The 72,089-nt window shown below is 35.6% G+C and overlaps 5 protein-coding genes across 7 annotated transcripts in view; all 5 read right to left on the reverse strand.

Annotated features, from left to right (window-relative positions):
* LOC101892204 (monocarboxylate transporter 9-like) overlaps positions 1-2,000 on the reverse strand; it is an 8,237-nt gene extending 6,237 nt beyond the window's left edge. Inside the window, exon 1 of the mRNA XM_005177492.3 lies at positions 1,884-2,000. The gene's annotated coding sequence lies outside the window, so the exon portion shown is untranslated. The remainder of the gene's footprint in view (positions 1-1,883) is intronic.
* Positions 2,001-9,731: 7,731 nt separating this feature from the next.
* On the reverse strand, positions 9,732-17,517 carry LOC101892372 (monocarboxylate transporter 9-like). The gene is made up of 5 exons (XM_005177493.3): positions 17,453-17,517; positions 16,596-16,798; positions 11,531-11,801; positions 10,239-11,435; positions 9,732-10,178 (listed from the first exon to the last, which is right to left on the reverse strand). The coding sequence occupies exons 2-5, from the start codon at positions 16,773-16,775 to the stop codon at positions 10,039-10,041; spliced, it is 1,788 nt and encodes a 595-aa protein (XP_005177550.1). The 5' UTR covers positions 16,776-16,798; positions 17,453-17,517; the 3' UTR covers positions 9,732-10,038.
* A 9,975-nt stretch (positions 17,518-27,492) lies between these two features.
* On the reverse strand, positions 27,493-40,455 carry LOC101892544 (uncharacterized). 3 transcript variants are annotated; one of them, XM_020034647.2, is made up of 5 exons: positions 40,371-40,455; positions 32,341-32,557; positions 28,993-29,263; positions 27,707-28,933; positions 27,493-27,641 (listed from the first exon to the last, which is right to left on the reverse strand). In XM_020034647.2, the coding sequence occupies exons 2-5, from the start codon at positions 32,527-32,529 to the stop codon at positions 27,508-27,510; spliced, it is 1,821 nt and encodes a 606-aa protein (XP_019890206.1). In that variant the 5' UTR covers positions 32,530-32,557; positions 40,371-40,455; the 3' UTR covers positions 27,493-27,507. The 3 variants fall into 3 exon arrangements, with proteins under 3 accessions (XP_019890206.1, XP_019890205.1, XP_058976944.1); XM_020034646.2 differs by lacking the exon at positions 40,371-40,455 and adding an exon at positions 36,011-36,192; XM_059120961.1 differs by lacking the exon at positions 40,371-40,455 and adding an exon at positions 35,932-36,010.
* A 6,285-nt stretch (positions 40,456-46,740) lies between these two features.
* LOC101891157 (probable cytochrome P450 4s3) lies at positions 46,741-53,575 on the reverse strand. The gene is made up of 4 exons (XM_005177488.4): positions 53,194-53,575; positions 48,241-48,694; positions 47,147-47,856; positions 46,741-46,962 (listed from the first exon to the last, which is right to left on the reverse strand). Exons 1-4 carry the CDS (start codon positions 53,357-53,359, stop codon positions 46,802-46,804), a joined length of 1,491 nt encoding a protein of 496 aa, XP_005177545.1. The 5' UTR covers positions 53,360-53,575; the 3' UTR covers positions 46,741-46,801.
* Positions 53,576-66,250: 12,675 nt separating this feature from the next.
* LOC131800446 (probable cytochrome P450 4s3) overlaps positions 66,251-72,089 on the reverse strand; it is an 8,193-nt gene continuing 2,354 nt past the window's right edge. Inside the window, exons 2-4 of the mRNA XM_059120962.1 lie at positions 70,352-70,805; positions 69,582-70,291; positions 66,251-66,495 (exon numbers count right to left, since the gene is read on the reverse strand). Coding sequence (XP_058976945.1) covers positions 66,341-66,495; positions 69,582-70,291; positions 70,352-70,805 — 1,319 coding nt within the window. The 3' untranslated portion in view covers positions 66,251-66,340. The remainder of the gene's footprint in view (positions 66,496-69,581; positions 70,292-70,351; positions 70,806-72,089) is intronic.

The raw sequence follows: 72,089 nt of genomic DNA on the forward strand, positions 1-72,089 counted from the left end.
ATTGGTCTAATACTTCTGGTACCTCCCCCACAAAGGGTCAAAATTTTGAATAATCACGAACCTGATATAACGCGCAATTAACATCCGATTCCATTCAGACTTGGCACATCTCAATATTTCCATCAACACAAGATCTGTTATAAAAATGGTAAAGATCGGAACATTTCTTCTGGTACCTCCCCCACAAAGGATCAAAGTTTTGAATAACCTCTCTCTCTTCATATTTAAAACATCTCAACATTTTCGATAACACAAGATCTGTTATAAAGATTGTAGAGGTCGGACCATTTCTTCTGGTACCTACGCCCAAAAAGTGTCGAAGTTTTGAATAACCAAAACGTTTATAAAATCCGAAGTTAGCATCCGGTGCTCTTCATATTTCACATTTACCATTATTACTACTAACACAAAATCTGCTGTGAAGGTGGTCCACTCCTTCTGGTACCTCCCCCACAAAGGGTCAACATTTTGAATAACCATTAAGCTGATAAAACACGAAATTAACTTCCGATTCCAATTAAGCTTTGTACATCTCAAAATGTCCATCAACACAAGAAATGTTATAAATGTGGTGGAGATCGGATCATTCCTTCTGGTACCTCCTCCACAAAGGGTCAAAATTTTGAATAGCCAAATCGATCATAAAATGCGAAATAAACATCAACAATTTCGGACATCCCATTATTTTTATTAACACAAGGACTGCTGTGAAGAAGGGATATACCGGTTCTCTTCAAATTTCACACATCCCATTATTTCTACTAACACAAAATCTGCTGTGGAGATGGCGCACTCCTTCTGGTACCTCCTCCGCATAGGGTTCAAGATTTTGAAAAACAAAACACCCATAAAACGCGAAAAGGCATCAAACTATTTTCAAATTTCACACATCCAAACATTTTTGCTAACACAAGATCTGGTGTGAAGATGATATATATCTGCGAACCCCTTCTGGAACCTCACTAAGAAAGGGTCACACTTTTCAATACTTTTATCCGTCATAACTTGCGAAACAAGTCAGCTATTCTTTACAACTTGCTGTATCCAAATATTTCTTTCATCCAGAAACCTGAGATGAATATGGAATTTATGATATCGCATAAAATTGGATATAAATGTTCGATTTTCTTGCAATTTTGTCCATACCAATATTTATATCTGTTTTCGATGAAGCATGAAAATGTAATACTTCGGTCGACTCTATCTGGTCCTCACTCAAATTTTAACATTTTCTAAAAATTATCACATATCTCGTATAAAGTGAAGGAAGTGGTCGATATTGTCCAAATCTGACACGTCGCAATTTTTGTATCATATTTACTTAGTTCCGATACAAAATGTATAATATTGCCCCATTCCTTCGGAAGAGGGTCAACAATTTGAATAATCATAACAGAAGTCAAAATATATTCAAATAGTCGAACATTGGCTGAGGGTATACATCGGCCGATATAATCGAATGATAATTTTTAACTAGATTTTTCGCACGTAAACCACAGTTACTTTGATTTGTTGGAAAGTTCAAAATCCGTTCTTAAATGCCCGTTTAAAGTTAAAAATCCGAAAAATTCGGATTTTCTCTATATTTTCCGGTTAAAATCAATTTTCAAAGTCATTCAGAAACCCCAAAGGCATATTCGTCATCTGTGGCCACCAAAATCGGAACATTATAGCAAGTGTGTGTCTTTTTGCTGTCGCACAGTGTAATTTATTATAATTATCTTTGTTCACAATTAAACATTGAAAGATACATTCAACCACTTTCTAAGCAACCAAAAAACTATTCACGTGGAAATAATTTAGAGAAAGGGCTCTATTTCATAAACAATCCCCTTGGTATTCGATGACGTCGGATTTATGTAAAAAATAAAATTTTTCCGTACTTTACAATATGTTTGTTTTGGTAATTAATCTTCACGTGCCGGACGTTTTCGTTTTCGTTCTCATTCACAAACTACGAATATCTATTTATTTACTCCGGGCGGTGTGTGCTGTAGAATACTCTGGGCAACAACAATAACTGAACTGTTGATGCCGGTTTGTTTGGTTTGGTCAAAAAACGATTTCATAACAAATATCGCAAAACATTAGAAAGGTACTTCTTGCAAATCTCTCACCACTACTCTCTCTCTCTCGCATTCCTTGGGTTGATTGGGAGATTTACAAGAGAACGAGAGCTACTAGTATCAGTCGTGTGTGTGCGTGTGAAATAATAGCACTTCTATGATTGAAGAATGGTTCGTCTGGTGTAATAAAATGGAATACATGTGAAATTCAGATTGAAACTCAAGTGATTCATTGAAATGGCCGAAATGTGCGTGAGGTACCTGATGTACTGAAGTATTTTACTTCATAATGATACTGATAAAAAATATTGGGATGTGCCAAATTTAAAGAGATTCAAACATTTATTTATTGGATAATTTGTCATAAAAATTTTTCCTCTTGTGCGGGAGGTACCAGATGCAATGGTCCGTTGAATTCCAAAATTCACTTGAAGAGAGAAATATATAGATATATACACTGGTTGAGAGAAATATATAGATATAACAAGTTTGAAAATAATGAAACACAACGTAGCGGTGGGCCAATATATAGCAATTTCTCACCAGATCTTGCGTTAGTAAACATATTTTGATGTGTGAAATTTGAAGAGAATTCTATACTTATTTCGTATTTTATGAGTGTCATGCTTATTAAAAATTCTGATCGTTAGTGCGGGAAGTTATCGTAGGAAGTAGGCCGAAAATTCCATCTTGATGCTAGTTTGAAATAAATCAGATTCTCATTTCGCTTTTTAAGAGAGGTACGAAATCTAGTTTACCTATGGTATCCATATCCAAACCTGATCAAAGTTTGGTAAAAATTAGAATGTACCAAGTTTGGACCATGCCTCCTTTCGCGCTCGCATACAATGAATGCACGGACGACTTTAAATGTCCTGAAACAGAAACCTAAGGTCTTAACTGTTATTTAGATGAGGAACATTGGAACATTGTGTCCTCTGTAGTCAAAAGGTTTAGGCTCAAATTTAATCCTTTTATCGGAAAATGCTATAAACTTTATGATTGGTCCCGAGTGTCTAAAATTCCAGACCTATCCTTTCACAAACTATGAAATGTAATACCATTTAGTACTTTTCATACAATTATATGACCCTTTTCCATACCTAATCTCAACCTCAAGTACGATCAATAATCTAAATATGAAATTTCAGTATTTTATATATATATATATATATATATATATATATATATATATATATATATATATATATATATATATATATATATATATATATATATATATATTTCAGTATTTTATATATATACATTTTTCACTGACCTCTTGCACTTTTTGGAATTTGAGAATATTGCGATATTGAGAAATGTAGATCATTTTAGATATGGGCACTGCATGGTTCTACATTTAGAATTCGATGAAGGGATACATATATATATATATATATATATATATATATATATATGTATATATATATATATATATATGTAGAACCATGCAGTGCCCATATCTAAAATGATCTACATTTCTCAATATCGCAATATTCTCAAATTCCAAAAAGTGCAAGAGGTCAGTGAAAAATGTATATATATAAAATACTGAAATATATATATATATATATATATATATATATATATATATATATATATATATATATATATATATATATATATATAAAAGACTGAAATTTCATATTTAGATTATTGATCGTACTTGAGGTTGAGATTAGATATGGAAAAGGGTCATATAATTGTATGAAAAGTACTAAATGGTATTACATTTCATAGTTTGTGAAAGGATAGGTCTGGAATTTTAGACACTCGGGACCAATCATATATATATAATATATATAATAAATATATATATATATATATATATATATATATATATATATATATATATATATATATATATATATATATATATATATATATATATATATATATGTATATATATATATATATATATATATATATATATATATATATACATATACATATACATATATAGCGTCATTACTCACCAGAATAGTTTCAAATTAAATATTTGAAGTTGGTATTGGGAACTACAGTCCGTGACAGAAAATTGTCTATGCAGGTCTAGGTCTTTGTATAGACCCCATATATCAGTACCTCCCTATATTCGGTATTTTGACGATTTTAGGTACAATACCCACCGAAATTGTTTGAGATGTCGTATTTGAAGTTCGTAATGGATGTTACAGCCTGTGACAGAAAATTGTCTATGCTGGTCCAGGTCTTCGCACAGCTCCGATATAATGGTACCTCCCTATGTACGATATTTTGATGATTTCAGCTACATTATTGACCGTTTATTTCAAGTTTCGAATTTGAATATGGTAATGGCTTATGACAAACAATGCCTCTGTAGGTCCACGTCGTCTAGACCCCAAAATAACGGCTATATTCGGGATTTTTAAAATTTTAAAAGAATATTTTAAGGATTTTATTTTTTGAAAATTCCCAAATTAATTCCAAATGGTGTAGGGTATTAAAAGTTCGTACCGGCTTGTTACTCTTTTATCAATATAGATATAGATTCCTGTTGTTTAGGATGAACAGACATTGCATACTTTAGGGCGCAACCAAATTTCTTTTGAATTAGAAGGTGTAGAAAAGCCATCGTTCCATCGTTGCCAAATCCCCAGGCTACACTTTAAAGTGGTCTCCACCGGATTTTTAAGTTATCCTTCCGGTTATGGCCTAGTTTTTTGTTATATATTCAAATAAATAAATATTATAATAAATAAGCCATACTTACCATTTCCTGTGGTAGGCATTCAGGTCATAAACAATAGTTGGGCATTTTTTATATTTAAATATTTTTTTTATTCAATTTATTTTATTGTATTTTTTATGTTATTTTATACAAAATTGTATTTACATATCACTTTATGAGTACGTACATATATTTTTAGTTTTTAAAGCATTTAACATATATTGTAGGCGGTATCGAAAATCTTATTGGGTTGAAAAATTTTGCTCGTTTTTTGTAAAAGTTTATAAGCACGGTGGTATTGAAAAACATGTTGAAATTTTGGCAATTTTTGATATATAGTTTCATAAAAAATGATAAATTTGTTATAGTTTCAGATCTTAAAATAAATTTCCCAAAGAAATTATTATTCTATACAAATCGAAATTTTGTCCTGAACCTGGTTCCCATTCAATACCTAATACAAATCACTCGAATTTTCGATCCACATAATTTTAATTTTAAAGGTTTTAAAAATGCCGCCGAACGAACTTATCTCCTTTTTTAGTTCTTAAAGATTTTTGGCGCATTTGCATGCAAAGGTGGTAGGTCCTTCATATATCACGTGTAAGGAGGACCTTTTTCAAAAAAAGTAACTGATTTCTTTCTATCGAAGCTTCAAAAAATGTAGTTCCAATTTGAAAATCTATAGAACTTTTGTTTTTTTTTTTATAATAAAAATATTTGTGTTGATGTAGTTTCCGGGACTTTGAAGATAGACCTTTTTTATACCTAAAAAGATTTTAAATGCAATTTAGAAGATCTCATCCATACATGCTCGTATAAAGGCTTATTTGTTAAATACCTTTAAATAATCTTCTATCAATTTTTTTATAACGATCTCTTTAACAAAAATATAATCTTTAAACCTTCTATTGATGGGCGCTGTTTGTAAGATCTTCTATTGATTCCCAAAAGCCCTCTTCAGATATATATATCTGATAAAAGTAACCTGTAAAATGTCCTCTATGCATTTTTAGAAGGTCTTCCATCTAGAGATTATTTTTAGAAGGTATTCTACCCATAGATGGCTTTCAGAGGTCCTTCCAGATTTTTTTATATTTACATCTTTAGAGGATTTTTAAATATCTGCTGTCGAGATCTTTAAAGAGAATATCTTTTATAACGATCTCTTTTAAAAAAAATATTATATAAGAAGCTTTTACTGACGGATGATATTTTGAAGATATTCTATTGATTGAAGTCTTCCTAACAGCCTTTTCTAGACATCTTCAAAAACATAGAAGATCTCGTAAAATTCACCTGTTTTTAGAAGGTTTTCCAGCTATAGATGCTCTTCAGGACGCAGATATAGAGATATGCCATTCCAAAATTTTTACATCTACAGTAGCCCTTTAAGATGTCTTCTATCTATGAGAAATCTGCAGTGAGTTTTCCGAAGATATAAGACATTATCATATCATCAGGTCTTTAACCTACAAAGGTGTTTCAAACGCTTTTAAAGTATTTAAGTTCTTCCAACTAAGAATACTCTACGGACCTTGGAAGACCTTACATAAATAGAAAACCCCCTGAGAAGAATGTTTATATGGAACGCCTCTTGAAGGACTTACATTGTGACAAGGCCTTGGACAGATCACTAGAAGGACTTCTACACACAGAGAAACTCTCGAGGCTCCTGTATGGGCCGAATACCTCGTGGTGGGCTTCTAGAAATATTATTTATTATTCGAAAGATTTTCAGTGAAAAGAAGTTTTAAAAGCGTTTGTTAAAGTTCTCAGTCTAATCAAGATCTTTTGAAGGCAACCTATCACAGAAAACCTTTAAAAGCACTATATAAAATGTGTGATGGGCTGGTCTCTATAGAGTAAATTTGTAAAATCCTGGAGAATATTTCGAAGACGATTTCGGTAGTAAAACTAACCACATACTGTCCTTTGTTTATCAAATAGTCGAACATTCTGAAATGAGCAGCGCGATAAACTTCGAATATACTCAGAAAGCATTTCCTGGTTTATAACTTTTTTATTGGCTATGGTTTTACGATAACCATTCGTTTCCTGCAGGAGACTGATAAATTGGCTATTATCTATGGATAACCCATATTTTTTTTTTTAATTTGTATTTTCCTCAATTTCTTACCAATATTTTACTTTTGAAAATATTAAGAAAATCTCATATTTGCAGTACTTCATGTTTCATTAATGAATATTTTCCACGATAGAAATCTAATTGCTCAATGTCAGCGGTATGATTTTTGTCGTGGTAAGAACCAATCTAATTCCAGCGGTTTGTTATACTTACCGTTATCTGAAAGCCTTTTTTCAAATATGTTTTCAATTAAGTCAATGTTGTGATAAAATATTTTTTTTGTTCAAATATTGTGCTCGTTTTCGTGTTGTACTTACGTAGGCGCATACCTATTTATCAATGTATCGAACTGTATGTTAGGTTGTTGTTTTCGAAATTCATTTTTTGCGGCAAATCTCTATAATCTAAGGTGAGAAACCCTTTTTAAAGTGTGGGGTTTACACCCTCCTCCATTGAACGAATATAACGGAGTGAAAAATTTGTGCCTGGATATGTTATATCCACTTGAAGCGCAAAGAACCCCTTGTCCGAGAAAGGCCCTTAAATAAGGATTCTAATTATCTAGAATAAGAGAGTATTTAAATTGGAATGATATACTATATAGGGACCCTAACTGATTTGATTTTTGAGATAAGATTTCTACAGTTATATTATAATTGATAACAAATCTTCAAAATATCTGATATCAGAAGGCAAATTTAAATTGGCACTATACGAAAAAGTGAAATATTGAGTGGGGAGGTACCGTCATATGCGGGTCATACGAAAACGTGGATCTGTACAGGGTGAGATAAAAATAAACTGCAACAAAGTCAAACGGTATAGCACCAACTTTTAGAATAAGTTTAGATTTGTTCGAATTGGTCACCTTTACCACGAATTATGATCTTCAAATGGTCAATGAATGTTGTCTGCAGTATTTTGGCCCAATCCCTGCGAAGTGCTTGCTTGAGGTGATCGACACTTTGGTATTTTTTAGTGCCAACCTTGCTTTCCAAAATACTCCAGGCACAATAGTCCAACGGATTGTTATCTGGAGATTTTTGTGGCCATTGTGAGTTGTAAATGAAGCGAGAACCTTATTTTGTAACCATTCTTGGGTGGCATGTGCTGAGTCCTGCTGGAATGTCCAAGGTCTGAGCGCCCAAGGCTTTAATACACCCTCCAGAATACTTTTGCGATAGTATTCGGCATTTATTCTGATGCCACAATGTTAATACGGCTGTTATGGCGGCCCACACCATCACCATGGCCGGCGCTTGAGTTCTGTTGGCCAATTGAAGGTGCACATTTTCAGCTGACCTCCTTGGAAAGTAAACACGATCAATTTGTTTGTTTACAAACTGCTGGACAACGACTGTTTTCTCATCGAAGAAAACCAAATTCGGCAGTTCACCACTTTCGGCCAAGCGAAGCAACTCTTTAGCTCTTTTGAGTGTTTTTTCTTTCTGTTGTGGTGTAAGTTCCTGCACTTTTTGGAATTTCCATGGCTTAACCCCGAGCTCATTTTTTAATATTTACCATTTTTCGGCCACTGCGACGTGGGTTTCGATCAAGTCGCTCCATTACTTTTCGAACCATTTTTGCCGATGTTCCTATATAATGAGATGTCACTGGAATAATTTCAACAGCTGTCGGACGAGTGGCTTAGAATTGACAACAGTCTGAAGTTGGTTGCAGTTTATGTGCACTTTCAGTTGGCCACTAGAACTCAAAGTCCGGCTATTGTGGTGGTGTGGGCCGCCATAACAGCCGATGATCGCTCTCCGCTCGTATTAATCGACCGTGGCATTGGAATAAATGCCGAATATTATCGCGAAAATATTCTTGGGGGGGGGGGGGGGGGGGTTGTATTAAAGCATTGGGCAAAATTTTGACCCTTTGTGAGGGAGGTATCGGAAGGAGTGGTCCGATATCTACCATCTTCACACCAGCTATTGCTTAAGTAGAAGTATTGGAATGTGTGAAATTTGAAAAGAATCGGATGCTCATTTCGCGTTTTACGAGCTCCGAGGTTATTCAAATTTTTGACCCGTTGTGGGGGAAGTACCATACGGAGTATACCGATATATCTCATCTTCACACCAGATATTTTCATAACAAAAATATTGGGATGTGTAAAATTTGAAAAAAAATCGGTCTCCTATATCAAATCTTATAAGAGTTACAATTATTCAACATTTTGACCCTTTGTGGGGGAGTTACCTGATGGAGTAGGCCGATATTGTCCATTTTCGCACCTCACCTATCACTGGCAAAAATATTTGTATATGTATAGTTTGCACAAAATCGAACGATTTTTTCTATTTCTATGAGGTAAATTATTTTCTTTAAAAATGTTGACCTTTTGTGGGGCAGGTACCAGAAGGAGTGGACCGCTTTTGTCCACCTCCGAACTCGAGCTAAATCTGACAATAATATTACCATTTATTAAGTCGAGACCAAATCGAATACTCCCTTCTTGACAAAAATATTACAATGTACTCAGTTTGGACCAAATCGGATACTCCCTTCGAGAGTTTTCATGCGCTCCAGCCAGACAGACGGATGGACGGACATCACTAGATCGACTCCAAATGTCTTGAAAGGGATTTGGTCCAAAGAGACCTAAGGTCTGAAGTCGTTATTTCGATGAGTTACGTTTTGGCCGTATCAAATGATATATACTCTCTATAGCTGAGGGTATAAAAATGATACCAGAACGACGTTATATATTAAAAGTGAAATTTAGGACGGGTTTTCAAAAAATTCTTAAAATTTCAAATATGAGGCGGAGGACCTTGTAACTTTCTTTTTTCTATCAAATCATAGTTAAAAAAATTAGAATCTTAAATGGAAATTTCACAGTGAAGAACTCCTTAAAAGAATACAATTTTGTTGTCTAAGCCTTAAACGGCTATAGGATTCCTAGGGTTCTAGTCTTTCATTTCAGTATCCACAATGGAGTACTTTCACTATGGCGAGTTTCTTAATAACTAATTTTTATAGAAATTGTCGTGTGTGGACACGAAATTACAACACCGAAATTCAATTCTCGTCTCATATCCTTTGCGTACGTACATTTTTCTTTAGGGAGCCGTAAAACATCAGCATGTCTTCCATACGTTTTAAAAAGCCTGCAAAAAAAGAGATTTCCGATACAGCCTAAAATATAGAAAATCAAAACCTAAAATAGTTAATAAAATATTTCATGAATCACATGTGGGTGATTTCTTCTTAAAACTCCTTCGAATAAAGGATTCAAATATCCAAAATAATAACATCAGCCCAGTGAGGGCATTAATACAGTGGATGGTTACCGCATAACCAAATCGATCGGTAATAGAACCTAAAAGGATAAAAAAAAAATGAAAAACATAAAAAAATTACCGTTCATCCCAAAACTTACCCAACAATGGCCCCAACGAAAATGACACAATTGAACTGAAAATAAGCTGCAGCCCTGCTGCGGCTGGTAAACGCTTCAGTGGCACACAACTGGGTATTATCAGGGGTGAGAAAATTGTGCGAAACCCTTTGCCAAAACCAATCAAAACAAACACCGCCAATACGACATGATACGAATCGGTTTGGGTGACAATAAAACGACCAATCGAAACGGCAACAATTCCGAAAGCAAACAATACGCTATTGGAAAGTTTAACCCTCTCCAATAGCAGTGGGGCCAAAAACCGCACCCCAATATCCATGCCAGCCAAGCAGGACATGGCCACAGATATTTGTCCGTCACTGTAACCGAAACTATTTAAAATAAAGGGGGTCAGAACTGAAAAATTAACTTCGCCAAACATCATGATAGTCATGCCGACGGCCAGGTTGACAAAGGTGAAATCTTTGAGGAGGTCCAAATCGAAAAAGAGAATGATTTTCTGGGCCACAGAAAGGTGACGTCTGCGTAAGGTCTCTTGCTCCTCTTCTTCGAGAAGAGCTTTTCGTTGGGCTTCCTCCTCCTCTTCTTGTTTGTTTTTACTATTCTGCTCCAAGAGGGCTTTTTTCTCGGCACAAGTGCAGTGTAAACTTTGTGGACCATACTGCTTTTCGGACGATTTTCTTTCCTCCAACTCGTAGCCACTCTCACAACTATTCTGCTGGGACACATGACGCCTACGATTGTGAGAGGTCCTCGTCTCTTTGTTCAGTGACAATTTTGAACCAAACCAACCATCATTGGCCCGGGCTACCATGGGTGTACCGGGCACGGTTATTTCATATTCCGACTTTTCCAATTCTTCCTCTTGCTCTTCTTTTTCTCGTTTCAGACAATATTCACATTTGATTGGAATTTCATTGTCCTTTCCATGCTCCTGCTCTGCCACCGCCTCTGCTGCAGCGGGTTTGGGAGAATGCCACAAAACCGGCTGCAATGTCAGAGAACACATAAAGGCATTTAACATTATGGCCGAATAGATTAGAATTGAACCCTGGGCTCCATAGACACCCAGCAATAGGGTCGAAACATGCGGGAATATAACGGCACCTAAGCCTGTAATGGTCCATGTAAAACCCGTTGCCCGTCGCCGTTTGTTTTTGAAGTAAGTATTTACAGCCAAGGAATTTGAGGCCGTAATAAGACCCCGGCCAATACCTGAATGTAAAGATACAAAATTTTAAATTTAATTTCAAAATTTCTAAATTATTTTCAAAATTTATGAAATTATTTTTTTTCTGATTTCCACTCACCATAAATCGACGAAAAACACACCAAATATTCTATGAAATTTTCACAAAATGCCGTACAAAAAATTCCCGTAAACGCCAGTAGACTTCCCACCATACCCACCTGCCGGAAGGTGAATCGCCGAAACATGGCCCCATTGACAAGGCCAATAATTGCCGATAAAGCCATTTCCGCATTAATGATTGTTGTAATTTGTTGGGCATCGAATTTGGATTTTTCCATACGTTGCCGGTAGATAAGGCCATATTGTTGTAGTGGCGGGAATATTGATAGCTAGAGAATAGATAAAAATCAAATAATTTATTGACATGGGAAAATGAATTCAGATGCAATGCAAAGAGACTCTATAAAAATAAAAAAAAAAAAAACAAGTAAAAAAGATGTAATTTCGACCGGGCCGAACTTTGAATACCCTCCACCATTTGGAACAAATTTGGCCATTTTCAAAAAAATAAAATCCGTTAAAAATTTCTGTTAAAATCTTAAAAATATCAAATGTAGACGTCATATTAGGGTCTAAGCGACGACGTGGACCTGCATAGGCAATTTCTGTCATAAGCCATAAAAATATTTAAATGCTAAACTTGAAAAAAAATCGGTGAATAATGTAGCTAAAATCGTACTATTACTATTATATTGGGGCTACTTCAAAATGTGGAGCTGCACAGACTATTTTCTGTCATAGGCTGTAGTATCCACTACGAACTTCAAATACCAAATTTGAAACAATTCCGGTGAATAATGTCGATAAAACCCATCAAAATACCGAATATCGGGAGGTATCGTTATATGGGGGCAATATGAAGTCGTGGACCTACACAGACAATTTTCTGTCTTAGGCTGTAGTATCAATTACGAACTTCAAATGCTAAATTTCAAACAATTCCGGTGAATAATGTCGCTAAAACCATCAAAATACCGAATATCGGGAGGTATCGTTATATGGGGGCTATACCAAATCGTGGACCTACGTGGCTCATTTTCAATACCAAAAGTCCTGCAGACATAATATACATTTGAGTAAACTTTTATCAATCTACTTAATTTCGTTTAGAAGCTAGAGTGACGGACAAACGGACGGACATCGCTAAATCGACATAGAATTTTATGCTGATCAAGAATATATATTTATTTGCGGGGTCTAAAATGTATTTTTTCGAGGTGTTACAAACGGAATGACAAACTTAATATACCCTCCATACTATGGTGGAGTGTATAAAAAAAATACCCTCAATTGTATGACTATATATGAGATTAATGTGGCCAAAATATGCCTCGTCGAAATGACAGTTTTATACCCTACTTTTCTTTGCTCGAAATCCGTTCCAAGACATTTGGATCGATATAGCAGTGTCCCTATGTCCGCCTGCTGGCTTGTTAGCATGATAACTCTTGAAAGAACATCGAATTTGTTCCGTACATCGTAACACTTATAATAAACTTAGGTCGAGTTCGGAGGTGGGCAATATCGGTCCAATCCTTCTGGAACCTCCGCCACAAAAAGTCCAAACTTTCATAGAAAATAATTTAATTCCTAGAACGGGCAAGAATCATCCGATTTTGTTCAAATTTTCCAAATTCTAATATTTATATCTATGTTAGATAAGGTATGGGGGACGGACAACATTGCCCCATTTTATCTAGTTCCTCTCGCACATAGGGTTAAAAGTTTGAACAAATATAAACCTTTTAAAATGTGAAATAATAGTCCTATTGCCTTTAATATTTCTTTCAGCTCTAGATCTGCTATGAAGATAGAATAGCATGGACAATTTCTTCTGATTTCTTTCTCCTCAACAACGAGTCAACACACCTCCTCACCTCCACGAAGGGTGAACCACATGGCGGTAGAGGGTATATATCATTTGATACGGCCAAAACGTGTCTCATCGAAATAACGGTTTTAGATCCTACGTCTCTTTGGACCAAATCCATTTAAGGACATTTGAAGTCGATCTAGCGATGTCAGTCCGTCTGTCTGCAGGCTGGTGCCAACGATAACTCTCGAAGATGTATCCGATTTGGTTCAAACTTGGTACATCGTAATATTATTATCAAACTTAGATTGAGTTCGGAGATGGGCAATGTCGGTCCACTTCTTCTAGTACATCTCCCACAAAAGGTTAAAATTTTCAAAAACAAAAAAAAAAAAAAAAAAAAAAAAACAGTTTAAAAAGTATCAATCGGTTCTGCCGACAGACGTATACCCTCAGCCATAGTTCGATTATTTGAATATATTTTGACTTCTGTTAGGATTACTCAGACTGTTGACCCTCTATGGAATGGGTTTTGAGGGAATGGGCCAATATTCTCTATTTAGTGTCTAATAATTACGATATAAATATGGGGCAACTTGGAAGCAGGTTGGTAACTTCCTTTACTTTACATCATACATGTGGTAATTTTTAGAAAATGTTAAAATTGCGTGAGGTGCCAGGTACAGTCGACCGAGCAAAAATGTTTGAGTCTTTGAAATTTGAAGAGAGTTAGATGTTTATTTTGCTTTATTTGAGCGTTTTGTATTTCAAAATCTTGAACCCTATGTGGGGGATGTACCAGAAGGAGTGGACCGATATATCCCATCTCTATAGCAAATCTTGTGGCAGTGGCAATAATGGGATATGTGAAGAATTAAGACAACCGGATTCTTATTTCGGCTTTTATAATCGTTTTGCTTATTCAAAACATTTACCCGTTGTGCGGGAGGTATCAGAAGGAATGGTCCGATCTCTGTCATAAAGATAACAGACCTCGTTTTGATGGAAATATTGAGATATATCTGAATTGAATCGGATGTTAATTTCGCGTTTTATGAGCTTCATGGGTATTCAATTTTCAGTTTTGACCCTTTGTGGGGGATGTACGAAAAGGAGTGGACCGATATATTCCAACATCTCTTTCCAGACCTTGGGTTAATAAAAAATGGTGATGTGTGTATTTTGAAGACAATCTGACTCTTACATCACATTTTGTAAGGGTTATAATTATTCAAAATGTTATTCAAAATGTTAGGGATGATACTTGATGGAGTGGACCGATGTTGTCCATTTTTGTACCTGACCTAGCAGTGATGCAAATATTAGGATTTTCAAAGTTGGAGCAAAATCGGATCCTTTGAATTTTTATTTGAAAATTTCGATCTTTTGTGGGGGAGGCACCAGAAAGTTTGACAATTATATTACGATGTACTAAGTTTGGGCCAAATCGGATAATCCATTCGAGAGTTATCGTGCGCACCAGCCAACCAGACAGGCAGAAAAACAGACGGACGGACATCGCTAGATCGACTCGAAATGTCGTGAAACGGATTTGGTCCAAAGAGATCTGGGTCTAAAACCGTTATTTCGATGAGGCATTATTTGGCCGTATGAGGCACGATTTGGCCCTCTGTAGCCACATGGCTGAGGGTATAAAAATCCAAAAATATTTAAACAAGTTAAATAGTATCAATTGGTTTTGCCGACAGATACATACCCCCAGACTTGCGTTATAATTTTTCAAACTGGTGACCTTTTATATGGTCTCCCAAAGAAGTGGTTCATTCGTATCTGACATAAGTCTGATATAAATATTACAACATACTAGATTTTGGATATTTCGACTACTTTCTTCACATGTTATGATATATAAGATAGTTTTTGGAAAAATATGAAATATACGTGTGGTAGCATATATAGCAGACAGACATATTCCACTTCATCTAAATCTGATAAAAATATTGGTTTGTGCAAAATTGAAAAAAAAAAATCGAACATTTATTTCGAATTCTATGCGAAAATTGATATTTAAAATATTCAGGTTTTGTGTAGGGAAGGTACCTCAATGAGTGGCCCATAGATTTCTTATTCACATCAAAAGAAATATAGTTAGATGCAACAAATTTAAAAAGAATAGCTGACTTGTGGGGGGATAGCAAATGGGTGGACCGATATCAATTATCTACACAACAGATCTTGTGTTAGTAGAAATATTGGAATGTTGCAAGTTTAGAAAGAATCAGATACTTATTTCTCATTTTATGAGAGACATAATTATTGAAAATTTTTATGGGGAAGGTACCAGAAGGAGTGGGTAGATGTATCCTATCTCCATACTAGGTCTTGTGTTGGTGGAAGTGAGGTTATTCAAAATGGTATTGGAGGTAACTGAAGGAAAATTCCGTTCTATACGTTTTTGATGCCAGATTTGTAAATGAATTGGGATGTGCGAAATTTGAAGACAATTGAATGCTTTCCCTTTGTGGGAGAGAAAACTGACGGAGTGGGCCGATATATTTCGTCTTCACACAAGATCGCGTGTTGGTAGAAACATTGGGATGTGCAAAATTTGAAGACAATTGGACTGTTATTTCACTTTTTTTATAAGTCGCAATTATTCAAAATTTTGAAGCTGTGTGGGGGAGAGACATAAAGGAGTGGGACGATATTGCCCATGTTGACACCAGACATTGCACAATTTGCAAAGTTTGCATTAAATCAAATGATCCTTTCTCTTTCTATGAGGTGAATTATTTCTTCTTTGAAAATGTCGAGTTATGGAGGAGTTGGCAGATGGAGGGAACCGATATTGACATCTCCGAACTCGATCTATGTTTGACAATAATATTACGACCAAATCGGTTACTCCCTTCCCAAATGTCCAAAAAACGGAAAAATTGGCAACCCATCTGATTTTTGGCTTTATATTTAATTTTTGGTTATTCGAGATTTGATAAAAAATTCTGCAGAAAAAATCTGACACAGGCACCGATTTGTAAGCATATTAAAACGAGTTATTGAAAGGAAGAAAGAAGCTTTGTTCCGCATAAAAAAGGTTGCTTTTGTCTTTGATATTTTCTTTATATGTCAAATGGTTAACACTTCACGTTATTATTTTTTTTTTCAAGTTTATACCGATTTTTATTCTTTATTTTTGAAATCGAAGTCGGATGAGTACACAGTCAGTATCGAATGCACTAAGACCGCAAAAATTTAAAATTTCGATACTTTTGGTCGAAATAAACACTTTTTCGAATTTTCGAACTTCTTCAGACATCTTACACCCTTATATTCTCTTTTCAATACTCACATTACTGAAACCGGCAGCTATACACACAACCCAGCCCCAACCTCCATCGGGTGCCACAAAATTTGGACCCAAATCACTTTTGTCGCGATGTTTCGATTTGGATTTGTTCGGCAACGTTGTCGGTTTGTAGACCAGTGTATTGTTGGCATCGCTCAATTTGGATTTCTTCTCCTCAGTCATTTTGGGGTAAAAATTATGAAATTCTGGAAAATATAAAAAAATAATAATTAATATTTAATTATTATTAATAAATATAATATTAATAATATAAAAATAGTTATTTAAAAAAAAGTATATTACTTTTTTTTCTATCAAATATATGGCCTGTTGCTTTGGTACATTGTAATTGAGCGGTAAATTGTTTTGTTTTCTTTTCTTTGACATTGAAAATGTGAAAAGAGAGCTGAGAGTCAAAGTGGTATTACAGAGAATTTATAGAAGAAAAAATAAGCCACTGCGCAAGAACAGGAAAATGTCAGAAATAAAAAACATAAGGGGCAATCAATGGCAAAAGGGGATTGTGGTGTAAATAAAAATAAAATTACAATAAATTTTAAATTAAATTATAAAAATCCCTAGAGGATAAAAGTAAAAAATAACCTGAAAAATTAAAAAAGGATCCCTCATGCTAAACCTAAACCCAAAATTTGAATAAAAAATTGCGTCTAAAGTAAATCTCTTAAGTATATGTGTGAAATGACTCATATATATTTCATAATGCTATAATGAATTTGCTATCAATGATATCAAAGCATGTATATAAATTAGCTTTGCCTCCCAATATGAGTCATGAAAAAAATTCATATCTTCTTCTAATGCAGTAGTGAAAAAAATCTGTTCTATATCAAACGACGTACTTTTCTTTTAATGGTTAAATAATTAGAAAAAAGTAAAAATTTTCCCTTATTCATAAAAAAAGTTGAAAAAAATTCTTCCGTGCTCGTTGTTGACCATACCAAGCCAAGAGAACAACTAAATGTCGAATGGTTGTTTGTTTGTACATTTCATTACATATCAATACAAAATAGAATTAAAAAAAAAAAACACTTTGTGTACACAAATATACATACAAGCATACCTTATTGGTAGTGTTGCCATTTGTGTTTTTAAAACCTGTAAACTACGTATTGATTTTGGCCCAAAAACGTTGTTGCAATCAATTTTTTTTATAACCTCGATCATAGTATGGTACCTCCCAATATTCGGTATTTTGATGATTTTAGTTACATTATTCGCCGGAATTGTTATTTGAAATTCGTAATGGATACTACAGCATATGACAGAAAATTGGCCGTGCAGGTCCACGTCTTTGTATATCCCCCATATAAGGGTACCTCCCCATTTTCGGTATTTTGGTGATTTAAGCGACATTATTCACCGGAACTGTTTTAAATTGGGTATTTCAAGTTCGTAGTGGATACTACAGCTTATGACAGAAAATTGTCTGTGCAGGACCACGTCTTCTTGTAGCCCCCATATAACGGAACCTTTCAATATTCGGTATTTTGATGATTTTAACGACAATATTTACCGGAATTGTTTCAAATTGGGTATTTGAAGTTCAGCCTATGACCGAAAGTTGTCCGTGCAGGTCGACGTAGTCGTATAGGCCCCATATAACGGTACCGCATTATTCACCGGATTTTTTTTTAATTTGGTATTTAATGTTCGTAATGGATACTACAGCCTATGACAGAAAATTGTCTGTGCAGGTCCACGTCTTCGTATAGCCCCCATATAACGCACCTCCCTATTTTCGATATTTTGGTGATTTAAGCGACATTATTCACTGGAAATGTTCCATTTGATATTTGAAGTTCGTAACGGATACTACAGCCTGTAACAGAACATTGTCTGTGCAGGTCCGCATCTTCAAATAGCCCCCATATAACGGTACCTCCCTATATTCGGTATTTTTATGATTTTACCGATTTTTTTAAGTTTAGCATTTGAATATTGTAATGACAAAAGTTGCCTATGCAGGTCCACGTCGTCGTATAGACCCTAATATAACGGCTACATTCGGTATTTTTAAGATTTGAATAGAACATTTAACGTATTTTATTTTTTAAAATTGCCAAATTCCTTCCAAATGGTGAAGGGTATTCAAATTTCGGCCCGGTCGAATTAAAATTTCAATACTCTTCACATAGACCTGCAGCTATCTTCTAAAAGAGTAAAAAATGAGTGACTGACTAACTCAAATACCAGGTGCAACGATTGAAGCTAAAATCGTGAAATTCTGCATGTGGGTCAATGTTGGCGGGTAGGTGTGAGATAAGGCTGAATTTTTGAAAATTCGGCCTAGAAGTGTACTTAAGGTATTAAAAAACGCTCAATTTCGTACCTTTTGGCATTTTGTGAAAATCTTAACATTTGGGAAAGTAGTGTTGACACAGGGAGAGATAAAAAAACTGCAACAAAGTTAAAAGCCACAATTTTTACATTTTGTTAAGTTTTATGTTGCTTTCATTCAATAAAAAGCAAAAACTGTCGGAAATATCAAATTTTAGAATACTGAAATGAAAACGTCATACGCTGCCCGAATGTTGCTCTGCGTTATTTTGGCCCATTCCCGGCGAAGCGCTTGCTTGAGGTGATCGACACTTTGGTGTTTTTTAGTGCCAACCTTGTTTTTCAAAATACTCCAGACACAATAGTCCAACGGATTGGTATCCGGAGATTTTGGTGGCCATTGTGCGCCGGAAATGAAGTGAGGAACTTCATTTTGTAACCATATGGGTGGCGCGTGCTGAGTGCGGTGGAGCTGAGTCCTGTTGGAATGTCCAAGGTCTGCGACCAAAATATTTCCGTGCCCAAGGCTTTAATACACCCTCCAGAAAATTTTCGCGATAATCGGCATTTATTCTGATGCCTAAGAGCGATTAATACAAGCGGGGAGCGACAATCGGCTGTTATGGCGGCCCACACCATCACCATAGCCGGCGCTTGAGTTCTGGTGGCTAACAGAAAGTGCACATTTTCTGCTGACCTCTTTGGCAAGTAAACACGATCATTTTGTTTCTTTACAAACTGCTGGACAACGAATGTTTTCTCATCGGAGAAAACCAAATTCGGCAGTTCACCACTTTTGGCTAAGCGAAGCAACTCTTTAGCTCTTTTGAGTCTATTTTCTTCCTGTTGCGGCGTAAGTTCTTGTACTTTTTGGAATTTCAATGGCTTTATACCGAGCTCATTTTTCAACATTTGCCGAATGGAATATTACGATATGTTCAGCTCACGAGCCATTTGTCTGGCAACTGCGACGCTGGTTTCGATCAAGTCGCTTCTTTACTTTTCGAACCATTTCTGCTGATGTTGCTGTTTTCTTCCGTCCACTTCCTTGACGTCGGGCTACGCTACCAGTATCATGGTAACGAGCGATGGTACGAGACACAAAAGATTTATTCACATTTAAATGCTGGAGTGCTCTAACGATAGCCACTTGTGGTTTTCCAGCCAAATATAAAGAAATCACACTATTCCGCTTGAATTCCATCACAAATAACTTTTTTCCTGGGAAATTCTCACCAAAATGTTTTTGTACACTTGTAAGAAATATGATGAGCTGTCACTGGAATAATATTAACAGCTGTCGGACGAGAGGCTTAGAAATGACAGCAGTCTAAAATTGGTTGCAGTTTTTTCATCTCACCCTGTACGTGTTCAATTTGTATCGCTATTTAATAAAACGCAGTCGTCAAAAAGCTCTTTTTTACGATATCATATTTTTCAACCGCGTTCTACTTTAAATAAATATATAAATTTGACATTTGTATTAAATCGATCAAAAGTGAAGCGGCAACTCTACTCTCCCTCTGACTCATCCATTGATCCCTTGAATATGGTGGGCTACACATCATTGTTGGGGACCACTGGTGGTCAAAAATGTAGCAGAAGTGGTTTATTTTCGTTGTTATTGTTGTTGTGACGCAAAAAAATTCTGATGTAATATTTCATAATTATTTCGATATAATTTTTCAATTTTAAATTATTTTGTATTTGTATGGGTGTACGTGCGTGTGCCTAATACTTTCAATACAAAGTTTTGAAATTGAAGATGAATGGTATTTGTTTTCATTTGTGCTTTTTTTTATCATTTAATGATAATAGAATTAGTGTCGGCGATAGGCCAAACACTCAGCTTGCTTGGCGACTGGCAATTTTTTCATACACCTTTATATAAACAGGTCAGAAATTATCAGTCGGTTTTGCCGAGAGATGTATACCCTCAGCCAATGTTCGATTATTTACATATATTTTGACTTCCGTTAAGATTATTCTTATTGGATCTAAACAAATATGATATAAATGTTGCGACGTACCAGGTTTGGAATATGTTGGTTACTTCCTTCACTTTATATGCGCTATGTGATAATTTTTAGAAAATGTTAAAATGGGTGTGAGATACCAAATAGGATCGACCGAAGTTTTCCATATTCATACTTCATTTAATACAGCACAGAATACAGGGGCAAGTAGCAAAATAAATGGTCCGATCTCTACCATCTTCACAACAAATCTTGTGTTGATAGAAAAATTTAGAATTTAGTCTGAATGGAATCGGATGTTGATTTCGCGTTTTATGAGCCTCATGGATATTCAAAAAGTTGACCCTTTGTGGGGAGGTACCAGAAGGAGTGAGCCGATATATCCCATCTTCACAACAGATCTTGGGATAGCAAAAATGTTAATATGTGTGAAATATAAAGAGAACCTGATGCTTATTTCGGATTTTATAAAAGTTTTGGTTATTTAAAACTTTTATCCTTTGGGGGGGGTACCAGAAGCAAAGGTCCGACCTCTACCATCTTTATAACATATCTTGTGCTATTGGAAATATTGAGATGTACCAAGTCTGAATGGAATCGGAATTTAACTTCGTGTTTTATAAGCTTCATGAATATTCAAAATTTTAGCCCTCTGTGGGGCAGGTACCAGAAGGAGTAAACCGATAGATTCCTTTTTTACACCAGATCTTCTGTTAATAGAAATAATGGTATGTGTTAAATACGAAGAGAACCGGATACTAATTTCGGATTTTATGATCGTTTTGGTTATTCGAAACGTTGACTCTTTGTGGGGTGCTATCAGAAGAAATGGTACGATCTCTACCATCTTTATAACAGATCTTTTGTTGATGTAAATATTGAGATATGGCAAGTCTGAATGGAATCGTTGTTGATTGATTTCGCGTTTTATAAGCTTCATGGATATTCAAAATTTTGACCCTTTATGGGGGAGGTACCATAAACCAGACCTTGGATTAATAAAAATATTGTGATGTGTGTAATTTGAAGACAATCGGACTCTACATCAAATTTTATAAGAGTCATATATTATTCAAAATTTCGACCCTTTGTGATGGAGGTACTTGATGGAGTGCACCTAAATTGTCAATTTGCTCACCCGATCTAGTACTAATGCAAATATTAGGATATGCAAAGTTGGAGCAAAATCAGATTATTTTTTCCCTTTCTGTGTAGCAAACTTTTTTCTTTGAAAATGTTGACATTTTGTGGAGGAGGCACCTGAAAGAGTGGACCGATATATTCCATCTTCATTCCAGACCTTGGGTTAATAAAAATATTGTGATGTGTGTAATTTGAAGACAATCGGACATTTAGATCACATTTTATAAAAATTATAATTATTTAAAATTTGGACCCATTGTGGGGGAAGTACTTGATGGAGTAGACCGAAATTGTCAATGTTCGCACCTGATCTAACATTGATGTAAATATTAAGATTTGCAAATTTGAAACACAATCGGAGTATCCTTTCAGTTCAGTAAATATTTTTTTTTAACATTTTGACCTTCTGTGGGGAAGGTGCTTGATGGAGTGGATCGATATTACCCATCTCCGAACTGGATATATGTTTGACAATAATATTACGATGTACCAAGTTGGGGTCAAGCCGGATACTCCCTTCGAGAGTTATTGTGCTCACCAGTCAGACTGATAGACAGACGAACGGACGGACATCGCTAGATCGACTCCAAATGTCCTGAAACGGATTTCGTCCAAAAAGACCTAGGGTCTAAAACCGTTATTTTGATGAGGCACGTTTTGGCCTTATCAAATGATATATACCCTCTCATATGACTGAGGGTTAAAAAACATGATGACCTTTTGTGGTGCTTTATCGGTTTCGTATATCCGTTTCTAGCCCGGTTGTTGAGCCCGTACTTTCGTGTAAAATATCCGGGTTCGATTCGTAAAAAAAATAAAATGCCGAAAGTTTTTACTAATTTAGAGTTATTTCCAAATAGTGTATATACATTTCGTACCAAATTTCGGAATTTGTTTATTAGTTCATAACGCATTCCCACCAAGCAATTGTTATCATTCTATCATGGAATTATGGCTTTATCATTAAGGAAATTACCCGATATTTACTATCGATAACAATGGTCATTAACCTTGATTTATTTGTCTAATTGTTGTTGTTGTGCTCTTTATATTTAAATATTTTATTATTTTGAAACTTGATAGTACCTGATCGTACCAGTAGCAGGTGGTATCTTAGTTGGTAAAAAATAGGGAAATATTTTGAAGTTGATTTTCGACTTTCTTATTACAAGTAACGTCGGTACAAAATCGAAAATTGACGCAACATTTTTATTCAGAGCTCAAAGCGAGATCCACTTTCTACTAGATTTTAAGCGGAAATATTAAAAAGCGAGTATACTCTCTTTTTCTGTGTCACTTGAATAAGATTACCAACGCATTGCTCGTTCTCTCGTGGGAGTAAAATTCTCTCGAAATCGAGCAAATGCTACTCTTGTCGACTCTTTAGTTATTTTTTATCATTTTTAATGTTGTTTTATTTATTAGTACAGGGTGAGATGAAAAAAAACTGCAACCAATTTCAGACTGCTATAATTTCTAAGCCACTCGTCCGACAGCTGTTAAAATTATTCCAGTGCCAGCTCATTATATTGTTTACAAGCGTACAAAAGCATTTTGATGAAAATTTTCCAGAAAGAAAGTTATTCGTGATTTAATTCAAGCGTGATAGTGTGATTTCTTTATATTCGGCTGGAAAACCACAAGTGGCTATCGATAGAGCAGTCCAACATTTAAATGTGAATAAATCTTTTGTGTCTCGTACCATCTCTCGTTACTGTGATACTGGTAGCGTAGCCCGACTCCAAGGGAGCGGACGGAAGAAAACAACAACATCAGCAGAAATGGTTTGAGAAGTAAAGAAGCGACTTGATCGTAACCCGCGTCGCAGTGGCCGAAAAATTGCTCGTGAGCTGAACATATCACGATATTCCATTCGGCTAATATTGAAAAACGGCCTCGGGGTATAGCCATTGAAATTCCAAAAAGTGCAAGGACTTACACCACAACAGAAAGAAAATAAACTCAAAAGATCTAAAGAGTTTCTTCGCTTTGCCGAAAGTGGTGAACTGCCGAATTTTGTTTTTTCCGGTGTCCAGCAGTTTCTAAACAAACAAAATGATCGCGTTTACATGCCAAAGAGGTCAGCTGAAAATGTGCACCTGCGGTTGGCCACCAGATCTTAAACGCTGGGCATGGTGATGGTATGGGCTGCCACAACAGTCGATGGTCGCTCTCCGCTCGTATTAATCGACCGTGGCATCAGAATAAATGCCGAATATTATCGGGAAAAAAATATTCTGGAGGGCGTGTTAAAGCCTTAGGCACGCAAACATTTTGGCCGCAAACCTTGGATATTCCAACAGGACTCAGGACGCGCCACGCAAAAATGGTTACAAAATGAGGTTCCTCGCTTCATTTCCTGCGCAAAATAGCCGTCTGAAAAGCAAGGTTGGCACTAAAAAAAACCGAAGTGTCGAACACATTAAGCAAGCGCTTCGCCAGAAATGGGCAATAATACCACAGAGCTACATTCGGGCAGTGTGTGAAATCTAATGCTATATCCGAAATTTTTTGCTTTCATTCAATAAAATTTAAAAAAAAAATTAAAAATTATGGCGTTTGACTTTGTTGCAGTTTTTTTTATCTCACCCTGTAAATGTCATTAATATTTTTAAAAGCCGCTATAAAAATGCAATTATGTATTGCTGTGTTTGGGGATAGCCACTTTCATCCAGTTTTATTCAGTTGATTTTCGATAGAAAAGTTTTGAAATAAAATTAATTTATTTTCCTAAATCAGTAGTAGGATTCTCTAACTCATTTCGGTAACTTTTAAAGCCAAAATTTTGATATAAGAAATAAGTTGAGGTTGAAAAGACTGGTATCTATCGGTAGGTCTTAGCGACTACTTAGATTTCGTCGTTGTTGATTTCGTTGTTAATTACCGAAATTATAAGCATTTTAATTTTACCGACTTTTGTCGGTAACTCAAAAAATGAGTTAGAGAATTCCACTGCAGTTGATGTGAAATGTAATCATGTATTTCATATTTGAAACTCATAAACTGAACTTTGTTGCTATATCCCAATACTATAATTAAATTGTTTTGATATGAAAATTAATATTTGCTTTTTTTCTTCTATTTTCAGCATGGTAAGTTATTGAATGTATTTATCAATCATATTTTGTTTTCAGCCTTAAAGTATGCAAGAATAGTTCTCGTGAATGAATATCAATTTTTTTAAAATATCGAATTAATCCAATACAGTTGAAGAATATTAATATGGTCAGCAAAATGCGGGGCGTGAGAGATTTGCTTTCCAGTTACCCAGCTCAAATATGAGAAAACATGATTTCAGTCAAAAAGAATGAAGATTTTTTGTAGATGAAATTTTTCACCCCAAAATGGTTTGAAAAATTCTTCGTGAACAAATTATAAGGTACAGTTCTCACAGCCAATAAATGGGAATTGTCACGTCCCTATTCACTTTTTCGTGATCCTTGTTCAGAAAATCAGTATACTTTAGAATATCACACTTGAAATTTTGGACTAAAACAGAAAATATTTTTGGGTTTGAAAAAATTTCCATTTTTGCACAATCTCTCCCTAGTGATCATAACTTCTGAATTATCTAATATATTTAAGCCAAATGTTTTTTTTTTGAACAGGTTAAATAGTATCACTCGGTTTTGCCGACAGATGTATACCCTCAGCCAATGTTCGATTATTGAACTATATTTTGACATCTGTTATTTTTTTCAAATTGTTGACCCTCTATGGAGTAGGTTCCGAAGAAATGGGCCAATGTTGTCCATTTCGGAACGATATGAATATTATTTGGCTTTATCGACTATGACTAAGTTCGGGCTATATCGACTACTTCCTTCAGTTTTTATGAGACATGTGATAATTTTTAGAAAAGGTTAAAATGTGCGTGGGGTACCAGATATAGTCGACATTTTATAACCTTCACTATAGTATGGAGGCTTGTCATTTTATATACATTTTAGACCCTACAAATTCTATGTCGATTAAGCAATGTCCGTCCGTCTGTTCGCCTGTGTGCCTGAATAAATCACCTTAGCGTCTGAACGAATCGAAGTAGGTTGATAAAATTTTACTCAGATGTGCGTTTGGTCTGAAAATGAGGTGTGAGATACAACAAACTGCAACAAAGTCAAACGCCTTAATTTTTACATTTTTTTTAAATTTTATTGAATGAAAGCAAGAGATGTCGGAAATAGCATCAACTTTTTGTATAAGTTTAGAAGTGTTCGAATTGGTCACCTTTGGCACGAATTATGACCTTCAAACGGACCATGAAATCGCCACACGCTGCCCAAATGTTGATCTGCGGTATTTTCGCCCATTCCAAAACGAAGCGCTTGCTTGAGGTGATCGACACTTTGGTATTTTTTAGGGCCAACCTTGCTTTCCAAAATATTCCAGACACAATAGTCCAACGGAGTGGTATCCGGAGATTTTGATGGTCATTGTGCGTTGGAAATGAAGCGAGGAACCTCAATTTGTAACCATTCTTGGGTGGAGCGTGCGTGCGCGTGGAATGTCCAAGGTTTGCGTGCCAAAGGCTTTAATACACCCTCCAGAAAATTTTCGCGATAATATTCAGAATTTATTCTGATGCCACGGTCGATTAATACGAGCGGAGAGCGACCATCTGCTGTTATGGCGGCCCACACCATCACCATAGCCGACGCTTGAGTTCTGGTGGCCAACCGAAGGTGCACATTTTTCAGCTGACCTCTTTGGCAAGTAAACACGAACAACGAATGTTTTCTCATCGGAGGAGATCAAATTCGGCAGTTCACCACTTCCGTCCAAAGGAACTCTTTAGCTCTATTTTTCTTTCTGTTGCGGTGTAAGTTCTTGTACTTTTTGGAATTTCAATGGCTTTACCCCGAGCTCATTTTTCAATATTTGCCGAATGGAATTTTGCGATGTGTTCAGCTCACGAGCAATTTTTCGGCCATTGCGACGCGGGCTTCGATCAGGTCGCTTCTTTACTTTTCGAACCATTTCTTGATGTCGATTTACGCTACCAGTATCACGTTAACGAGCGATGGTACAAGACACAAAAGATTTATTCACATTTAAATGCTGGAGTGCTCTAACGATAGCCACTTGTGGTTTTCCAGCCAAATATAAAGAAATCACACTATCACGATTGAATTCCATCACGAATAACTTCTTTTCTGGAAAATTCTCAGCAAAATGCTTTTGTACGCTTGTAAACAATATCATGAGCTGCCACTGGAATAATTTTAACAGCTGTCGGGCGAGTGGCTTAGAAATGACAGCAGTCTGAAATTGGTTGCAGTTTTTTTTATCTCCTCCTTGTGTATCCTTTTTGGGGTCTCCAAGGAATATTGCTAGTTGTTGCAAATGGAATTGCAAATTTAGTGTACCCTCCATTGTATGGCGGAGGGTAAAAAACAGAAGAAAATGTGCGTTCTCGGGTAAAATGAAATTTCTAATAATTCTCCATTTCGGAGGGGACCGGGTCCCTTGGTTAAAAAAAACTCTGATTTTTTTATTTATTATCTATTTATTTTCATATTCGATCTTCTACTCCTAATCAAATACTCCAGTAACCAAAATAATAGCATCAAACAGGTCAGGGCATTCATGCAATGAATAGTCACTGCATAGCCAAATTTATCGGTAATGGATCCTGAAAAAGAGAAAAATACCAAATAAATATTTAAAAGAAATTCCAAACAATCCGATCAAACTTACCCAACAAGGGACCCAATGTAAATGAGGTAATCGATGTGATAATCAACTGCAATCCCGATGCGGCTGGCAAACGATTCAATGGCACATAACTGGGAACGATGAGCGGTGCAAAGAGCATTCGAAATCCTTTGCCAAAACCAATTACCACGAATAGCATCAAGACGACTTCAAACGAATTGGTGAGCGTAACCAATAAACGGCCAATCATGACAATTAAAATGCCGATGGCGAAGAGAACACTGTTCGATAGTTTCACCTTTTCCAAGGCGAAAGGTCCAAAGAATCGCACAATTATATCCATGCCACTCAGCAGTGACATGGCCAGTGATATTTGCCGGTCATTGTAGCCGAAACTATTTAAAATGAACGGCGTGAGAACGGAAAAATTTATTTCGCCAAACATCATTATGGCCATGCCGACTGCCAAATTGACAAAGGTGAAGTCTCGCAGGAGATCCAAATCGAAAAATAGCACAATCTTCTGGCATAAGGAAAGACGTTCTCTTTCAGCATCTTCTTTTTCATTTTCCTGATCCTTCGACTTTGGATGTGGTTGCTTTGCCTCCTGTACCTTTTGGGTATTCTGCAAGTTTTTCTCCAGCAACAATTTCTCCTCGGCACAGGTACAGCTGGTAAGGAATTCCCTATCAGCTTTGGAATAAATACTTGCCTTACTGGCAATTTTGGGAAAGCATTTCTCTCGATTTTCTTCCACGCCATAGCCTCCTCCACTTTCACTTATTTGTCGAGTGCGATAGTAGCGCGCCTCTTTATTTAAAGACAATTTGGAGCCAAACCAACCATCATTGGAACGGGCTATGAGAGGGGTGCCACATGGCTCGGTTATCTCATATTCTCCCATATCCAATTCCATGTCTTTTTCTCTCTCCTTGTTTTGGCAATATTTACATTTGAAGTTGATATTCTCTTTGCCGGAGGTGTTGGTATCTTCTATCGTCTCTTCTTCAGCAGTCTTTGTGGTTGAATGCCATAAAACCGGCTGCAGCGTTAGCGAACACATAAATGCATTAAGCATCAAGGCTGCAAATATCAGAATCGAACCCTGAGCCCCATAATGCGACAGCAATAGGATGGCAATTTGAGGAAAGACAACGGACCCCAAACCCGTGATGGTCAGGGCAAATCCCGTGGCTCTTCTTCGTCGATTTTTGAAATATGTATTGACAGCCAATGAGTTGGCAGATTTACTTAAACCCAGACCAAAGCCTACGAGAGAACACATAAATGTTTTTAATATTTCAGATAAATGATTCTAATCCACTCACCATAAATCGCCGAGAAACACACAAAATACTCGAGGAAATTCTCACAGAATGCCGAGAAAAAGATCCCGGTGAATGCCATTAAAGTTCCCAGCATGGCCACCTGTCGAAAGGAAAATCTCCGGAACATGGCTCCATTTATGAGACCCACTAGCGAAGATATGGCAAATTCTGAATTAATTATTGTCGTGATTTCTTTGACATCAAAACCGAAGTTCTCCAATCGTTGGCGATAAATAAGGCCATACTGCTGATGTGGCGGGAATAGCGATAACTGGTAAAAAATAATTGAATTAAATTAATAAATAATCTTTTATATAAAAATGAGGTGCATTGTGTTTGTCATTGATGTTCTCTGGAATGCGTGAACCGATTTTGTTTTCGCCAACTGGATATGGAGGGTGACATCAATATTAGGGTTTATATGCATAATTGATGGATTGGTCGGTTGTTTAATGAGTTACAGCTGTTTTAGTAAATAAACTTTGCGACATGTATTTAGAAAATATATCAGTGATTGACTAACTGATTGATCAACTCAAAAAGACAAAGCCAGAATCTTGAAATTGTTCATGTGGGTCAATGTTGGTGTGGAGGTACAAAAATTGGGAAAACCATGAATCTGAAATTTGAAATGATGGCCTCTGATGCGGTGGAGAATAGATGTATTAAAGCTTTATTGGAAACTGTAAGTGTACTAAAAGTGCCACATTTGGTACCATATGGTACTATGTAAACGTTTGGAGCTAAAATACCGACCTTTCGTATCTGAATTTAGTTTTGAAAATAGGGTTGATATGAGGAGGTGATCTTGGAAATGAGTTCTTAAGAATACCAATCGGTATTGGGTACGAAACGTACCAAATGGTGCTAAATTTTGGATAAAGAGTAGGAAAAGAGGAAGATTTGTGAATTTTAGATTTATGTGCGTCGTGCTGTAACGTGTACGAAAAGTACTAACTGGTACTAAAGTCCATATAGAGTGTGCATGCAGAGCTGGAATTAGGTGTTTTGGCGTACAGGTCTCTATGGTTGTGTAGAATTTAGACTATACCTCGGCATTTGGAACGAATTTGGCAATTTTCCATGAAATAAAATCCCCATTATATGGGGGCTATACCAAAACGTTAACCTACATGTCTCATTTTCAATACCAAAAGTCCTGCAGACATAATATATTTGAATAAAATTTTATCTACCTAATTCATTTCGTTCGGAAGCTAGAGTGATTTCCACAGACGGACGGACATCGCTAAATCGACATAGAATTTTATGCTGATCAAGAAAATATATTTATTTCTTGGGTCTAAAATGAACAGATCGCGGTGTTACAAACGGAATGACAAACTTAATATACCCTCCACACTATGGGTGGAGGGTATAATAAGGGGGAAGTATGGATTTTGATATAAGAGCCCAGTGTAGAAGAGCTAAGGATTTAGGCAATGTTTTGGATATCTACACCTAAAAGAGTCTAGTGGTATAGCTGGAATTCCGAAATTCGGTAAGATAATCACTGTGTATGCTAATAAAAATATTGAGACCTGCGAAATGCAAAGAAAATCGAACATTTATTTTCAATTTTATGCGAATTATGGGAAATGAAAATTTTATCTTTTTGTGGGGGAGGAGGGATGTAGTGAGGAAAATATTAAGATTTACCAGGTTTGAATGGAATCGCTGACTTGTTTCGCAAGTTATGAAAGATTTAGGTATTAAAAATTGTGTTGGTTTAAAAAGGAGGTACCACATGTGGTAGGCCGTTATCTATCATCTTCACATCATATCTTGTGTTAGTAGAAATTTTAAGAAGGTCGAATGCTTACTTCTCATTTTGTAAGACATATAATTATTCAAAATTTTGACCAATTGTGGGGGAGGTACCAGAAGGTGTGGTCCGATACATTCCATCTTGACACCAGATCTTGTGTTCATGGAAATATTGAATTTTGCCAAGTTTGAATGGAATCAGATGTTAATTTCGCGTTTTATGAGCACCGTTGATATTCAAAAGGATGACTCTTTGTTGGGGAGGTACCAGAAGGTGTGAACCTATACATTCCATATTCACACCAGACCTTGGGAGCCTATACATCCCATCTTCACAGTAGATCTTGTGTTAGAACAAATAATGGGGAGTGTGAAATATGAAGAGAATCGGGTGCTTATTTCGGATTTTTATTATCGTTTTGATTATTCCAAATTTTGACCCTTTGGAGGTAACGGAAGGAATTTTCTGATCTCTACCATCCTTATAACTGATCTTGTGTTGATAGAAATATTGAGATGTGCCAAGTGTGAATGGAATCGGATGTTAATTTCGCGTTTTATGAGCTTAATGTATATTCAAAATTTTGACTCTTTACGAGGAGGTACCATATGGAGTGAACCGACCCTATTCACAGCAGATCTTGTGTCAGTAAAAATAATGGAATGTGTGAAATATGAAGAGAACCGAGCGCTTATTTCGGATTTTATGATCGTTTTGGTTATTCAAAACTTTGACCCTTTGTTGGGGAAGGTACCAGAAGGAGTGGTAACAGATCTTATGTTAATGGAGATATTGAGATATGTCAAGTGTGAATGGAATCGGATGTAAATTTCGCCTTTTATGAGCTACATGGTAATCAAAATTTTGATCCTTTTGTGGGCAAGGTACCAGAAGCAGTGGACCAATATATACCATCTTCACACCAGACCTTGGGTTAATAAAACTATTGTGATGTGTGTAATTTGGAGACAATTGGACTCTTATATCACATTTTATAAGAGTTATAATTATTCAAAATGTTTACCCTTTGCTGTGGCGGTAATTGATGGAGTGGACCGATATTGTCCATTTTTCCACCTGTCGTAGCACTGATACAAATATTAGGATTTGAAAAGTTCGAGCAAAATTCGATAATAATTTTTCTTTTTTGCAGCAAAATATATTCTTTTGGAAATGTCGACCTTTTGTGGGGGAGGTGGTAGAAGGAGTGGATCGATATTGCCCATCTCCGAACTTGATCTAAGTTTGATAATAATATTACGATGTACCAATACGGATACTCAATTCGAAAGTTATCGTGTGCACCAGCCAGACAGACAGACGAACGAACATCGTTAGATCGACTCCAAATGTCCTGAAACGGATTTGGTCCAAAGAGACCTAGGGTCTAAAACCGTTATTTCGATGAGGCACATTTTGGCCGTATAAAATCATATATACCCTCTGTAGCCATGTGGCTGAGGGTATAAAATGTGATATTAAGATTCTGGTGTCAAGCTGAAATATAGGTATTTACTTCTTTTGGTATGATGAGGTTATATATTTTTTCATAATTTTTATATTAACATATTAATACTTACATTACTTAAACCAGTAGCGATGCAAACCACCCAGCCCCAACCGCCATCGGGCGCCACAAAATTTGGTCCTAAATCACTTTTATCTCGATGTTTTGATTTATTCGGTTTTGTTGTCTGTTTGTAGATAACTGATGTGTTGTTGTTGTTGTTATTGTTGGTTACATTCAATTTAGATTTATCTTCGGCCATTTTTATTGGGCATTGGCATTGGGTTATTCTGTAAAACAGCGAACAATAGCACTTTCATTAAATTGAACACTTGAATGTAACGTGAAGAGCTTCGTAGATAATTGTTATGCCATAGAAGGCAATAATTTTTTTTATATTTCCAAATTTTTTACACTATATGGATGGGAGCGGTTAATATTATATTTATTGTCTAAATGAATCTCAAAAGATAAAGATTTGTGGCTTGTTTCCAGCCGCCTGCCATAAAGATATTATCTTTTGGATTTATTGTTTTTTATGTTTAGCTGATAACACGAGAACGGGAAAAAGTTTCCCGTCCCTGAAAAGTCAACATACTTGAGAATTAAAATTTGGTTTTTATTAATACTATACAGGGTGAGATAAAAAACTGCAACAAAGTCAAACGTCATAATTTTTACATTTTTGATACTCTCCACCATTCTATGGAGGGTATATTAACTTTGTCATTCCATTTGTAACTCCTCGAAATATTCATAATAGACCCTACAAAGTATATATATTCTGGATCAGCATAAAATACTAAGACGATCTAGCGATGTCCGTCTGTCTGCTTGTCCATCTGTCTATCTGTTGTAATCACGCTATCTTTCGAACGAATTGAGATAGAAGGCTAAAATTTTGCATACATGCATAGTTTTCCAGTAGGCAGGCTAAGTTCCTAAATGTCGGTCCACGTTTTCGTATAGCCCCCATATAACTGCACCTCCCGATTTCCGGTATTTTGACGATTTTAGCGATATTATTCACCGGAATTGTTTCAAATTTGGTATTTGAAGTTTGAAATGGATACTACCGCCTAAGACAGAAAATTATCTGTGCAGGTCTATGTATTCGTTTAGCCCCCATATAATGGTACCTCCCGACATCAGGTATTTTGGTGATTTTAGCGACATTATTAACTGGAATTGATTTAAGTTTGGTATTTGAAGTTCGTAGTAGATACTACAGTCTATGACAGCAAATTGCCTGCGCAGGTTCACGTCTTCGTAAAGCCCCAATATAACGGTACCTCCCAATATTCGGTATTTTGATGATCTTAGCTTCATTATTCACCGGAAATGTTTCAAATTACGTATTTAGAGTTCGTGATGGGAACTACAGTCTGTGACAGAAAATTGTCTATGCAGGTCCAGTTCTTCGTATAGGCCCCATATATCAGTACTTCCCTATATTCGGTTTGTTGACGAGTTTAGGTTCAATACCCACCGAAATTGTTGGGATGTCGTATTTGAAGTTCGAATTGGATGCTACAGCCTGTGACAGAAAATTGTCTATGCAGGTCCAAGTCTTCTCACAGCTCCGATATAACGGTACCTCCCGATACTCGGTAGTTTGACGATATTAGCAACATTATGCACCGGAATCGTTTCAAATTTCGTACTGGAAGTTCCTAATGAGTACTACAGCCTATGCCAAAAATTTTTGTATGCAGGTCCAATTCTTCGTATAGCCTCCATATAACCATACCTCGCGATATTTGGTATTTTGATGGTTTCAACAACATTATTCACCGGAATTGTTTCAAATTTCCTATTGGAAGATCCCAATGGGTACTACAACCTAAGACAGAAAATTGTCTATGCTGGTCCACGTCTTCGGTACCTCCCGAAACTCCGTATTGTCATGATTTTTGAGACATTATTCACCGTAATTGTAATAAATTTCGTATTTGAACTACAGCCTATGACAAAAAATTCGTATATAGGTCCACGTCTTCGTATAGTCCCCATGTAACGGTTTTCATTTAAGTCGTAGTTTTTGGATTTTTTTTTTGAGAATTTTCAACTTCCTTCGAAATGGTGGAGTGTATCAAAAGTTCGGCCCGGTCGAATGAAACCGTCTTTGGTATTTTGGCCCTTTCCCGGCGAAGCGCTTACTTGAGGTGATCGACACTTTGGTATTTTTTAGTGCCAACCTTGCTTTCCATAATACTCCAGACACAATAGTCCAGCGGATTGGTATACTGATATTTTGGTGGCCATTGGGCGCTGGAAATCAAGCAAGGGACCTCATTTTGTAACAATTCTTGGGTGGCGCGCGTGCTGAGTGCGAGTCCTGTTGGTCGCAGACCTTGGACATTCGGCGACCAAAATATTTGTGTGCCCAAGGCTTTAATACACCCTCCAGAATATTTTCGCAATAATATCCGGCATTTATTCTGATCTCACGGTCGATTAAAACGAGCGGAGAGCGATCATCGGCTGTTATGACGGCCTACACCATCTACACGATAGTGCACATTTGTCAGCTGACCTCTTTGGCATGTAAACACGATCATTTTGTTTGTTTACTAACTGCCGGACAACGAATGTTTTCTCATCGGACAAATCCAAATTCAGCAGTTCACCACTTTTTGTCAAACGAAGTAATTCTTTAGCTCTTTTGAGTCTATTTTTTTTCTGTTGCGGTGTAAGTTCTTGCACTTTTTGGAAATTCAATGGCTTTACCCCGAGCTCATTTTTCAATATTTGTCGAACGGAGTATTGCGATATGTTCAGGTCGAGCTATTTTTCGGCCACCGCGACGCGGGTTTCGACGAAGTCGCTTCTTTACTTTTCGAACCATTTCTTGTGATGTTGCTGTTTTCCGTTTTCTTCCGTCCACTTCCTTGACGTCAGGCTACGCTACCAGTATCACGATACGAGACACAAAAGATTTATTCACATTTAAATGCTGGAGTGCTCTAACGATAGCCACTTGTGGTTTTCCAGCCAAATATAAAGGAATCACACTATCACTCTTGAATTCCATCACGAATAATTTTTTTCCTGGAAAATTCTCACCAAAATGCTCTTGTACGCTTTAAAACAATATAATGAGCTGTCACTGGAATAATTTTAACAGCTGTCGGAGGAGGGGCTTACAAATGACAGCAGTCTGAATTTGGTTGTAGTTTTTTATCTCACCCTGTATTTATTAAGACCCGCTAAGGTGTTATAGCGCCAAATTCAAATCAAAAAGGATTTATCATTTTTTAATAGATCTTCAAATTTGCAACAAATTTGTTATCTCCCGATCACTAAAACTGAATTGCTGTCTGGGAACCATATTTCGATTTATCATTAACTCTTCAGCCGCACAACACAATCCCACCTTCACAAGGTGGCGGCGGTTGACGACGGAAAGGGGGTAAATAATGATTTCACAATTGCTCGGATATTATCTACCGCCACAGATATGGTGAAATATGCGGAACGTTAAATTGTCTCCTGAGTTAATTTTTTTCCGAACAGTATTTAAATTTAATTACACAATTTATGCAACCACCACCACCCCCGCCGAAAAAAAGTCCCCACCACAAAAATAGCAACAAATTTATTTATAACAGAAAATCGTATAATAATTAAACAATGGAAATACATTAACTTATTATCAACCCACTCTTGAAATTGTGACGTCAAATATTTGTAAAAACAATTAATAGTTTTTTATTCTGTTTTTTTTTTGTTATTATTATTACCGATTAAGATATATTATTTATTATTGTTGTTGTTGTTATATTTTTGTAACGCGTTTTTCGTTTTGAATTTATATTTTTTTTTGTGATTCTCAATTTGGCACAATTTCTCCGCAATTATTTGCGCCCTGTTCTGAGCGTTGACACGAACTGAAGTGATTTTTGTCGGGGGATGCCGGTTTGTTTTGTTGTATCTCATCAACGCGATAGCTATTTAATCAATATGAGCTGTGCCATATCGTTCTCAATCATTTCCATTTTGTCAAGAAGAGAGCAGCTACTTGTTGATGGCAGCGAGGGTGAAAATTATAGCAGTCAATGGTAAATATTATAGACGAAAGTATTCGAGGCGAAAAGTCAACTTTTTGAAGGCAATCATTTGAGATAAATAAATTACCGACGACCACCATGAAATATGAGTATGAATATGGTAACAACGTAAGCCTACTTGTCGAGCTCTCCACGATGCCAAATTTTATGCAAATTCGCAAGTCCCTTACTCGATGGATTTAGGGCTATTATTTCGATTTATTCCCGTTCTTTGGACCTTCTCAGCATAAATTCTTGAAAAATAGCTAATTTTCAAACTGTCAGCAAGGGCCAATAATAACACTGTGCTACAAAATTATTTTCAATAATAACGAAAAATCCATAGAAGTCACGTTTATCGGAGTTTTGAAAGTTTTTTTTTTTTTATCAAAAAACAGCCTAAACAGCCCGTCTTCCAAATTTTTATTTTTATACCCTCAGCCATATGGCTAGAGAGGGTATATATCATTTGATACGACCAAAACGTGCCTCATAGAAATAACGGCTTTAAATCCTAGGTCTCTTTGGATCAAATCCATTTCAGGACATTTGGAGTCGATCTAGCGATGTCCGTCCGTCCGTCCGTCTGGCTGGTGCGCACGATAGCTCACCGATTTGATCCAAACTTGGTATATCGTAATATTGTTGTCAAACTTAGATCGAGTTCGGAGATGGGTAATATCGGTTCACTCCTTCTGGTACCTCCTCCACAAAATGACAAAATTTTCGAAGAAAATAATTTACTGCACAGAAAGAGAAAGAATTATCCGATTTTGCTCTTACTTTGCGAAGTCTACTACTAGGTCAGGCGCAAAAATGGATAATATCGGTCTACTCCATGAAGAGCCTCCCCCACAAAGGGTGAACCTTTTCAATAATTACAACTCTTATAAAATGTGATGTAAGCGTCCGATTATCTTCAAATTTCACACATCACAATGTTTTTATTAACCCAAGGTCTGGTTTGAGGATGGGATATATCGGTCCACTCCTTCTGGTACCTTCTCCACAAAATGGTCGAAATTTGGAATATCCATGAAGCTCATAAAATGCGAAATTGATAATGTGCCTTGGCACATCTCAATGTTTCCATCAACACAAGATCTGTTATAAAGATGCTAGAGATCGGACCATTTCTTCTGGTACCTCCCCCACAAATGGTCAACATTTTCAATAACAAGAACAAGCATAAAATCCGAAATAAGCATCCGGTTCTCTTCAAATTACGCACATCCTATTATTTCTACAAAAACAAGATTTGCTGTAAGGATGGAATATATCGGTGCACTGATTCTGGTACCTCCCCCACAAAGGGCCAAATTTTCAATAACAAGAACAAGCATAAAATCCGAAATTAACATCCGATTCCATTCAAAGTTGGTAGATCTCAATATTTTCATCAACAAAAGATCTGTAAAAAATAGGGTAGCTCTCGGACCATTCCTGCAGATAATTCCCCCACAACGGGTTAAAATTTGGAATAATTATTTCTCTCATAAAATTTTAAATAAGCATATGACTCTCTTTAAATTCCACACATCCCAATATTTCTATTAACACAAGATATGGCGTGAAGATGAGATATATCGATCTACTCCTTCTAGTACCTCCCCCCTCCCCCCAGAGGGATCAAATTTGTAATAACAAAAGTCCTAATAATGGGAAATAAGTTTTTCAAACCTCACACATCGCAATTATTCCACTAACACAAGATCTGGTGTAAATATGGAATATATCGGATTACACCTTCTGGTACCTCCCCCACAAAGGGTTAACATTTTGAATATCCATGAAGATCATAAAACGCGAAATTAACATTCGATTCCATTAAGAATTGGTACATCTCAATAATTCCTTCAACACAAGATATGTTATAAAGACGGTAGAGATCGCACAATTTCTTCTGGTACCCCCCTCACATATAGTTCAAGATTATGAAAAACAAAACTCTCAATGAAAGGAAATAAGCATCCAACTCTCTTCAAATTTCACATCCAAACACAAGACCTGCTGTGAAGTTGATATATATCTGCGAACCTCTATTGGTACCCCACCCACAAGGGGTCAACATTTAATTTATTTATTGTAAAATAGTTAGGCTTATAAAAAAAAAATTTATTAGCGGTGAAAGATTGTAGTATTTACCAGGTGGTAATAGAGGGAATGCATTTTTTTCGGAAAGAGCCACCAATCCTCTTCAGTTCCCTTGGTTTTTGTCTGAAGATGTTCTGAGTTATTTTACCGCAAATTATGGTGACCATTTTAATTGCTCTATCTTGGCTTAGAAAGTTTTGTACGAAAATATTTCTGGTATCTTCCCAAAGAGGACCAACATTTTGAAAAAGTAATGGATTTTATTCAAAACAATTGTATTGCGATTTATGCGAGGTGAGATAAAAAAAAAACTGCAACAAAGTCAAACGCCATAATTTTTACATTTTTTTTTAAATTTAATTGAATGAAAGCAAAAAATGTCGGAAATAGCTTGAAATTTTAGAATAAAGGTACATTTGTTCGAATTTGTCACCTTTAGTACGAATTATGGCTTTCAAACGGCCAATGAAACCATCACACGCTGCTCGAATGTTGCTCTGCGGTATTTTGGCCCATTCTCGGCGAAGCGCTTGCTTGGGGTGATCGACACTTTGGTATTTTTTAGTGCCAACCTTGCTTTCCAAAATACTCCAGACACAATAGTTCAACGGATTGGTATCCGATTTTTGAGATTTTGGTGGCCATTGTGCGCCAGAAATGAAGCGAGGAACCTCATTTTGAAACTATTCTTAGGTGGCGCGTGCTGAGTGCCAAGGTCTGCGGCCAAAATGTTTGCGTGCCCAAGGCTTTAATACACCCTCCAGAAAATTTCCCGATAATATTCGGCATTTATTCTGATGTCACGTTTGATTAATACGAGCGGGGAGCGGCTGGCGCTTGTGTCATGGTGGCTAACCGAAGGTGCACATTGCCAGCTGACCTCTTTGGCAAGTAAACACGATCATTTTGTTTGTTTACAAACTGTTGGACAACGAATGTTTTCTCATCGGAGAAAACCAAATTCGGCAGTTCACCACTTTCGCCCAAGCGAAGCAACTCTTTTGAGTCTATTTTCTTTCGGCTGCTGTGTAAGTTCTTGCACTTTTTGGAATTTCAATGGCTATACCCCGAGCTCTTTTTTCAATATTTGCCGTATGAAATATTGTGATATGTTCAGCTCACGAGCCATTTTTCGACCACTGCGACGCGTTTTTCGATCAAGTCGCTTCTTTACGTTTCGAACCTTGCTGATGTTGCTGTTTTCTTCCAATGGGCTACGGTACCAGTATTACGGTAACGAGCGATGGTACGAGACACAAAGGATTTATTCACATTTAAATGCTGGACTGCTCTAACGATAGCCACTTGTGGTTTTTCAGCCAGATATAAAGAAATCACACAATCACGCTTGAATTCCATGGCGAATAACTTTTTTCCGAGAAAATTCTCACCAAAATGCGTTTTGTTCGCTTGTAAATAATATAATGAGCTGTCACTGGAATAAATGTAACAGCTGTCGGAGGAGGGGCTTAAAAATGACAGCAGTCTGAATTTGGTTGCAGTTTTTTCATCTCACCCGGTATTCCGATATATAATTTCGACAGAACTGACAGATTCATTTGTACTTATTGAGTATTTTTATTTATTGTATTATGGTGGATTCCTGCAGAATCTGACCTTAGTTGTAAGTTTTTATAGGTTGGTCTTGAAATAATATTTTTTTTCTCTTTCATTATCGGAACTATTTTAGATTATTTATTATATCACGTGTAAGTAGAATGTCTAAATGCATTTTCAATTGTTTTGTTAACTATATTAAAATGTATGTATGTGACAAAAAAACTAATAGCAATAAATAAAGAACAGAAAAAAATAAAAAAAAATAATTTCCTAACTATCAACGCAGTTTTTTTTATCACCTCGAATATTTGTTATATTATTTAAAAATATTAAAAAAAAGATTAACACATATTTTATTACTATTATATTATTTATTTAATTGTTATTTTATTGTTATTACTATTGTTTTATGACAACACGTTTTTTCTATTCAGCATTCGAATCGATTACAAAATTTTCCGCACTTATTTGTGAATGGTTCTCAGAGTAGAAACAAACTGAATTGAGTTGTTGATGATGGCAGTTGGTTTGCTGTGTCGCAATCCAATTCAAAGTCAATCAATAGGCGTTAGTATAGCGTTCTCAATAGCTATTGTCAACAAGAGAGCGTTGAGGTCGGCAGTAGTGGTGAAAACAGTAGCAATCAAAATATCTAACATTATTTCAATAGCCATCTGTTAATCTACCGCCTTCATTGAGGTAGGGTTAATTGGTGAAGATAACATTTAGAAATCTTATTCATATGTATGTGTGTATGTATGTTAAATTATTAGACTATACCACGATAAGAAAACATGGAGGCTGGTCATTTATACAGTCAAGATGCGAAATATTTTTATGACAAATATAAGTAACCAAATCGGTTGGAACCTTCAAAAGTAATTATTTTTTGCTGGAATTCCCACATTCTCACTTAGAAATATCTCTTCAAAAAAGAACACGTGAGAAGTCTCTTCTTGCGTTGATAAAAAAATGATTCAAGTGTTTTTTTTTATTAAAGGTAATTCTTTGCTCTGTGAACACAGTGGAGGTGAAATGTGTTCATACATCATTTGGTTCTAGGGGTCTATTTTTTGTGTCTGTTCAAAAAATTTTCATTTTTTTAAGCCGACACTATGAGATGAGAAGACCTTCTATGAGAAAACCTTCTGGTCTTTTATGAGTAGATCTTCCGGTCTTCTAGGAGGGGACTTCTGGTCTTAAAAATAACCCGTTTGGTCTTTTAGGGGAAGACATATGGGCCTTCTATGGGACATTTGGCGATCTATAAGAAGATTTTTTGGCCTTTTATGAGGAGACTTTTTTAATTCTATAAAAAGATCTTTAGGCCTCGAATGAGAAGACTTTTTGGCTTTTAAAAGAAAACCTATTGGCCTTCTATAAGAACACTTTGTAGTCCTCTATGAGTTTTTTTTTTAACTCTGTATTAGAATACCTTTTAGAATTCCATGAGAATACTTTTTGACCTTTCATGAGAAAACCTCTTGCACTTCTGACTGATCTTCTGGGGTTTCTCTGATTTTACATGAAGACAAGGGTTTCTCCATGGTCTTCTAAAAAAAACGTTGGTTATCTCTAGGAAAATTTTGGGCCATTTGTGAAAGGATGTTTAGCCCATTGTGCAGTTTCACAAGAATTCGTCGCATATACTCAGAGAATACCTTTTGGTTTCTATAATAAGACTTCTGGTCTTATATGAAAAGACCGCTTGGTCTTATATGAAAAGACCGCTTGGTCTTCTATGATAAGACCTTCTGGTCTTCTATGATAAGACCTTCTGGTCTTCTATGAGAAGACCATCTGGACTTTCTGGTCTTTTATTAGAAGAACTTCGGGTCTTCTATGAAAAGACTTTTGGGGCTTCTATAAGTACACCTACTACTGGTCTTCCAAGAGAGACCTTCTGGTCTACTATTAGAAGTGTTCTTGGCTTCTATGGGTAGACCTTCTGGCCTTCTGAGAAGCCTTCGAATCATAATTGAAATGTCCTTCTAATCTTCTATGAGAAGATCTTCAGATTTTCTATAAAAAGACCTACAGATCTCCTTTGAGATGACCTTCGGGTTTTTTTGAGTAGACCTTCGGGACTTCTATTAGAAGAGGACATTCTAGTCATTTATGAGGGGACCTTCGTTTCTTTTATGAGAATACCCTCGGATTTTCTCTGAGAAGACCCGAAGGTCTACTGAGAACACCTACTACTGGTATTCTATAAGAGACCTTCTGGTCTACTATTAGAAGTGTTCTGGTCTTCTATAAGAAGACTTTCTGGCCTTTTGAGAAGCCTTCGAATCGTTATTGAAATTTCCTTCTAATCTTCTTTGAGAAAACCTTGAGGTCTTCTATAAAAGACTTTCGATTCTCCTTTGAGAGGAGAAGACATTCGGGTCATCTATTAAAATTCTCTTTAAAGAGGATGTTCTAGTCTTTTATGAGAAAACCTCCGTTTCTTGTATGAACAGAATTCATATATTGTATGTGAAAACCTTCCGCTCTCCGAAAAGAACACCTCCTGGTATTCAAAAAAAAAAAAAAAAAAAAAATAAATAAAAAAAAAAATAAAAATAAATAAATAAATAAAATAAAATAAAACTTCTGGTCCTCTAAAAGAAAACCGTATTGAGAATACCGTCTGTTCTTCTAGATGACCTTGTGGTCTTCTAAAAAAAAAACACCTTTTGATATTTTATGACAGGACCTTCCTCGGGTCTATGGGAAGGCCTTGGGTTTTTCTATTAGAAGACCATCGGGTTTTTTATGAGAAGACCTTCTGGTATTCTAAGAGAAGGACCTTGTGAGAAGACTTTTGGTTCTTCTAAGAGGAATATTAGAAGATCTTCTGTTGGTCATCTGAAAAAGACTTTCCAGTCTTCTAAAAGTAGACCTTATGGTCTTCAAAAAGATGACCTTTTGGTCCCCTTAAATAGAACCTTCAACTCTTATAAATATAAGTCTTTATTGCCTTCTGAAAAAAGATCTTCTAGCCTCGTTAAGGAATATTACTTGGTCTCCCCAAAGGAAGACCTTCTGGTCTTCAAAAGACTCTTTTGTCTTCTATAAGTCTTCTAAAAGGAGAAGTTGTGATCTTTCGAAAGTAGATTTCTGGTCCTATAAAATTAGACCTGTTAATATTTTACGATAGAGATTTTCTGATCTTCTAAAAGGTCTGTCACTTTAGAGAAGATCTTTTAGTCTTTAAAAATAATACCCTTTGGCCTACATAAAAATTACCTTCTAGTGGTCTATGGGAAAGGCTTTGGAACATTTGAGAGAAAACTTTTTGGCGTTCTACAATATTTTCTGGTCATTTTTTTTTATAATTCTTTAAATTTCATGAGGAAGAATATATATATCATCATATGCTTGTATTTTTATATTCGCGCCTGAGGGTATATTGTGGATTCGTACCAGATGAGTATTACCTCTTTATAACAGTTTGTTTTGTTTTTGTTTTTTGTGTTGCTTGAGCCTTATCGCTACAGACCGTATATAAAGCTGCCCTCAGACACACCAACAGTTGGTATGAAAAAGTTGGTCGGTCTCCTCGCACGTACCAACTTTTCATACAACTGTTGTACCAACTTTTCATTTACAAAGCTCTTGCGCTACTTGGAATTGATATAATTTTAGAGGAAGAAGAAGAAAGACAACTGCAGAGAAAGAAATAGCTAAAGAAAAAAATGTGACGCTTCCTATTCGCAATCACTCATTTTTATTTATGTTTTATTTTAGTTTTTTTCTTGTTTTGTTTTATGATTATGTTTTGTTTTCGTTTCTCTTCTTGCGCTCAGCGCTCAGCTTATGTATGTGCTGCTTCACCAAAGTCAAGACATAAATGAAGAAAACACTGAAGTTGGTACAACTTGCCCTCGCACGCAACAACAGTTGGCCCAACTTACGAAATGATCAAAAATTTTTGATATTTCCAACCAACTTCAACCAACTTTCGAAAAAGTTGTACAACTAGCCCTCAGACGCACCAATAGTTGTACCAACTTGTCACAAGTTGGGCCAACTGTTGGTGTGTCTGAGGGCAGCTTAACAATATCTGCTGTAAAACATGCGCCTTATGGAAACATTTTAACACCCTGTCTTTGCTGGTCTGTTTGACTAGTTGGTGTGCACGGCAACTCTCGAATGGAGTAACGGTTTTGTAAAAAAATGGTAATTCGTTTTTTTATCCTTAGATCGAGTGCGAAGAAGGACAATATAGGTCCACTTTTTCTGGTACAAATGTAAATCAAGCGATGGTTGAATCCTACTTGACTGAAAAGTCGCACCGTGTAATTAACTTCAATCGGCGTAATTTTTCCGGCACCTCCCCATCAAACGGTCAAAATTCACCAAAATTAAAAAGTAATCCAAACCTTCAATAATAACATTTCTTCCAGCAAAATCAAGTCTCATGTGAATTTGGTATATTTAGAAATTGCATATTATCTTAAACTTCGCGCATACCAATATTTCTACCCTTAGGAGGTCAGGTATAAAGATGGGATATATGGGACCACCGATTCTGATACCTCCCCCACAAACTATCACAATTTTAAATAATCGTAACTCTTATAAAATTTGAAAGGAATGTTGAAATGTCTTAATATTTCGCATGCACCAATAGATCGGAGCACTCCTTTGGTTCCTCCCCCACAAACGGTTAAAATAATTGTAACTCTTGTAAAATTTGAAAGAAATCCGATTGTCTTAAAAATTTCGCATATACCAATAATTCTAACAACATAAAGTCTGGTGTGAAGATGGGCTTGATTCTTTAATGGAATTGGTTGATTGACTCCTTCTGGTATCTCCCCCACAACAGGCCAAATTCCTCAAAAAATTCAAATTGACATCCGATTTTTCAAACTTGTCCCATCCCAATTCTTCTGATACCTCCACCAAGTGGGGTAAAAAGTTTGAATTATTCCAAACTTTGTGTATCACAACATTTCTATCGATCATGGATCCAATGTAAATATGGGATTTGTCGGTCCATTCTTGTTGGTACCTTCCTATAAAAGTTCAAAACAAAGTGTAGGAAGTATATTCAACATTTAGAAAAATCATCCCGCAAGTCAAAATATATTTTTTATTACCGGATACAGTCTGAGGGTAAACATCTTTCGGCAAAACCGATTGACACTTTTTGAGTTGTTGTATTAGAATTAAGTCAGGATAATATTGGCCACACCTTTCGATTTTCTCCAAAATCGGTCGAAATTTTAAAAAAAAAATCATAGTCTTCATTTTTTTGTACCAAACCTGGCGAGCTGTGCAAAATTTACCACTCTGCGAACCTTATGTCTCTTTTGGGTACCACACCCCTACAAACTGTTTTACAGGAGAAGTTATCCGTGTTGGTTCAATGCTAAGGCATGGCTGACTGCAAACTTATTTTTAATCCCCCCCCTTCCTTAGCCATATATACCACAGAGGTTTTGTAAACTCGCTCTAAAATTGCAATCCAAAATTGGTTATGGCCTGAGGGTTGATATAAGGGGTCAAAACTGACCTATATACCTTTCCTACCTTTGCATTTACCTAGCAAGAAATATCCAGAATAGCCATGTAATCATTTTTTCTATCCGATTTGATTTATAAACAAGTAAGCAAAGGCTATAGCCGTGCGGGGCCGACCATGTGATACCCTACAACACTACAATATGTTAGAAGCCCCTTATATTCAGATCGATTTTGGAAGATTTCTCTTTTGAAATTATGTCACGGAGCACTGACCTGACCAGGGATATTTGCCCAACAACGAAACCAATAGGTTTATCCCTTCTGAGCCTTACCCTACCCTTGTGAAAATTTTCGTGAGGATCGGATAATAATTGCAATATGTATATAACCCCAACCTGCGTTGTAAGGTGAAAGAATATTACAAAATGTACACCTCAATATTATAAGTCAAATTGAAAAAATCGCATGCGATAAAAAATATGAACAAATAAAAAAATGTCACAAAATACTGCAAAATCTGTATAAACACCATTATTGGCATATTTTTATGCGATTTTTTTAGATTTTATTCTCTTATGCCAGGAGAGCATTCAGAATTGACAAATTTAGTCAAAATCGGTACAGCCATTTTTGAGATATAATTATTTTAGCTAACATCCCCTTACTTTGTTTATACACATTGTATATATTTCGCTATATATATCCGATATAATTACTATCAGCAGAATTGACCTGTTCGTCTTTTTGTGATTTCGCCGGGACTAAAAATATTCGCGGTTTAATGGAAAATGTGATTTTGTTTAACACAATTGTTATGGTCTATTTCACCCACTAAATATTACCCGATGACCATCCAAATTCTAAGGGATCTGCCCAGCCCTAAGTTGTAGTCCCATGCTAGCTTCCGCGTCGATTGGTCTATAATTTCGACCTGTAGAGCAACTGCAAAATCAATAAACTTTTCAGTTGTTGGTCCAAATCATCCAATCCAATCATCTCCAAAAGCAATAGGCTTCTATTCTGGCTCTAGCCCCACCTCCATTTTTAATTTCGTGAGGATCGGCCCATAATTATGACCTGTAGCGTGATTACAAATTATCATGGACAAACGGACGGACGGACATACATAGCTAGATCGACGCAGCTCGGCGAGATAGGAAGATCCCTATGTACTTTCCTATGTGGGAAACCAATAGTTCGAGGTGTCACACAAGTTTTGGTCCAATCAATCTTATAATACCCCTTATAATACATAGTGTTGTAGGGTATAAAAACACAATCTTTTAATTTTAATTAAGGAAAATTTTTCTATATTTACTTAATTATTATTTTTTTAATAAAATTTAAAACTACGGCTAATTAAAAGCTAAAAAATCAATTGCCACGCGATTTTATGCGAATTTTGATACCATTTCCACTTTTCGTAACTAATTCGGGCAAGGCATTGGGTTTGAAGTCTTTGACTGGTAAAAATTCGAAATTACGCAGGAGATATGACAGGGAGCATTTCAGCTCCAACATGGCGAACTTTTGACCTGGAAGAAAAAAAAAAATAAAGAAAGGAAATATTTATTAGAAATCTAAAATTAGATTCGGAAGGAAAATTAAGAATCTATTTTCAAAATGAAAATTTGAAAATTTAATTTTCAAAATGAGTTCGAAATTCGTTTTCAAAACCAACGATTTGTTTTGCATTTTGAATTGTTTTTTCTCACTTACCAATACAATTACGTGGCCCCGCACTAAATGCCACAAAACTAAAGGGATGTTGTTCCTTGTCCTTTTGCAAAAATCTTTGGGGATCGAACTTCTCCGGTTCGGGAAAATATCTCTCATCGCGTTGTGTCAAATAAGTCATAATACTGATATTCGAACCCTTGGGCAAGGTTAATTTACCAACTTGCAGATCTTCGGTGATATAACGAGCATAGGTCGGCACCGAGGGATATAGACGCAGCGTCTCCTTGATTACCGCTTCCAAATATGGCATATTTTCCTTTTCATTGCCCTCCAAAATCATACATTCCTCAAAGGCCTCTTGCTGCACCTCGGAATGTTGTGACAGCAGATAGATGGCAAAACCAATTGCCGAACTTGTCGTATCGTGGCCCTCAAACATAAATGTATCAACCTCTTCGCGTATTTCACGATCTGTCAGATCCACCCCCTCCATTTGGGATATCAACAACATATCGAGGAAGGCAAAACGTTTTTTCTTTCCAATATTGTCGAGAAGATTTTCCGTGTCGGCCATTTTTTGTATCTTGGCATCTTCGAGCATTTTACGTCGTAGCTTGATGACACGATTCGTCTCGTCGTGTAGTATCCTAAGGCAGGCATCACGTTCACGTCCCGGTTCGGTGTATTTGAAGAAGGGATTCGTGCGTTGCCAAAACGAGAAGGCCTTTGTGTGCAAGATGTGGCAGATTCTATAAGAAGATGCGATATTGAGAATATGCTTCTCGATCTTGAATGGATATTTTGAGAATTTTTTTAGAAATAAATGGGGTAGGGTTACTACTTCAAATCTTTTTTGGAAAATTTAAAAATTTAAATTTTGAAAGAAATAGCTTCGAATTCGATTCCTTGTTTTGTTATCTCAATTTCATTTTAAAGTCGGAGTATTTAATATCTAAATAAGGCACCCCTAATTGGGTTCGACGTATCTTCTCCAAAAATCTTCAAACTTTTCCAGTTTTTCTTTGTACATTTTTATAGGAAATAATTCAAAATCGTTTTGACTTCGAAACTCCTTTTTGCAACCAAATATATAATAAACCAAAATTTAAACCCCACACAACCACTTTCCTTACCTCTGTACCGCTCTCACATACTCCGACTGTGATTGCATTTGAGCGTTTTTCTTAATACCCATTGCCGTCTCACAGATGACATCCAAGGCGAACAATGTGATGTACGGATAAATATCAAACTCCTCGCCATTGCATTTTTCTCGCAGACGACTTGCCAGAATTTTACAATTCTCCTCCATGGGTTCTTTGAATTCACTTAGAATGCGAAAATGAAAAGCGGGAGTCAACAATTTCCTGCGTCGGTGCCAAGCTTCACCACTACTCGTCAGCAGGCCTTTTCCCAACCAAGGCTCCAGACTACTGTAATTTCGCGACTTATGCAACAGACTGTTGTTGCTCAACAATTGTTTCACATCCTCCGGATCACTGAAGAACACCAGTAAATCTCGGCCCATCCAAATGCGAAATGTTGGACCGTATTTTTCACGCAACTCTGTGAACCAATTGAGAATTTCTAAAAAAAAAAAAACAACAAAGATAAATGAATTAAATAATAACGAAACGATCGAAAATTGAGAATGCACTAGAAAATTTTGCGTAGGATTGTTATAAGGTTGGGTTTTTGGAAATACGTACTAAAAGGTTACGGAAGTACTAAAATGTACTAAAAAATTAATACTTTGTATCGGACAAACAGAAAGAGCTGAAATTTTCATGAGAGTCGCTGATGGAGTTAGGGATAGATACACCAAAGGGTTTGGAAATGTGGACTAGGGTCATGTAGTTTGAATTTGGAAATTTTGTATTGGGGTCCCTGTTAGTAGTAGGTTTGTAATAAAGAGTTGATGTTGGAAATGTCCACTACAAGAGCACGAAAAGTACAAAACGTAAACGATACTGCTTTAAATCTGAAATTCGGTATTAAAGTCGCTATTCATGTGTAGCCTGGATAAATATGGAGGTGTTTTCGGAAATATGTATTTTAATTGGGCGAAAAGTACTGAATAATACTATATTTAGTATTGGGTGAAGGAATATAGATAATATTCTGAAATTTATTATTTAGATTACTGATGGTACCTTTGTTTGAGACATACTTTTGTACATGCGTCCTATATTGATACGAAAACTACTCAATGCTCCTATATTTGGCATTGGATGAAGGAATTTATACTCTATATAAATTCTGAGTTTATTTTTTTTTTGAGTCTAAAATTTTGTGGGGGTAAAAAAGTGGATCCCAACATCTCATCTCCCCACTAGATCATGTGTTGACAGAAATATTAGAATATGCCAGATTTAAAAGGAATCGGATACTGATTTCGCATTTTATGAGTGTCTGGTTATTCAAAATTTTGACCGCTTGTGGGGGAGAAATGAGAAGTGTTCCGCACCATTCCCATTTTCATGCCAGATCCTGTGTAGATTGAGATATGGGGATATGCAAAATTTGAAGACAATACGAATCTTTTCTCACGAGAATTATGATATTACACTATGTTACAAGGAGAAGTTCGATATCATCCATTTTCAAAACTAATCTTTCCTTTTCTGTGAGGAAAATTATTTGCTTTGAAATTGATGATCTCTACCAAAAGAAGTGCTTATCTCCGAACTCGATCTTCGTTTTGTAAAAATATTACAATGTACGAAGTTTGGACCAAATTATATACTTCTGAACCTAATTCAAAGTCGACTAAAATCAATTTCGATTCATTGATTCGCAAATTATTATTGAATTCGTCTTAGTCGTTTGCTTTTATGAAAAAAGGAGAAAGCATCAGATGATCTGGAAGTCCAAAAAACAGGAAAGCAAAAAATCTTTCTACTTTCCTTCGACTCTCTTCGAAGCACCAGTAAGGATAAGGATATAAAGAAGCATTTTGATAAAGCTTTCAGCTTACCAAATCAAGATCGTCTCTGAAGCTCGTGGATTCTGTAACGACATTCTATGTTACACAGAAGAGAATGCGCCTAATGCGTCGAAAAAGCTCGGATCTATGGAAGATCAAAGCTCTTCAAAGAGGTTCGTTAATTATTTGATCAAATCAAGTACCATGCTTTTAAGACAACTTCGAGGATCCGTTGGTGCTCAAACATGCAAAAAATTCAGCTCAGCTTTGGAATCTGGAGAGCAACTACATAAACTAAAGATTAACCCAAAAAAAATATATTTTTTCCACCACTTGTGTGGAGGCTACTTTAGGCAATCGTTTCATTTGAAGTGAAAGTTATGATTATTACAAAATAATCTCGAATATGAGATTTTCCCAGAAATATTTTGTATACACGAAAAAGGGACTGAAAAAGAAATTGAAATTGGAAAGGGGCGATATCGTACGCAAAAGTAGACAAGATTGATACCTGTAATGACTCTGGTAAAGTGACAAAATATATGACGAAGTAACCAAAAACCATTAAGATCATCATGTATATAGTTATCCAATAGAAATCTGGAAGTGGTAGACATAAAGAACGGTATTCATTGAAATCCAATGTGGGAAATATGGGGAGGAAAGAAACGAAGTTCCTATCTGATTCCTTCTGTTATCTCCCTACATCGGGTCAAAATGTTGAGTACCATTAACGCTCTTTAAATGCGAAATGAAAACCAGATTAGTTTTAAACTGAGGACATCCAAATACTTTTACCAACTCAAGATATGGTGTGGAGATGAGATATAACAGACAATCCTTCTGGTACCTCCCCCATAAAGGGTCACCATTATAAATAATCAACTTGTTAGCATTACTTTAATGAACAGCGTTGTCCTGTATTTTTGAAAAAAATTGAATTTTGTTGCACGGTGAATTATATCAAAAATATGAAATAAATCAGGAGTCGATGTTGAGTCTACTACTTCGACTCAATGCTTATGGCCTCAATTTCAAGATATTCATGGGAAGATAGGTAGGTTTTCCAGAGTTTGATAAGTCTAGGCAAACTTTCTAAGGCAAATCTTAGAAAGATAAATTGCTGAGATATTTAGGCGAATAAATTAATTACTCATTTTACTTTCCCATTAACTTTTCCATTTAATTTTTCTAAAGACTATAAATGCAGAATCGTGTGTTTTGTGATTTTTATACGCTCCCCCTACTATGGAGGGTTTAAATCCTAGAAATAATCCCGCAAGACCCTTCAAGTATTCATATATACTAGATCAGCCTAAAAATCTCACTTTTTTTTAGCAATGTCCGTCTGTTGTCCGTCTGTCTGTTTAACGATTTTTGCCCCTTCTTCTAAAACATGGTTTAAATACTGTATTTGTAGTTCGTAATAAGTACTACGGTGGCAGAAAATTGTCTATAAAGGTCAACATTTTCCTATAAGTCCAAATTTATCGGTACCACCCATCGTATTTATTGTATTTTTAAGAACTTATATGCTTTAACCGATTTCGCTGGCAAAAATGCAACTCGTTCTAATATAACATTCTTATATTTAATTTTAAAGGCTTTCTTAACTCTTGATGGATGGCATTAAAAGTTCGGCCCGCTGAACCTAATCCTTTTTTATTTGTTTTTATACACTCCACCATAATTTGGAGGGTATATTAAGTTTGTCATTCCGTTTGTACCACCTCGAAATGTATATTATGTCTGCAGGAATTTTGGTATTGAAAATGGGTCATGTAGGTCTACTTTTTGGTATAGACCCCATATAATGGTACCTCCCGATATTCGGTATTTTGATGATTTTAGCGCCATTATTCACCAGAATTGTTTCAAATTTTCTGTGCAGGTCCACGTCTTTGTATAGCCCCCATATAATGCCACCTCCCGATATTCGGTATTTTGATAATTCTAGCTACATTATTCACCGAAATTGTTTGAGATGTCGCATTTGAAGTACGTAATGGATGCTACAGTCTGTGACAGAAAATGTGGATCTATGTATATCCAGGTCTTCGTATAGGCCCCATATATCAGTACCTCCCTATATTCGGTATTTTGACGATTTTAGGTACAATACCCGCCGAAATTGTTTGAGATGTCATATTTGAAGTTCGTAATGGATGCTACAGCCTGTGACAGAAAATTGTCTATGCTGGTCTTCGCACAGCTCCTATATAACGGTATTTCCCTATATACGATATTTTGTGATTTTAGCTACATTATTCACCGTTTATTTCAACTTTCAAATTTTAATATGGTAATGGCTTATGACAAACAATGCCTATTCCTATGTAGGTCCACGTCGTATAGACCCCAATATAACGGCTATATTCGGTATTTTTAAAACTTTAACAGAATTTTTTTAAGGATTTTATTTTTTGAAAATTTCCAAATTCGTTCCACTGGTTATTTAATTTTTTTTTAAACAACGTTGTAAGCATACATTTTTAAAGTTTTTTTATTTCTTTTAAAATTATTTTTAGGAGAACCTATTTTTTAATATCTAAGAGCATTTTTCCAAAGACCATTGAAGGTTTTTTTTACGAAACTTCAATAAATTTGTGATAATGGGTTTTAAGGGGTCTTAAGAAGTGCCATAATGGTCTTGGTAGTCGCAGAAGACGTATATTTTTGAAGGATTATTTTTTCGAATTCTAATGATCTAATTAAAGGTATGTCAGATACATATTTGCGATTTTTTTATAATATTGTTGAAATACCAATATAAATTGTAACGGTAGATTTTTTAAATATACTTTTTTTAATTTTTTAGACATCAAGTATTTGATATTTTGTCATCTTTTAATTTCATGTCCTTAACAATATTACAGTTTTGATTTAACGCTATGTTGTTTAAGGTCATCCGCACTTATTGGTCAATTGATTAAATCAGTAATTACTTTTGCTCATTATCATGTTTCTTTCCCTTTTATCTCCTTCAGTCTCCTTAGTCATCTTATTATTAAACCGTTTTTCTGTGGACGTCATTATCTACTGCATAGCTAATCTTAAAGCTGATCAAAAGTCCATAATGCAATCATTATCTTCCGCACAATATATATTTTATTGTGTTCGTTTTTTTTCCTCACTCAATCTTACACTTGGCAACACTTACGTCCTTTTTTCGCATTTTCCATTAGTTCACCAATTGAGGGTCCTGGTACGGTTGATGACCATTTTATCAAACGGATAAATTCTAAAATTGTTGTTAGGTAGCGCAGAAATAGGGCCAATACGGCAAGGCCCATCAACGATAAACTGTTGATTGTTAGTAAATCCATCTTTTATGTTTTTAACACTTTCCTATTTGTTTTTTTGGTGGTAATAACTTTTACAACTGGGATTTTATATCTATTATAAAATAATCATTAGGCAACCGGTTTCCGTTTACACCGCGTTTCTGTTATGGTTATAAAATTGACACTGAAACCATTTATTTCATCACAGCAGTCGAGCGGATGTTTACATCGAACACCGCTACCTGTACTAACCGGTATAACGTCGCGTGCCTTATTTATATATGTGACTTGGGAGAGTTATCTCTCCTCTCTCTCTCGTTATTTTCTGCATCTCGTGAGTTTTTAAGAAAATGTGAGACATTTTTTGTTTATTTTCCGTTTCTTATCTCAATTTTTATAAAGAGTTTATTTGAAAATACTATACAGTATGTTGCCAATATATTATAACTATGGCCTTTGTACTGATTACCATTTTGTTTGTTTCGTGTTTCTATCATTAGAATACAGATAGGAAAAGTATTAATAGGAATTTTTTTATTGGCTATTTTGTGTGTAGCAAATAAAAAATGGGGCTACAAAAGTTGTTCTGCTACAGGATTAGAAAAACATACGAAATCTAAACTCGGAATTTAAAAAAAAATCTGCCAAAGCAGATAGAACCCATAATGAATTTCAAATTCTGGAAGTTAACCAATTCGATAGGAACTTCACTTACCTGTACACAAAAGACAATTCCCTCAAAAATCTACCTCCTCCAATCTCCCTTTATTTTTTATATTGTCTTGTAAGTCTTTCATAGAGATAATACCATTTTACAAGGAAGACGGCCTTCAATAAATTTTCCATAATAAATAGACCTTCTATATGGATAATGCCTAAAATATATGTCTTATTGAGAGACCTTTTAAGGACTTAAATAGACCTTTCACAAAGTTAATGTATTGTACAGGTTTTCCATAGAGAATATATTTTCGGTAGGTCTTCCATATGGCCTTTTATAGAGAGGCATACTATTCCTATAAACAGAAGAACTTTTTAGGTTTTCCCTAGAAAGAAAACATAAATCTACGTCTTACATACATACATACCTTCTGTAGGTCTGTCATGGGAAAAATAACTTATTCCCGTTGGTTTCAAACCCCCTTTTTTGTAGTTTTTTTTTCAGAGACGTGTAGCTATAGACCTTCCGCAGAGAAAGACTTTCATAAATCTTTAATAGAGAGAGAAACTTCAATATGTCTTCCGCGGAGAAATGGGATTCTATAGGTCCTTCCACTGTGAACGACGAACTTCCACAGAGAGAATAGTAGGGGGGACTTTTTATAGGTACTCCATAGATAGCAGACCATTAAAAGGCATTCCAGAGATAGAAGAACTTGTATAGGTCCGTGGCAGGTAGACCTTTTATCAGTTTTACATTGAGAAAAGAGCTGCTGTCGCCCTTTGGGTATTTTATAAATGGAAACATTTCTATAGGTCCTTCCTTCTATTTAGTCTTCCATATAGAAAAGGCCTTTTATATGCTTTACGTAGAAAGAGGACAATGTATAATTTTTTTAATAGAAAGATGATCATTAATGTGTCATCCTTTGAGAGAAGTCCTTCTATAGGTGTTTAATGGATAGAATACCGCAGCTATGCTTTTTTTACTCTCTATGGAAGACCTTAAAGTTCTAGTATCTTTTGAGGTCTCCCATAGAGAAAATACTGTCTTTAGATGTTCAATATGGAGATACTTTCTACAGGCATTCCAAAGCGAGAAAACCTTCTGTAGCTCCTCCCTGAAGACAAGACCTCCTGTTGATCTTCTATACAGAAAATATTTGTGTAGGTCTTTAATAAATACTACATAGGACAATCATTTTCTGTAGGTCTTCTTAGTCCGAAGACCTTCTAATTTCCCACTGTAGATTATAGAACCTCTATAGATCTTAAATAGATAGCGTAAAGAGAATAATTTCAGTAGGTCTTTCATAGATAGACGACTTCGAAAATGTCTTTCTTACATACCATCCCTTTAATAAGTCTACCATACAGAAAAGACCTTCTATAGCTATTCCGTTGGAGACGAGATTCTTTTCGTGTACTGTATAGAGAAAATATTTTCTACATGTTTCTACAGGTCCTCCATTAAAAGAAGATTTTAAAAATGGCTTCTGTGGATAGAAGAACTTCTATACATTTTTAATAGAGAGAAGTCTTTCAACAGGTCAATAGAAAGAATTTCGTGTAAACATATCCCATAGAGCTTCCGTAGGCATTCGATAGGAAGCCCTTCTGTGGCGAGAATAATTTCAAATGTCTACAAAAGGCATTGAAGACATTTATTGGGTTCTGCGTACACCTTCCGTGTGATACCTTCAACTGGTCTTTCATAGCGAGAAGATCATCTTTAGTTCTTCCGTTGAGAAAATGTCTTCTTTTGGTTCTCTAGGGAGACAATGTTCTATATGTCTAACATAGGAAAAATATTTTTTTTGGAGATCTTCCATAGGTACTCCATAAAGAGAACAGAGACTCTAAAGGTCTTTAATCTTCAATAGAAGATGTAAATACAACATACTCTCTATTTAAAAATCTATTGAAGACCTATTTAAAGATCTAAATAGGTCTTCCATAGAGAGAATATCATCTATAGAGGGGAAAGGGGAGTCCTTTTGTAGACATTTTCGTAGAGAAAACCTTATATGACCCTCTCCCTGGAAAGACAACTTTCTACAGGCTTTCGCTAGAGAAAAGACTTTATAAAGACCGTTTGTAGATTGAAGAACTTGTATATATCTATAGTAGAAATGCGTAGGGAGATTGCCTTCAATAGGTCTAAATCTTGAGAAAAGAAGGATCTTCCTAAGGTAAAAAAACTGTTGTCAGTCTTTCACAAAGAACAAATGTTCTATAGGCCTTCTATACGCCCACCAAAGAGAATAAATCTTCATATGAGTCTTCCATAGAGAGAAGTCCTTTTTCAAAATCTTTACTCGAAAGTACTTTTCATTCATACATAGCTTTATTAGGACCTTAATTGTATGGAGAATTTGTTACTGTTACATCCATAGAAAATTTTGATTAAATGGGTTTGAATCTGCAGCTTTTACGAATTCAAGATTTTGAAAAATTTCCAGGTTTTAATGTTTTCAGCGGACTTTGTTTTGTGAGATCTTAACCGAAGTTCTTTCGCTCCCCAAAATACCAATTTTTTCTCACAGCCTCTTGATAACAACAGTTTCTTTACTCAGACTCTATTATATTCTCTTTCGCCCTCTCTTTTTCTCTAAAAGTTTTGGCCATTTGCCATGCGAACTATATACCCCAAGCTGTTGTAGTATTTTTCTTGACACTGTTGTTGTTGACGATATTTGCCTCCTCAAGGCGGAAAAAATTGTTGGTTGATGGCTGCATCAGAGACTATTTGGGCCATATTGTTTGTTTGTTTTGCTTTTGAGAGTATTGGACTTTGATCGCCGGTTGTTTTGAGATTGAGATGAATACACTTCTGATTTAACAACTATAGTATACCGGTTTTATGATTTTCGTTGTATTTGTTGGTATTGTTGTTATACACTCCCCCATATCAGATAAATAGTACTACATTATAAAATTGTATTGATAGCAATTTGAATTCAATCTTTTAATTTGGAAAATGATTAATAAACTAAAAAGTTATTTTATTCATGAGGAAAAATGGAAGTCTCAGGAGGATAAAAATTCTGTAAATAATTTTTAGGGTCTTTAACGAATTATTTTGTAACTCATCTCTATGGAAAATTCATTATAATTCTTATAATTTATTGGGGTTGCACATCCAGAACAGTATGTAATGAGACAAATTCGAAAAAAATTTTCAAAATAATCGTTATGGTAATATTGACATATCAAACTATGAAAGAAATATCTTAAATAGGTACTACTCGTGAGAAAGTACCATTTTAGTCCCTTGTGTCTCTAATCAATATCAACTGCCCAAAAACTGAACATTGTATTGAATAGCCAAATAAAAGGGGGTGTGTCCCTATGTCGTACATAAATATTATCTGAACAGAAGTACACACATGTTTCGCTTAATGAAAATAAAAATCTGTGCGATTAATGCTTTCTTGCAATCGCGCCATAAACTTCCGTATTGAGCATTGTTTTTGGAAATATTTTATAATTATAAAAATATTTTTAAAGGTATCGTCTAGACTAACTAAATTAATATAATATATCTGCAAGTCATACACAGTGTTCCGAAATGAAAACAAAATAAAACGAATTGGGAAGTATCGGGTTTCCAACAAATATAAAACCTTAGAATATGACCATTTATTTATATATACTTTAAGAAGGAGAGGTACCTGAAGGAGTAGACCACAGCTTCAAACTGGATCTAATGTTAGGAGAAAATTGTGGAAAGTTTGAGGAAGTTGTTGAGTCATAACATTTTTTGTGAAATGATTTTATGACATGATTATTCAGAAAATGAATGCTCTGTGGTAGAGTAGGAGTTCGTCGATATTGCCATACTTGGTCTAATACTGTTCCAAATATTTTAGTTCTTGTCTTATCAGATTTTAAGAAAATATATGGTGTTTTGAAAAACATTTCCAATTTGTGTGGGAGGTACCAGAAAGATGGGGAAAAAATTGACATTGATGTTACATTTTACGAGAATGTGTATACGTTCCAATTTCGAACTATATCGGGACTTCCTTCGCTTTCTATGATATACTGCTGTATTTCTAAGCCACTCGTCCGACAGCTCGTAAAATTATTCCAGTGGCAGCTCATTATATTGTTTAGAAGCTTACAAAATTCTCACCAAAATTTTCCAGAAAAAAGTTATTCGAACCGACTTGATCGAAACCCCCGTCGCAGTGGCCGAAAAATGGCTCGCGAGCTGAACATATCGCAATATTCCATTCGGCAAATATTGAAAAATGATCTCGGGGTAAAGCAATTGAAATTCCAAAAAGTGCAAGTACTTATACCGCAACAGAAAGAAAATCGCAATAGATTTAAAAGAGCTAAAGAGTTGCTTCGCTTGGCCGAAAGTGGTGAACTGCCGAATTTGGTTTTCTCCGATGAGAAAACATTCATTGACCAGCAGTTTGTAAACAAACAAATTGATCGTGTTTACTTGCCAAAGAGGTCTGCTGAAAATGTGCAACTTCGGTTGGCCACTAGAACTCAAGCGCCGACCATGGTGATGGTGTGGTCGCTCCCCGTATTAATCGACCGTGGTATCAGAATAAATGCCGAATATTATCGCGAAAATATTCTAGAGGGGTTATCAAAGCCTAGGGCACGCAAACATTTTGGCCGCAGACCTTGGACATTCCAACAGGAATCAGAACCATCTCACTCATCACGCGTCACCCAAGAATGGTTACAAAATGAGGTCCCTTGCTTCATTTCCAGCGCATAATGGCCGCCAATATACTATTATTGTGTCTGGAATATTTTGGAAAGCAAGGTTGGCACTAAAAAATACCAAAGTGTCGAGCACCTCAAGAAAGCGCTTCGCCGGAAGTGGACCAAAATACCGCAGAGCAACATTCGGGCAGCGTGTAACGGTTTCATTGGCCATTTGAAGGCCATAATTCGTGCCAAATACCAACATTGAAAACATTCCAATGAAAATTGTGACACAAATAAGCACAATTCCGAATATCGGGAGCTACAGTTATATGGGGTTTATACCAAAACTTAAACCTAAATGACTCATTTTAAATACCGAATATTTTACGAAACTAAAATGGATTTGAATGGAATTTTGTCCAACTACTCATTCCGTTCTGAAGTTACAGTGATTTCCGCAGACGGACAGACAGTGTAAAATAGATTTAGAATCGTACGTTTAAAATCCTTTTTTTCGGGCAATTACAAACCATATGACATACTTCTTTTCATCTATACACTATGGTAGAGGGTATAATAAAAATCGGCCCTCATTTCGATTCAGATCCGATATAAAATTTTTGGAAATTCTATGGACTTGTTTTTAACTTTGTATTGTTATAATTAGTATTTTGTTTTCCTGTAGGGTAGAAATCATCCTGTCCATATAGGACCAACATATGGTATAGAGTATAGGAAACCTTTTGACAAAAACATTAATAGTAATATCTAAATATCTCCATCAAAGTTGTGGGGTGAGATCTCCAAACGTATCCCCAAACATTTAACTTATGCTTGCTCTTTTTTAATTTTAGACTCCAAACTAAACTAATACAATTTTAAATTATTAAATAACGATGCATTTGCCTCTTTTTCGTATTATTTTTTTTTATTGTTTAAAGCACTGTGCAACTTCAGAACATGTTTTTGTGAACTTTGGATGCACACGTGTGTAGCCAAACAATCTGTTTTAATACTTCTTTGCCGATTATACTTTCGCGTTTTTCACCACAGTAAATAGAAAATATTGCCTAGGTTTTGTTAACAGACGCAGATACGAAACCTGATGTCGTCTTCCCCCTAAATGTTGGAATTTGATCTCTAAGACAAGAGACTGTCTGACTGTTTGATTCATTCGTTGTTTTGGTAAAAAGTAAATAGTGGGTCGACTGGACTTTCATCTCGAGACGTGAGAAAATAGTTCAAGCACACACCGAGTGCTTGAATCATTTGTGATAGACTGTTTACGAAATAATATGAAAAACGATGTAAATAATGTGTGTGTTTTTTTTTTTCTCGCGCAATGACGAGGCAATTTTTGCCTGGCATATACTAGGCAAAAGGAAAATAAAAACAAGTTAAAAAAGCTGTAAGTTTGACTGGGACGAACTTTGAATACACTCCACCTTTTGGAAAGAATTTGGCAATTCTCAAAAACAATAAAATCCGTTAAAAATTCTTAAAAATACCGAATGTAGCTATTACACTGGGGTCTATACGACGACATGGGCCTGCATAGGTAAGCCATTACAATATTCAAATGAGAAACTTGAATAAAACAATTCCGGTGAATAATGAACCTAAAATCATTAATATATCGAATATAGGGAGGTTCCGTTATATGGTGGCTATATGAAGACCTGGACCTGCACGACAATTTTCTGTCATAGGCTGTAGTATCAACTACGAACATCAACTACCAAATTTGAAACAATTCCGTTGGATAATGTCGCTAAAATCATCAAAGTAACGAAAAATGGGAGGTACCTGGACCTGCACAGACAATTTTCTGTCTTAGGCTTTAGTATCCATTACGAACTTCAAATACCAAATTTGAAATAATTCCGGTGAATAATATCGCTAAAATCATCAAAATACCGAATATCGGGAGGTACCGTTATACGGGCGCTATACGAAGACGTGGACCTTCACAGACAATTTTCTGTCTTAGGCTGTACTATTCACTTCAAACTTTAAATACTAAATTTGAAAGAATTCCGTTGAATGATGTCGCTAAAATCATTAAAATACCGAATATCGGTAGGTACTGTTATATGGAGGCTATACGAAGACATGGACATGCGCAGACAATTTTCTGTCCTAGGCTGTAGTATCCATTTCGAATTTTAAATACCAAATTTGAAAGAATTCCGGTAAATAATGTCGCTAACATCATCAAAATACCGAATATCAGGAGGTACTGTTATAGGGGCGCTATACGAAGACGTGGACCTGCACAGAAAATTTTCTGTCTTAGGCTGTAGCATCCATTTCGAACTACAAATACCAAATTTGAAACAATTCCGGTGAATAATGTCGCTAAAATCGTCAAAATACCGAATATGGGGAGGTACCGTTATATGAGGGCTATATGAAAACGTGGACCGACATGGCCCATTTACGAATTCTGCCCACTGGAAAATTTTAGCAAAATTTTAGCCTTCTATCTCAATTCGTTCGAAAGATAGCGTGGAGTTACAAATGGAATGACAAAGTTAATATACCCTCCATAGTGTGGGGGAGGGTATAATAAAAGAGATTTTCGCATTGCCTTGTAATAATAGATTTATTTTGAAAACAATTCTCTTGCAGATAACGTATAACGACATACTTAACGATTATTTTTCAGATGCTAGGACTTAATATTTAATGAATTTGGAATTCAGTGGTAAATGAAGGATACATGGATGGATTTTGAGATAAGTGCCAATATTGTATTGATGGTATCAGTATCTTCCTAGGGGAAGATATTGATATAATGATGATTTTTTCCTTTTTTATGGGACTTTGGAAACAATCGCATAAGTTATTGAACTTGACAAATTTGAAATGGAATATAAATGCAGCCGACGAAATTGCATATCGCTTGACTCAGAATTTTATTTTTAACGCCAACTCTCCGCAATTTTGTGTTGTAAAAAGACATGTTAGAGGTTTATTAGCTTTGTAAAGATAATTTGTAAGATAAGTTTCATAATGTTATTCAATTAAAATTTAATAATTCACGTGTCAATTACATGCAGGTTTTTTCACAGTAGTTCAATTATTATACCCTCCACCATACTATGGAGGGTATGTTAATTTTGTAAATCCGTTTGTAACTCCTCGAAATACTCATATCAGACCTAACAAAGTATATATATTCTTGATCAGCGTAAAATTCTAAGACGATTTAGCCATGTCCGTCTGTATGTATGTGCGTCTTTCTGTCTGTCTGTCTGCCTGCCCGTCAGTCTGTCTGTTGTAATCACGCTATCTTTCGAACAAATTGAGACAGAAAGCTAAAACTTTGCACATATGTATATTTTGCCAGTAGGCAGGCTAAGTTCGTAAATGGGCCATGTAGGTCCAAATTATCATATAGCCCCCATATAACGGTACCTCCCGATATTCGGTATTTTGATGATTTTAGTGACATTATTCACCGGAATTGTTTCAAATTTGGCATTTGAAGTTCGTAATGGATACTACAGCCTAAAACAGAAAAATATCTGTGCAGGTCCACGTCTTCGTATAGTCCCCATAAACCGTACCCCCCGATATTCGGTATTTTGACGGTTTTAGCGACATTATTAACCGGAATTGTTTCAAATTTGGTATTTGAAGTTCGAAATGGATACTACAGCCTAAGACAGAAAATTGTCTGTGCAGGTCCACGTCTTTGTATGGCCGCCATATAATGGTACCCACCGGAATTATTTCAAATTTGGTATTTCAAGTATTCAAATGTATACCTATCTAGTGTTAAATAAAATCCTTCAAAATGGCGGTTATCCAAAATTATAGACCTAAACTGAATATCTTAAAGCCACAACGAGTTTTACTTCTAAAGAATGTAAGTTATGAAGTAACAAACAGTACGGTCACAAATTAGAGTCAAAATCTTCAGAAATGACATTAAACTCCGCTAAATCTATATGGAGCTTATGTCAAAAACTGACAGATACTGATTTCTTTTTGTAGAGAGAATTTTATATTCAATGGGAATTCAAAATGCCAATTTAAAGTGAATTCATTGGGATGTGAGGGCTATGTCCTCAATATCCAATAACACTGTGAGAACTATACCAAATAACTTACGATTTTTGAAAAATTTCCTGTCGAATAGTGAATTGCCAAATTAGAGCAAATTTGTTAAAAAAAAAAGAACAAGTAAAATGCAATAAGTAAGTAAGGCCGGGACGAATTTTGAAGGAAGGAATTCGAAAATTTTCAAAACAATTCCGTTGAAAAATACCGAATATAGCGAGTTACCGTAATATTCGGGCCTATACGAAGACGTGAACGCAGTACTATACTCAAATACGAAACTTGAAACAATTCCGGTGAATAATGCATCTAAAATCATTAAAGTAACGAATATCGGGAGGTGCCTTTATATGGGGGACCTGCACAAACAATTTTCAATCATAGGCTGTAGTATCCGTTACGAACTTCAAATACCAAATTTGATACAATTCCGGTGAATAATGTCGTTAAAATCATCAAAATACCGAATAAAGGGAGATACCATTATATGGGACTAATACGATGACGTGGATCTGCAAAGGCAATTTTCGGTCATATGAGTATGAGTAATTTTCTGCTGAAAATTTGAAACATTTCCGGTGAAAAGTTCGAAATAAAGCATCAAAATACCGAATATCTTAAGGCAAAGTTATATAGGGAATACAACAAAACCTATGTTGCCCATACATTGCTAAATCGATTTAGAATTTTATGCTGATCAAGAATATACTTTGTGGAGTCTAAATATTATATTTCGAGGTGTTACAATCGAAATGACAAACTTAATATACCCTCCATACTATGTGAGTGAAGGGTATAAAAATGCAGCTGAACTCTTCGAAAAACTCAAAATCGTGAGATATGGTAATATGAAGACTAAATCAAACAGGGAAGCCCATTTTCAATACCAACCAATTACTCCATTCTCAGTATATCCAAAATGAAATGCCAATACTGTTCTAAAATGTGAAAATTAAATCTGGAAAATTAAGAAATTAATAATGTTATGACGCGAAGTCAGTTTTTATACCCTCCACCTTATAAAGGAGGGTCGTAGACCCCATAAAGTACTTGTGTCCATGATCAGCATACAATTCTAAGTCGATTTAACGATGTCCGTCTGCCTGTCTGTCTGTTGAAATCACGATGCAGGCCACATTATTTGGCGTAGAGCTTAAACACTTGGCAGAACAATTTGTATTATGTCTAGGATGGTTGGTATTGAAAATGAGATATATCGGTCCACGATTTGGTATAGCCGCCATATAACAGTACCTCTCGATGTTCGGTATATTGATGATTTTAGCGACACTATTCACCGGAATTGTTTCAAATTTGGTATTTGAAGTTCGTACCGGATAATACAGCCTAAGACAGAAAATTGTCTGTTAGGGTCCACGTCTTCGTATAGCCTCCATATAACGGCATCTCCTGATATTCGGTATTTTGATGATTTGCGCGAGATTATTAACCGGAATTGTTTCAAATTTGGTATTTGAAGTTCGTCACGTATACCACAGCCTATGACAGAAAATTGTCTGTGCAGGTTCACGTTTTGGTATGGCCCCCATATAATATAATAGTACCTTCCTATATCCGGTATTTTGATGATTTTTTCTATTCTTTATTCACTATATTTTTTTCAAGTTTCGCATTTGTTTTTATTTTTTTTTTTTTTTAAATTGCCAAATATGGCCGAACTTACAGTTTTTATACCCTACAACACTATGTGTTGGGGGTATTATAAGTTTGATTGGGCCAAAAATTATGTAACACCACGAAATATTGATTTCCCACATAGGAAAGTATATATGGGTCTTCCTAGCTCGCCGAGCTGAGTCGATCTAGCTATGTATGTCCGTCCGTCCGTCTGTCCGTCTGTCCGTCTGTCCATGTTAATTTGTAATCACTCTACAGGTCGCAATTATGGTCCGATCTTCACGAAATTTAAAATGGAGGTGGGGCTAGGGTCAGAATAGAACCCTATCTTCTTTGGTGATGATCGCATAATATTTAGAGGTTGAAATGGACCAAAAACTAAAAAAATTCCTGATTTTGCAGTTGCTCTACAGGTCGCAATTATAGACCAATCGACGCGGAATTTCGCATGTAGCTAGAGTTTAGGGCGGGGAAGAAGCCTACCCATTTGGGTGGTCATCGGATAATATTTAGCGGGAAAAAAGACCATATCTTTTTTGTTGAAAAAAATCAAAATTTTTCATTAAACCGCGAATATTTTAAATCCCGGCGAAATCACAAAGCCATGACAAGGTTACTTCTGATCTTTACATTGATGTTAACATCCAACAAAACGGATATATAGCAAAATATGTGCAATATATATGTTTATCAAAGAAGATATGCTTGAAAGATCTCTTATATGTCGAGAACGGCTGAACTGATTTCGACAGTTCTCATTAATTCAGAATGGCCTCTTGGCAGGAAAGGAAAAACGTCTAAAAAAATCGCATAAAAATATCTCTCTAAAGATGAAAATATTGATTTTGTAAAATTTTCTCATATTTTTTCAATTTTGTCATATTTTTGGCATATTTTCATTTTGAATTAAACATTTGGTAATATTTCTATAACTAACAAAACTAAGTAGTTAGGATATCAAGATATCATATACAGATCGCATTTATGGACCGATCCTTACGAAATTTTGCATGGGGATAAAATGAGGGTCAGAATAGAAGTCTACTCTTTTTGGAGATGATTGGCTTATATTTAGGTGTTGAAATGGACCAAAAAACTGCAAAATTGTCAGCAGGTCGTAATTATCGCCCGATCCTCACGCACATTTGAATGGGGGTTACCGCACATTGCAAAAGCCAAGCAGTTTCGGATGGCCATCCAAAAATATTCAATGTGTGAAATAGTTTGCCAACTTTTGTAGACAAAATACGAAAATGTCCATTCCAGTGACTTTTTGGAGAATTCACTTCTGACTATTTCGTTAACGCTGATTTCGTTGAAGAATATAGTCAAATGTCTGTATCTCATATAGATGTGTTTCAGTCAAAAACCAATAATAAATGTTAATCTTTTGCCACTTCTGAGAGATTATAGGTCTTTGGGAAATATTGGTTCCAGATCTAGGAAGACCATTTACGTACAACAACTACCAATAAATTGGAAATGGGTAAATTAGTTTAAGTTGCTATTATTCGAAAATTAGAGAACGAAACATGATGGTTTTCTTTTATTATTTGTCACAATATCTTGTGGAATTCTTTCGAGTATCTCGCCTATATAAACAGTATCGTTTATTATAGTGTTGTAGGGTTTTCAACGGTCAGCCCCGCTCGACTGTAGCCTTTGCTTACTTGTTTTAAGTTAAGTTTACTGACTCCAATTCAAAGACCCTTATTTTGATTCCGTTTCCAAGAGCCTAGATATGTAGAATTATATATTTAAATTAAGAAGAAATGCATTTTATATTGAACCCTTGTAATAGATAAATTAATAAAAAATGTTATTTATTTTGTTAATACAACAAATAATCATACATTCATTCATACACAATAATATTTTAAATGTTAAATACATAATTACATTTGTTTGGAATATAACTTCACATTTTGGCACTTATGCCAACAATTACAACGTTTCAAAAACCAATGCCAACTGAGTTCTTCAGCGACGTTTAACACAGACTTTAATACCATTTCCACTCTTCATTACCAGCTCCGGCAAGGGGTTGGGTTTAAAATCTTTGGCTGGTAGAAATTCAAAATTACGCAAAAGATGTGAGAGACTGCACTTCAACTCCAGCACGGCGAACTTTTGACCTAAAACAAGAAATGGAAATTTTATTATTTAAAATTAAAAAATTAAATATTAAAGGTTTGATATGTTTTATAGACCCATGAGTGACTCAGTGGAATTGTTTTGAGGTTTGCTTGGTAGTTTGGACCTCATCATAAATTTTGAAGAAAAAATGCAATATTATCGATACATTTCAAACCAAAAAAATGTCAGTTCCATTATTAAAAAAAAAAAATAATAATAAATAATAATAATAATAATAATAATAATAATAATAATAATAATAATAATAATAATAATAATAATAATAATAATAATAATAATAATAATAATAATAATAATAATAATAATAATAATAATAATAATAATAATAATAATAATAATAATAATAATAATAATAATAATAATAATAATAATAATAATAATAATAATAATAATAATAATAATAATAATAATAATAATAATAATAATAATAATAATAATAATAATAATAATAATAATAATAATAATAATAATAATAATAATAATAATAATAATAATAATAATAATAATAATAATAATAATAATAATAATAATAATAATAATAATAACAATAATAATAGTAATAATAATAATAATAATAATAATAATAATAATAATAATAATAACAATAATAATAAAAATAATAATAATAAATTATTTAAATATATTTTGACTCCTGTTACGATTATTAAAATTGCTGACCCTCTATGGAGTAGGTTCCGAAAGAATGGCCCAATATTGTCCATTTCGTATCGGATCTAAATAAATATGATATAAATATTGTGAACGGCCAGGTTTAGACTATGTTACCAATACAGTCTAAACCTTTATATGAGATATGTGATAATCTTAAGAAGATCTTAATATGTGCGTGTTCTACCAGATTTTGTGGACCGAAATATTCCATTTTCACACTTCATCTAATACAGATAAAAATATTGTTCAATTTTATGCGAAATTATAAACTCCATATTAATATCAGGTTTTAGATTGATTAGTTATAGGAAGTTGTAAAGAATCACCGACTTGTTTAAAAGGGTACCAGAAGGTGTTCACAGATATATATCATCTTCACGACAGATCATGTGTTAGCAAAAATGTTTGTATGTGTGAAATTTGAGAGAGAGTTGGATGCTTATTTCACTTTCTTTGAGTGTTTTGTTTTACAAATCTCCTATGTGAGGCAGGTACCAAATGAAATGATCCGATCTCCACCATTTATATAACCGATTTTGTGTTGACGGAAATATTGAGATGTACCAAGTCTTTATGGAATTGGATGTTAATTTCGCGTTTTATGAACTTCATGGATATTTAAAATTTTGAACCTTTGTGGCGGAGGTACCGGAGGATTGGACCGATAGATTCCACCTTAACAGCAGATCTTGTGTTACTAGGATTAATGAGATGTGTGAAACATGAAGATTTTATGATCGTTTTGGTTATTTAATATTTGACCCTTTGTGGAGGAGATACTAGAAGGAATGGTCCGATCTTTCTACCATCTTTAAATGGAATCGGATGTTAATTTCCCGTTTTGTAAGCTTCATGGATATTCAAAATTTTGACCCTTTGTGGGGGATATACTAGAAGGAGTGGACCGATTTATTCCATCTTCACAGCGGATCTTGTGTTAGTAGAAATAATGGGATGTGTGAAATATGAATGGGACCGGATGCTTATTTCGGATTTTATAACCGTTTTGGTTATTCAAAACTTTGACCCTTTGTGTGGGAGGTACCAGAAGGAGTGGTCCGATATCTACCACATTTATAACAGATCGTGTGTTGATAGAAATATTAAGACGTGGCAAGTCTGAATGGAATCTGATGTTAATTTCGCGTTTTTTGAGTTGCATGGATATTCAAAATTTTGGTCCTTTGTGGAGGAGGAGTGGACCGTTACATCCCATCTTCACAGTAGATCTTGTGTTAGTATGGGATGTGTGAAATATGAAGAAAATCGGATGCTTATTTCGGATTTTATAAGCATTTTAGTTATTTAAAATTTTGACCCTTTGTAGGGGAGGTACCAAATAGAATCGGATGTTAAATTCTCGTTTTATGAGCTTCATGGATATTCAAAATTTAGGGGAGGTACCAGAAGCAGTTGTCCGATATATTCAAACTTCACAGCAGATCTTGTGTTAGTTGAAATAATGGGATGTATGAAGTAAGAATAGAACCGAATGCTTATTTCGAATTTTTGAAACGTTTTGGTTATTAAAAGATTTGAACCTTTGGAGATACCAGAAGGAATTGTCCGATCTCTACCATCTTTGTAACAGGTGTTCATAGAAATATTGATATGTTGCAAGTTTGAATAGAATAGTATATGAATTTCATATTTTGTGAACTTCTTCAAAATTTTGACCCTTTTTAGGGGAGGGGTCAGAAGAAGTGGACCGATATATATCCTCACATTTTATAAGAGTTATGATGTCACATTTTATAAGAGTTAGAATTATTCAAATGTTGACCCTTTTGTGGGGAGGAACTTGATGGAGTTTACCGATTTTGCATATTTTCGCACTTGCAAATATTAGGTTAGTAGGTAGAGCAAAATCGGATTATCCTCCCTCTTTCTGCACAGTAAATTATTTTCTTTGAAAATATTGACGTTTTGTGGAGGAGGTACCAGAAGGAGTGGACCGATATTGCCCATCTCCAAACTCGATCTAAGTTTGACAATAGTATTACGATGTAACAAGTTTGGTTCAAATCGGATACTCCCTTCGAGAATTATCGTGCGCACCAGCCAGACAGACAGACAAAGATCTAGGGTCTAAATCCGTAATCTCGATGAGACACGTTTTGGTCCGATCATATATCGTTTTGGCGCTATTATAATACATACCCCCTGTTGCCATATGCCTGAGGGTATAACAAATTACGGATATAGACGAGAACAAGTGGCTTTTTTAGAAACTTTCAAAATATTCTTCCCAAACTTAACTTCTCTCATTTTTTTCTCACTAATAAAAAACGTTTTTTTATAAAACTAGCGATGGATTTAAAGTTCTTTGTTTTTGGAAAAACTCGTATTTCCATTTAAAGATATTTCCCCTTTTCCCCCATTCCCAACTCACCAATGCAATTACGTGGCCCGGCACTGAAGGCCACAAAGCTGAATGGATGTAGATCTTTTTCATTTTTGAAATATCTTGATGGATCGAATTTCTCGGGCTCCGGGTAGTACTGCTCATCGCGATGCACCATATAGGATAAAATACTGACACTGGCACCCTTCGGCACCGTAATTTGTCCCACCTGTAAATCTTCCTTGACCGATCGCGAATAGAATGGCACCGAGGGATATAAACGCAGAGTTTCCTTTATAATTGCCTCCAAGTACGGCATTGATTCCTTTTCCCGACCTTCAAAAGCCACAGCTTCTTCATAGGCCTGCTTTTGTACCTCGGCATGTTGTGATAGCAAATAGATGGCAAAACCAATTGCCGAACTTGTCGTATCGTGGCCTTCAAACATAAATGTATCAACTTCTTCGCGTATTTCACGATCGGTCAGGGGGACACCTTCCATTTGGGATATCAGCAGCATATCCAAGAAGGCGAAACGTTTCTTTTGTCCAAAACTATCGCAGGATTTTTCGGCCTCTAGCATACTTGTGATTTTGGAATCTTCCAACATTTTTCGCCTCAGCTTGATGACACGATCCGTTTCGTCATGCAGAATCTTCAAGCAGGCATCACGTTTACGGCCATCTTGGGTGAATTTGAAGAAGATGTTGTTTCTTTGCCAAAACGAAAATGAGCGCTTGTGTAGAATATGGCAAATTCTGAAAATAACCAAACATTTTTAAAGAAAAATCTAAAATAAATAAAATCTCTAGACTCACTGCTGCACCGCCTTCACATACTCCGATTCCGATTGCATTTGTGCATTCTTCTTAATGCCCATGGCCGTCTCACATATCACATCCAAGGCGAACAGTGTAATATACGGATAAATGTCAAATTCCCCACCCTCAACCTTTTCATCCAAACGCCTCATCAAAATTCGACAATTCTCCTCCATGGGTTCTTTAAATTCGCTCAAAATGCGAAAATGGAATGCCGGTGTAAGGAACTTTCTCCTAGTATGCCATGACTCGCCCCCATTGGTGAGAAGACCATTGCCCAACCAGGGAGTTACAATTTTATAATTGCTTGACTTGTACAGCAGATTATTGTTGCCCAACAGCTGTTTAATATCCTCTGGATCCGTAAAGAATACCATCAAATCTTTACCAAACCAAATGCGAAATGTGGAACCGTGTTTCTGACGCAGCTCCTTGAACCATGAAAGGATTTCTGAAAAGCAATGAACAAAAGAGAAGTTTGAATAAAATACATTCACATGGGAATAAATAAACAAGTAAAAAACAGCTAAGTTCAGCCCGGCCGATACCCTCCACCATTTGGAAGGAATTTGAAAATTTTTTAAAATTACCGTTTAATTGATGACCTTTATGCGAAGGCTATACGATGACGTGGACCTGCATAAGTAATTTCTTTGTCATAGGCCATAGAACCCATTAAGATTTTTAAATACGAAATTTGAAACAATTCAAAATGCCGGAGAAGGGTTATATCGTTATATGGGGGCTATACGAAGACGCGGGACCCGCATACAAAATTTGTAGCATAGGCTGTAGTACCCATTACATACTTCGAATACGAAATTTGAAACAATTCGGGTGAATAATGTGGCTAAAATAAAAAACTGATGAGGAGGTACCGTTATATCGGGCCTATACAAAAAGGTGGAGCGACATGGCCCATTTATGAACATACCTGCCTGCGAAATACACATGTGTGCAAAATTTTAGCCTACTATATCAATTCGAAAAATAGCTAGATTACAACAGGCAGACGGACAGACCGACCCACACACAGACAGGCTGACATCGCTAAATCGGCGTAGTAAAATTCTACAATGATCCGAAATATATATAATTTGTAAGGTCTATCATGAATATTTCGAGGAGTTACAAATGGAATGACAAAGCTAATATACCCTCCATTGAATTTTTTTTTTTTTTGAAGATTCTTCAACATAAATCGCGGACTGTACAAAAAAGAAAAGAAGAAATCGGCACCTATGTGCCGAAGTTACCACGAAACACTGTATGGATGAGATTTTTTATAGGTTGGCCAATATGAGTACTGTTTCTGCCAAACTGCAAAAATAAATCAATTGAAGACCTGGTCACCAATAAAATAATGAGACCATAAAATGTGACTTAAAATATATTATTGTCCGCGGTCAAACGTTGAGCCTATAGGGAAAATTAGTTTCAATGGAAGTTCTCCTTGGGCAGGCACCAAACTGAAACTGGGAAAGAAGATCAAGGTTCTTCTCGTGATTAAAGATCAAGTAGCTAGACCAAAAAATCTCATTATAAAATGTTTAATATATTTTAGTAGTCTGTAAAAGTTAGAACCTACAAGGTGACTTGAAATGTATCCCGAAACTATTTAAAAGGCCCAACAAGCAAAAAATTACCTTTTTATACCCTCCACCATACTATGGAGGGTATATTAACTTTGTCATTCCGTTTGTAACTCCTCGAAATACTCATATCAGACCCAACA

This window comes from Musca domestica, unplaced genomic scaffold (genome assembly GCF_030504385.1).
Source record: "Musca domestica strain aabys unplaced genomic scaffold, Musca_domestica.polishedcontigs.V.1.1 18, whole genome shotgun sequence".
Classification (NCBI taxonomy): Eukaryota; Metazoa; Arthropoda; class Insecta; order Diptera; family Muscidae; genus Musca; species Musca domestica.

Bases quoted from the DNA above. Each gene is read 5' to 3' on its own strand.
- LOC101892372 (XM_005177493.3), bottom strand. From the start codon at position 16,775: ATGACTGAGGAGAAGAAATCCAAATTGAGCGATGCCAACAATACACTG. The intron at 11,802-16,595 runs GTGAGTATTGAA...TCTATTCTCTAG, and splicing joins TAGCTGCCGGTTTCAGTAAT to CTATCAATATTCCCGCCACT. The intron at 10,179-10,238 runs GTAAGTTTTGGG...TTATCCTTTTAG, and splicing joins TTCGTTGGGGCCATTGTTGG to GTTCTATTACCGATCGATTT.
- LOC101892544 (XM_020034647.2), bottom strand. From the start codon at position 32,529: ATGGCCGAAGATAAATCTAAATTGAATGTAACCAACAATAACAACAAC. The intron at 29,264-32,340 runs GTAAGTATTAAT...ATTTTTTACCAG, and splicing joins TCGCTACTGGTTTAAGTAAT to TTATCGCTATTCCCGCCACA. The intron at 28,934-28,992 runs GTGAGTGGATTA...GTTCTCTCGTAG, and splicing joins GTGTTTCTCGGCGATTTATG to GCTTTGGTCTGGGTTTAAGT.
- LOC101891157 (XM_005177488.4), bottom strand. From the start codon at position 53,359: ATGGATTTACTAACAATCAACAGTTTATCGTTGATGGGCCTTGCCGTA. The intron at 48,695-53,193 runs GTAAGTGTTGCC...TTTTTTTTTTAG, and splicing joins GGAAAATGCGAAAAAAGGAC to AAATTCTCAATTGGTTCACA. The intron at 46,963-47,146 runs GTAAGTGAGAAA...TTTTTCTTCCAG, and splicing joins GGGGCCACGTAATTGTATTG to GTCAAAAGTTCGCCATGTTG.